General features: G+C 33.0%; 1 pseudogene; it reads left to right on the top strand.

Annotated features, from left to right (window-relative positions):
- The first annotated feature begins 33,355 nt into the window (after window positions 1–33,355).
- On the top strand, window positions 33,356–66,163 carry LOC149564862 (putative GPI-anchored protein At3g06035 pseudogene; annotated as a pseudogene).
- Window positions 66,164–72,089: the final 5,926 nt, after the last annotated feature.

Genomic DNA, 72,089 nt, shown 5'->3' with positions numbered 1-72,089 from the left:
ATAGTAGAAACAATTATTCTACAAGGAATAGTTGAAATATTAATTGGATTGTGAAGTTTAGTGGTCTTGCTCTAGAAGTTGTTTGGATAGTGTGTCTTTCTGCCTTCTACAACTTGTAAAAGGATTGGCACAACTCCTAATAGGGACTCTTAACAGGGTCCATCTTCTAACAAGGAATATATATATCGGTATATTTGTGTGCATCATTCCCACTAGGTTTTTCCCCTCTAATCAAGGGTTTCCCTAGTTAACAAATCTAGTGTAATTATGTATGTGCATCTTTTTATGGTTGTTCTTTACTTTGATTGAATTATTAAGATTAATTAATGTTGATAATTTTTTAATTAGGTATTTGATTCACACACCCCCCCCCCCCCCCCCCCCCTCCAGTTATCTCGGTGCAGTATTATTTCTAACAATTGGTATCAAAGTAGCAAGTCCTTGAAGATAAACTTTAACAACATTGGGAGATCCATGGATAACATATTTAGAAAGGATAGTCCAAATATTTATGGAACAAATTATTTTTGGTCAAATAAATAGTATTGGAAAATGATTTTTAACACACTTAACCATTTTCACTATGTATGTTGAGTACATGATAGATATTGAGCCAAAATCTTAATAGGTCTCGAGTCATAGTTAGTGCTGAATAGATTATAGTATAGTATGTGCCAAGTGATCCAAGAATTATTCATGTATCGAGTAACATAATCATTCAGATGCCAAGAAACTTAGAACAACATGTGTCGAGTGATACAAGTTACATCAGGTGCTAAGAAAACTAGGAAATGTATTAGATGCTGAGCAATCTAGATATAGTATGTGTCAAGCACCAATAATACTTCATGTGCCAAGCAATGTAGGGTTAGCATAAAATTTTGTATTAATAGGTGTCGAGTCATAGTTAGTGTTGAATAGATTATAGTATAGTATGTGCCAAGTGATCCAAGAATTATTCATGTATCGAGTAACATAATCATTTAGATGCCAAGAAACTTAGAACAACATGTGTCGAGTGATACAAGTTACATCAGGTGCTAAGAAAACTAGGAAATGTATTAGATGCTGAGCAATCCAGATATAGTATGTGTCGAGCACCAATAATACTTCATGTGCCAAGCAATGTAGGATTAGCATAAAAGTTTGTATTTGCACAAACTAAGATGTAAACCATTTTTGGAACTGACTTAGACAAATTTTGAAGGAGGAAAAAGGATAAGGATGAATCATTTACATTCCCTATGCAATTTGCATGCACCCAATTAGAAAAATGGTGAAGGCATGCAACCAATAAGAAAAATGCAAAGTATAAGTAAGAATTTGAGATTCAATTTGGATTGTAGATCCATACGTAACCCTAAGTCTTTCCATTCTTTATAAGGAGAATGAATGTAGCATTGTATGTATGGAAGATAAGCTACAAAAGGGAAGATTATAGTGAAATTCTAGTGTGAAGAGAAAAGACTTAGTGAAAGGGTGGCTTAACAACTAGATAGAAGAGTCTTTTGAGAAGGACACAAAAATCCTATGTATTAGGTAGGTTTAATAGCCTTTATGTAAATCCTTTAATAGGATGACACTTGTTGTAAAGTGTTTGAAAATTCTTTCAATCAAGTCACTATTGACACAGTGTAAAGCCTTTAACAAGGAAAACCATCATAAGTGGTTGAACTCATTGCTGCAGTAATTTTGTGGGTGCCATCCCCACCCCAATTTTACCTTATTATTCTTGAGGGTTTCTAGGTCATGAAAATCTCTTGTGTTATGTGTTGATGCATTTTCTCATTTTATGTTTGTTTACTTGCATGCATATTAATTTCAATTATATGTTATTAAGGGTTTGAAAGGATAACAATTGGTACTTTTGATTCACCCCCCTCTCAAAAGTACTCTTCCCATTTGAAAATTCCAACAATTGGTATCAGAGCTTTGGTTCTCATAATAAGAAGCCTAACAGCTTGGAGAAAAAGGTCAAAAGATGGAATTTTTCAAACTTGGGAAGATCATTGACAATTAGGTGATTGATGTGCAACTAGCTCTACACAAAGTAGAGGAAGCTAGGGAGGAACTGAGAAAATATTTGAAAAGAAGAAAGGAGATAGCCGTAGCTGAAAATGACATACGTTACAAGGAGATTGATACCACACACCTATTTTCAAATGGAGATTCCAAGGAATTTGATGCAGCAATAGCAAAATTAATGGAGAAAAATAGGGCACAAGCTAAAGAAATCAGATTACTCAAGCTTGAACAAGAATCACAAGCCACAATGCTTTGTGAAGTAATTAAACAAAAGAAAAGAGCTATTGAAGACAAGGCCATGATAGAAGATGACAAGAGAAATATCACCAATAGACTAGAAGACAAGACAATTGGATTTGAAAAGATTTCAAACATGTAGTTAAACACCATGAGCCAAATGATGAATGCTCATCATGAGCTAAATATGAAGGACATTGAGATCTCCACCTTGAAGATGTAGAATGAACAATTGTAGAAAGAATTGAACAAAGAAAAAGAAATAGAAAAAAGCTACAACAAACCTAACAAGGCCATCAAGTATTTTGAGCAATTTCTAAAATCACCAAGGGCAAATAATTATACTATAGGACTTGGCTACATTAGCACTGAACAAGGAGAATCATCCAAGGTTGTAGAGGAAAGAATAAACAAAGGTAAGAACACCAAACCTACTTGTCATTTTCTATGGTAAAAAGGGATATACCTCTAATGTATGCAAGAGAAAGAATAGTCATTAGCATGATAAGCCCACAAATGAAATTTTTTGTCACAAGTACAAAAAATAAGGACATTTAGCACAAGACTGCAAAACCAAGACCATGAGGACACCAAGATTTGAGGGCCGTTACTAAAACTATAAAAATTATGGACATAGAGCTTTTGAATGCAAATCAAAGCCTATATGGACACCTAATCAGCTTGCAAGAAGAACCAATCATGTACATCATGCCAATTGGGATTACAACACTAGGTATAGTTGTCACTATTGTCAAGAGTACGGAAACACTCTTGAAAATTGTATAAGGACACATTTTAACAAAAATTATAGTAGATGGTTAAATCAAACCACTTGTTTTAGTTGCTTGAAGACTGGTCATATTAGCAAGAACTATCTAACAAAGGCTAAGGCACCCAAGACTGGAGTTAATAAGGGCAAAGAAAAAGTTAATGTGGAATACATTAGGGAAGATATGAAGAAGACATGGCAAAAGAAAGGTGAATTCAACACATCAAATGGAAAGATCACTTCACCCAAGAGGTCCAGTGATCACACCTCATCAAATTAAGCACTAGAAAGGCACATGGGGTTGATACATATAAAGATGTATCATACATCAGCCCAAAAGAACATAGGAACACTACAAAAAATAAAATTGCATAAGTTAAGATGCCAAGATAAAAGTTTGAAGATGATACCGAGCTATCTTTGGTTGTCGAGTAAAACTCTATTACAGGCTGAGTTAAGCAATCTAGTGGATGCTGAGTAAAGAGATAATAGTAGCTGCTGAGTTAGTAAAATATAGTTGATGCCAAGTTGGAAAATTATTTGTAAGCCAAGTGTACAGCTGTAAAGCATAAATGCAATAAATGCCAAGTTTCAAGCCTAATAATAGTGAAAATTGTTCATTTTCACGACACTCAAATGAAGAGAAAAAACTAGAGGAGCTAAGAGGCAATCAAGTAGCTACCTTATAGTCATTTGCATCAAATACAACAAAGATTCAACATGAGCTCATTGATCTGAAGTATTTATCAAGTGCCAAGCTACACAGAGTTTCAATTTTTAATACATTTTAAAGCCCTAGTTTGGTAATATGGCTTCTAGCTCAAGAAACCCTAAGGCTAAGGGAGATCATGAGATTCAACTAGTCAGAAATGAAGTTAAACAACCTCAATTTAGACCAATCTGCAAAGTAGCCTATAAAAATGACCCAACTAGCATATTATTTGTCATACCACCCAAAGTCATCATGGTTCAAGATGTAAAGAAATGCTACAACTGTAAAATTGGTGCCATAGGTGATCTCGAAATTTTCAATGCCTATGATAAGTTATGTGAGAATAAGATATTGAAGGATGAGTTTTCAATCATTGAGAAGAAGGGTTTAACTAAAACCCTATTTTTTCCCATAGTGTTTAAAACATAATGGATTCACATTGTTCTGAACCGAATTCATGATGGATGTCTATGGCTAGATTCAAGACCTATCAAGATTACTAATAGGATTATGCATATGGTTACTGGTCTTCCAACCCTAGATCTGTAATGCCCTGCAAAGGGATCCAAAATTCTCTAAATTAGTGATCACAAACCTTGCCTTAACATTGCTATCGAATTCCTACATGTCAAAAATCCTACCAAGGGAAATAAGCCATTGCTCAGCCACATAACCAGAACCTTGCCCATTGAAAGGCCTAGCCTTGGATCTTGAAAGATCTTTCATCTAAGTGGACACAATGGACCTTTGATGATCCTTTCGAGGACTCTTAGACCTAGGTCTATGCTCTTGTTCTATCTGATGCACTTTGGGTTGTTCTTGAATAGGAGGTAGACATTCTAGAATAGTCTACATCATCTATCTCAAACCAACCTCTTTAGACTCAGCTTGGTCCTCTCTACGGCTCTCTTCCTGCTACCTACTAGTGTGCTCTACCCTGCTCTCTACATAAGATGATCCCTCATGGGTAGACTCATGGACACTGATAGCTCTACCATGACCACAACCTCTTCCACGGCCTCTACCATGACCTCTAATAGAAGACCTAGTCCCAGATACCATCCTACAATAGTAAAAAGTACTATTACAATCACGTGTTTGCGATAGACTATGTTCAGTTCTATGTTTAGGTTTAAGTTAAATTTCCAATTTTTAAAACTAAGTGTTGAAGTATGAAAAATATGCAAGTAATAGTTCAGGTTTTGTTCCAGTTCACCTAGTTTCAAGTTTGAAAAGATACACTTAATAATTCAAAGTTCTAGTTGTTCCAAAATACCCAAAGCTCCCAATGTAGAAACTTGGTCTCTGATACCAAATGTAATGCCCCACAAAGGGATCCAAAGAATTAACCTAGAATTTCACTAAGTTTGGTGACATTTTTTTTTTTGAAATATGAAAATAAGTACCACATATAACTTATGCACCATAACAGAAGCAATAGCAATGTCCATCTAAAAGTAATCATAACATACACCACTGGTTACATTCTTTAAAGATCCCTTAACATTAAATTACATCTAAGTCAACTAACATTATTCAATCCATCTAATATAACAACCACATGAAATAATAATGATAAGTCCATTGTTTATACATTACATTTCTAAATGATCTATCATCCACTGTACATGTCACAAGGTATGAAAAGCTTAAAAGAATATACATATGTGAAATAAGGTACATCATCCTATTCTAATCCATGATACATCAAAGTAAAGATAATCACATGATACACATGATACATGATCATAGAAAATATAAATCCATCATAAAATTTAAACATAATAAACTAAGTGCACGATTCCCCCCAACCATTAATAACATCATTAGACCATCGTGGGCCCTAGCCATCCCTCCATGTGTAACATTCCAAAACACTAAAGAGATCATCAGTATTGACATAGTAGGAATGTCACTCCTAACATATACTATATCATATGCAGAAAGTAATCTAACATGCAAGCATAACATAACATCATCTAACATATGCTAATCTTCAATGAAAGGATACATATCCACCATCATGAAGGATGCATCAGCCATGACATCTTAATGAATATCAAATGATAAGAGTGGAAAAACACTATCACCCGACCATGTAGTACCTAAGTGGTCCACTCCCACTGTGCCGAGGAGATAATCTCAAGTCCTAAACAGACTATCCAATAACACAACATAAATCTCTACAAGTCTAGAATCCTAAAAGTATACTAACTCAAAGGTTCCAAACACAAAACTGACATCTAATCCCAGAGGCACACAATGACATGTAGGAACCTACTATGCAAGCGGGAAAGTGTCATCGCATTTATCACGTGCTAGTTACCTTGGCAGTTAGCTAAAATCCATAGGTCCATACTGATCTCATGCGGCCACTAGTATCCTCTCATACTGACGAGGCATACTATGGAATGCAAGGTTGCAACCATGCATTCTCTCTACTCCCATCCTAGTCTATACAAGCACTCAAGGCATGGGCAAAGACCAAAACACTTATCTTTTTAGGTTCATTTAGTTAGTATTAGGTGTGAATGTTTTCACTTATTAATCCAACTTACAATGAGTTACCCTGACAGCCTCTTAGGTCCCTGGCCCCCATTGCAAGCCACTTCCCAACACTACATGCAAATATCCTACCCTAAGCTCATGGAATCATAAATCTCAAAATCACAAAAGATAATCCATAATAAAATCATCAAATATGCATAAAAGCATCAAATCTCCATGAGCAAGCATCCATAGAAAATCATGATCACAACAGCTCTCTATTGGCAACTAAAGTATCATTGATAATTAAAATTATCCATTGGTTCTCAATAACCAAAATATTTCTCAATCATATTGATTGAAGACTCCAAAATGGTTGATTCAAGCATGTCACGACATGACATCATAAAGAATAAATCCACATTACAGTCCCATCATGGCGACTAGAAAATAACCAAGGATAACTGATCGATGTCCAAAAATGGTTAAGTCAAGTGTCTCATACATAAGAATCTCAACTATAACAATTAGTAATTGCAACCAATACATAGAGCATTCTATCACATAACCATGGTTGGGTTTATAAAGATCGAGATTAAAACATCATCATGACATCACAATCACATAACCCCCAAGCCTCTAGTAGACATCCTATAACTGGTCAACACTAGTCAACCCAAAACCCAAAAGAATACCATAAAGAATACAATGAAAACACATGCTTTGGTTTTGCTAAATTTACAAACTTGAATTAAATGTAGAGGTCTCAGTTATTGTTTCCAAGTTTGGAGAATGAATGGAGGAACATTTTGTACAGTTTTCCTAACACATGTATTGTTTTGGATGAATAAAAGTTTTCCTTAAAATCCATCTTCCAATTATAATCTTTGTTTGAAAATTTCCCCCACCAAACTATCAATTAAATTTCATACACTTTATAAAACAATTAATTAAATCTTAAAAATTATACAAGAGTTCACCATTATGAAAATGAACTTTTGATATAAATCATTTATCAATTATATAATAATAATTCAAATTATTAATAACATATTTACATATATATATATATATATATATATATATATATATATATATATATATATATATATATATATATATATATATATATATATATATATATATATATATATATATATATATATATATACATACATACATACATACATATATAAATATATATATAATTATTATTATTGCATTTTATAAAATCGAATCAATAATTTTGATTTATACCATATAACATATGAAAATTTAATAAAAATGAAAGTCAAATTCATATGAATCAACACACACACACACACACACACACATATATATATATATATCAGTGTGTACCATCGGCAGTACGCAAGACCCTGCGATCATAGGGCCTGTGACATCAGTGGGTACTGTGTACCCCTGCCGTCCCAATACCTCTGACAGTTGGTACACTACGACCACAGTGGGCACAGGGGAACGGGTCTCGTCCCCCCCCCATTTAATGCATATCACTTTTTTTTTAAATCACATAAGCGATTTTCTATTCATCGGTATGCAATTTTGATTATAATAAAGTTTAACATTTTTTTTAAAAATGTTTTCAATTAATGGTATGATATTCGATTTTTAATTAAATAAATATATATATATATATGTATGTATATATATATATATATGTGTGTATATATATATATATATATGTGTATATATATATATATACACATGCAAAGTTTAAAACATCATAGCATATAAACATGTATACATATATATATAATTGTATATATATATATATATATATATATATATATATATATATATATATATGTATATGTATATATATGTATATGTATATATATGTATATATATATACATATATATATACATCTATATATATACATATATGTACATATACATATATATATACATATACATATACATATACATATACATATACATATACATATATGTGTGTGTGTGTGTGTGTGTGTGTGTGTGTGTGTGCAGATTCAAAAATATCAATAGTTTATTTTAAAAATTTCAATTTTCAGAATTTTTCTATAAACTTTTAATCTCAAATTTATCCATATATTAATCTAATGGATTTTGCTACAATTTAGACCCTAGCCCCGTGTTCTTTTCAGATCTATGCATATAAGATTCTCAAATAAATGTAACTACCCATATTGAGAATATATACAATTAAAATAGGAAAAATTCTCAGAAGACATATGGAAGACATGAAGAAGACAGGGTATGCAAGATGTGGAAATAGCATAAGTAAAATCACAAGAATCTACCCAGATTCTAATGCTAATTCACTCTTCCTCAGAAAACCCACAGAGCAAGCTCCTCCCTTCTTCAGAGTTCTGAAGTCCTCCAATGCTCCAATTGCTCTCCAAACACTATGTCTAAGCTTCTAGGAATGTCTGAATATAAAGAGCTCTCAAGAAACATCTAGAATGCTTCTAAAAATAGCTAGAAAGTGTCACCAACTAAGCATGTGTCTTTTCCAACCTTCTAGATGAGTCATAGGGTTGTAGACACCATGTGCTTAATTGATGCACTAACCCCCGTGTTGTTGACATATGAGAAATGAAAAGGTGCGTTAACTCCCATGCAAGCTTATAACTCCAATTTACTTTTTATATAATTTCTATTTAAATTTTTATAACTTTCATTTTAATTTGTATAACTTTTATTATTATTATTTATTTATTACTTTGTTATTATTTTATTATTATTATTAATTTTAATTTCTATTTCTTTTTATTTAATTCCTTTCTCCTCAATTAATTGTCATTTAATTAATTATAAACAAAATATCAAATATCATGATATTTTATATTGATTTTATCAAGTAATTAATTTATTAATTAAATCTATTTATCAAGACTTAATTAATAGAAAATTCACCATAGACCTCCAAGATAAAATATAAAAACCCATCATAGAGCAATTCACACAAAATCAGACTAAAGGGTTAAAAATCACAAAATATGTCATCCGACACATTCGGTGGGTAAAATATCCAGATACTTGTCCTACCTCACTAGGACAATTGGTTTAAGGGTTTGAGATTTGGACTTGAGAATTTATCTCCCTTCTCTTATCATTGAGATAATGTAATAGGGTATGCTCATCCTGGCAAATTTAGGGAAGTCGATACCCAGTACCTACAACCTGTAGAAAAACCATGCATGTACATACAATATATATAATGCTAAGCTAAATAGACAATGGCAGGAAGTGGTGCATCGTGTAGATCTTGACTAAGCAGGTGACTATGACTCCCTTCCTTAACCATATCAGAAATGCCATACAATATGAAAACACACACACCATACACATGCAAGTATGGGGTAAGTATCCATAATAAAACACATGCGATAATAAAAAATCTAACTAATCATCAAAAATAACTAAAATCAATATAATGATCATCATGCATACATGAAATGTAAAGTCTAAATGATCTCATCATGTAATCACTGAATCCATAACATAATGTCTGATAGTCTCAAAACAATACCACTAATCCATCAACATAAAACTAGTCCAACATAGTTTGATAATAACAACAACAACATCCAAAAAAGATGTGAACGAGGGTAGGTACTACAACACCGATGAAAAACATTGAGAAGTGATAGAAAGGAGGTAATTGAGAAGAACATAGGTGCAAAATGGAACAATAGGGGAACGACTATTGATACTGTGAATGACCCCCTACTTGACTTTGTTGTGAGGATAATTTCACATAAATTTTATCAATCTAGCAAACTAAACAACATTCCCTACATAGTTGTTGATGTGGCATACAAGTTGGTAAAGAAAGATCACACTTATGATCTGGTTGAACTCATGTTGCAACAAATCAATCAGAACTTAGGAGCCATAAGGAGATCAAAAGGTGCATAGTGTAAATTTGGCTTAGTTCTAATGTGCATATTCTTTTATCTAATGGAATAATTCCCTTCAATTGGGATTCTAACAAGACGATAGTCACTGAAATTAATGAGTTCGTTGATCAAATAGGAGACAATTTTGAAGTCCAAATGACTATCTATTTTGAAGACTTTAAGAAGTCTATAAATAAAAGAATGAGGATACTAGTCTCACTAGTTGAGAAAAATGTCAGTGACATATGTTTCTTGGTTGATATTGACTTCACATACATTCAAGCTGCAATACCAAGGATAAGATGGCTAATTCCATTAGAATATGAACTGGATATTGATGAAGCCTCAATAGCAATCACAATTTTGTTTGTGAAATAAATTGATAAAGTAGCTTCTCACTTTGGAACTTATGATGTTATTAAATCCAAAGTTGAGATAGAACTCAAAATTTCTTTAGTTATTAAGAAGACGTTTGGAGAAAATATTGAAGGTGAATCAAAAGAAGTGGAAGAAGTGGAAGGAGACAGTGAAGAAGAAGAGCAAGGGCAAGAAACTAAAGAGCTAACACAAGGGCAAGAAGAAGAAAAAGAGGAAGGTGTCGAGAAATAAGAAATCAAGGAAGCACCCTACACCTACTAAGCAGAAGAAGAGAAAGGCAAAAACATAGCTTGTAGCTTAGTCAAAGCCTAAGAAAGTAACAAAATCAGCTCCAACCAAGCCAACTCTAGCTAAGCTAGTAGCAACAAGGGCCACAACAAGAGCATTAGCTCAAAAGGCCAAAGAGGTAGTAAAAGAAAAGAAGAAAGCTACTATACAGCCAACAAATGAGCCCAAGAAAAGAAGGAGATATGTGGCTCAACTAGAAACATATGATGAAAGGGAAAAATTAGAAGATATAAGCCAATTTAAAGTGGTAATTCATCCACCAAAGTATTTTATTGATAAATTATGTGTTAAGATTAGGAATGGAGACTTAAATAATTTGAAGAATGTAAATTTTAATAAGCTCACAAAGGGTGAGCAAAATAGAATAGAGATATCTTTATATAATATGATGGCAAAATATAAATATACACCCCTTGAACTAGATAGTTCATTGCCAAAGGAATTGTACAAGATTGTAGAAGAAAAATGGCATTTTTGTCTGCACACTAAGAAAGAAATAAGAGAGTCTACTTTACCAAGGATGTTACCTAATTTGACTAAAAGTCAAATAAAAAATGTAGTCAAAAGTCATAATAGTAGATTTACTCCCAAATATAGAGAATTTAGTATTCTAAAAAATAAAATTGAAGAGGTTGTAAGAAAAACCACAAAAGTGTGGAAAACTATCTACAAGAAAATTGATGTTGTATTTGATGACAAATATAAGGTAGAAGCAAGTGCCAAACAAAGGAAATAAAAGGAGCAAGAAGAAAGAAGGTAGAGGAGAAGAAAGTGGAAGAAGAAAAGAAGGATGAAGAAGAAAAAGGAGGAGGAAATAAGTAAAGAAAATTAAAAGGGGATAAGTGAGAAACAAGGATAGAGTGTGCAAGACACACAATTGCCACCTCCCAGCCCTCCTCACTCAACTACTACACCTATAGAGATAGTCATCATAAAGGATGTTACTAACAAAACAACTCAAAATGTCAACCCACTCACTGTAGAAGATCTCTCAAAGATCCTTCACCAATCTACTCTATAGGGACAATTATGCATAAATCCTATATTGGTGAGTGTAAATGAAACACAATGACTAGCAACAACACCACAAAGTCGAAAGGTGAAGCCAAAGGTACAACCTTTTACATTCAGAAAAGCTAAAGTTTTGATGCTACCACCACCACCTCCACCAAGTGTAATTATGGATAATGTTTAGAAACTGAGTATAGAGGAGAGGAAACCAAATAAGAAGGATGATGTAGCAAAAGAAAAGGAGTAGGTTTCCATTTAGACATTGGTAGAATTACCAAAGACTGGCACTCCTAATAAAACTATTTAGGAGCCAAGCACTAAAGCTATTCCATTGCAATTTTCCATGCTAGGCTCAAGTTCAACAAGAGTGGCTTGGGTACTTCACTATGGAGACCCTAAACTAGATGAATAAATTGAGATACCCTCCTATGATTCCAAACTATCACAATGGCACAAATGAATGAAATGCAAAATGCATTGGATAGAAGGATGAGGCAGGAAATTATGAGAAAAGAATTTTTTTTTAAAAAGAAAGCACTTCATGATATCAAGGACATCTTCATGGATGCCTTCAGCTTGTAGTCACCAAATGAAAGAAAACCAATAATTGAGAAACTATCAGACATAGTTGATCAGGTGACAAGAGAGGACTAGGACACCAATGCTAAAATAATGAAATGGTTAGAAATAAAGTTTCAAAGTAAGGTTAATGAGAAGATATCAAGTGGAATTGCACTTGAATAGGTAGAGTTGGCCAAGACAATTATAAGGCCAAAATTGTTCTTGAAATTTTTTTTCATTATATAGGAAGTTGTGTGATTTTTCAAATTTTACACAAGAAACTAATCAATGAATAATGAGCCTAGAAAGGAACTTGAAAAATTCTAGTATGAAATTACCTAGAGATCTAGCTCAAAGTGAGAAGCATTTTGCATAGATGCTTCACACACAAAAAGAGTTAGTTGTGCTAATAAAAGAGGAGGCAAATATAAAGGCTAAATGAATGTAGATCCATTCCTCTATAACCCATCATTTAGAAGTCCTCCACAAGGAACAATTTTATGTTGAGATAGTATTAAAGAAAGATCCCAATCTTTATACTCTTGATGGACTTGTACACCTTTCTACAGAGACTGTGATCTAGCACAAGTCATTGGACATTACGTTGGAGAATTGGGATGCAGCTTTGAAAAACAATACTGGAGGTAAATAGAATTTTTTTTGCTAAATATGGTATTAATCCATAGAAACCTTTGACATTAGTGTCAAAAAGGGAGAGAACGAACAAAGAGATATGTAATTAATAGGATAACTACCAAATTTTTACAAATTTTGATCATTGTTTCATTTTGAGAATAACGTGGAATGATTTTCAATAGTCAAAAAGGGGAGACAAGGAATAAACGAATGAAGAAGAGATGTAAAATTTTGGTAATAACAAGGAGTATAAGCACATCACAAAGATTAGATACGAGATATAGGGTCAAAATGCAAAAATAGATCAAAGGATTGAAAGGATTAGGGATATTGGCACATAATTTCAAATTCAAAGGTACAATCAATTCAAGTCGAGTCATAAGATCATCAATGCTTAGTTAAGTGTTTTTGAGACTCATGTCAAAGGGGGAGATTGTTGGCCAAATAAATAGTATTGACAAATGAGTGTCAAGACTCTTAAACATTTTCACTATGTATGTCGAGTACACAATAGATTCTGAGCCAAAATCTTAATAGGTGCCAAGTCATAGTTAGTGCCAAGCAGATTATAGTATAGTATGTGCCAAGTGATCTAGGAATTATTCATGTGCCAAATGACAGAATCATTTAGATGTTGAGAAACTTAGAATAACATATGCCGAGTGATACAGGTTACATTGGGTGCCCAGTAAACCAAGAAATGTAGTAGATGCCAAGCAATCTAGAAATAGTATGTGCTAAGCATCAGTAATACTTCATGTGCTAAGCAATGTAGGATTAGCATAAAAGTTTTTATTTGCAAAAAATAAGATATAAACTATTTTTTGAGCCAACTTAGAAATATTTTGAAGGAGGAAAAAGGATAAGGATGAATCATTTACATTCCCTATGCAATCTGCATGCAACCAATAAGAAAAATGCAAAGTATAAGCGAGAATTTGAGATTCAATTTGGATTGTAGATCCATACCTAAACCTAAGTATTCACATTATTTCTAAGGAGAATGAATGCACCATTGTATGTATGGAAGATAAACTACAAAAGGGAAGATTATAGTGAAATTCTAGTGTGAAGAGAAAATACTTAGTGAAAGGGATATCATTTATATCTAGTTGATTAGAGTAGAACAAGGGAAATATTTAGAGATTAGATCAAGAAAGGATCAAAAGAGATAGAGAAGATCAAGTGCCTAAACCCAACAATTTGAGATTGCATCCAATCAGGTCTAATATTCTAATACTCTCTTACAATTGTATTAGAGGTTGAAATGCTATGGTGATAGGTTGTGTTAAGAGCTAGGTAGAAGAGTCTTTGGAGAAAGAAAAGAAAATATTATGTATTAGGTAGGTTTAACAACCTTTTATGTAAATCCTTTAATAGGGTGACACTTCTTGTAAAGTGTTTGAAAATTCTTTCAATCAAGTCACTATTGACATAGTGTAAATCCTTTAACAAGGCAGGCCTTTAATAGGGTAAACTATCAGAAGTGGTTGAAGTCATTGCTGTAGTAATTTTTTGGGTGTCATCCCCACCTCAATTTTACCTTCTTATTCATAGAGAGTTTCTAAGTCACCAAAATCTCTTGTGTTATGTGTTGATGCATGCTCTCATTTTATGTTTGTTTACTTGCATGCATATTAATTTTAGTTATATGTTATTAAGGGTTTGAAAGGATAACAATTGGTACTTCTAATTCACCACACCCCTCGCGCCCCACTCCACCCCCCCCCCCCCCTCTTAGAAGTACTCTTCCCATTTAAACATTCCAACAATTATGATAGCTATAAGGAAAATATGAAGATGCATTTCTTATGTATGAGTCCTAGATGTTGGATCTTGATAAAATCAGAAAAGACAATTATTGCTAAAAGTGTGATGGAAACTTGTATCAAGGAAGAGAGAGAACTTTTCATGTGCAACATGAGAGCTAGAGAAGCACTATTATTTGCACCTCCTAAAATAGAGTGCAATCAGGTAGAAACACTTGATATTTCTCATAAGATTTGGAAACCTTTCATATATCTTTTTGAAGGTGATGTACATTCTAAGAAAATGAGACTAAAAAGATGGATTTGTGAATTTCAAGATGATAAAATGATGGAAGATGAATCTATAAGAACATATGTAGGTAGAATATCAAAAATAATTGCATGTATCAAATATCAAGGAGGAACCAAGGAATATGATGAGGTGATATAGAAGATATTCAAGAGTTTAACACCACCATTTATGTAGGTAGTTCAAATGATACAATTTTTGATCTCTTGTACCAAATATTTCACCAAGGAAACATTACTTGGGAGACTTGAAGTAATTGAGAATGAGGTTAGATAGTTTGGAGAATTGTCTAGAATAGAGATGGATTTTGGTGCCCTAATCATTTGATCTAATCTATCAAGAAGCACAAGTGCTAGAGAAGATTTTGGTAGTAGTAGAAAATCTAATGAGGACAAAGAGATAGAAGGAGTAGCCCTTCTTGTAAGAAGAGAAAAAGATAGTACAAAAATATTTTGATGATATTAGAAGGAGGTTTTTAGTATCTAAAGCATCAAAAGATGAGTAGAGAGAAAATAAACTATAGTTGGAAGGTCAAATGATTGATGCAAAAACCATTTAAGCTCATGAATTTATGAGTGATGACAACTTCATCAAATCTGATGAAAATAAAAATTTATTGTTAAAATAAAACATAATGAATTAACTATGCAAATGAAGCCAAGTGATTTTGATGTAGTGGTTTTTGTATTAGTGCAAAAACTACAAGATTATGATCCTATCAATGAATCCATCATTGTTGAATAAGCAAGAGACTTAGTGACAATGAGTGGTATGATTTTTTCCCAAGATGCAATATCAATTCATCTTTTCTTCTTGACCAAATGAGAAGACAAGAGAGGTCAATTTCATTTGAAGGTTAGAATTAGTATGGAGAGTTAAAAGGGTAAAGATATACTATAGATACTCAAATAATGGAAATATGGAGTTTAGCTATAGAGAATGACAAGCCTATCGTAATAGAGATCAAAGAATCCCTTAGAGGGAATATTATCTTTTGGAATGTATACACTACTTCTAGTGATAAGATATATGGGATGCACACTTTAGTAGAACTTATGGGAAAGAAAAAAATGGATTCTCTAAATGCTTTGCTGGAATGAGCTTATGAAAGATTCATCACAACTAGAAGGAGTTATGAGGAGGAGATGAAGAGAATATATGTATTGGAACAAAAGACCATCAAGCTAGAAATGGATGTTGCAACATTGAAGAAAATGGTTATAACTACTATAGAAATCCATGCCAAAGGTGTGCAAATAGAAGACCAGGTACCTAAAATAGGGGAGACATCAAGCCATGCAATGGAGATTGATGAGGGATATTTGCAAGCAAGAAAGATTACAAAAATTAGAACAATCAAAAGCTTGCTAATGCAAAAAATAAATGCACTAAAAACAATCTCTCATAATGTGCATAGTAGCTATCTTGCATTAAAAGGAGCAAAATATAGGTGTTCAAAGTTTATTACCCTATTATCTCCACTTTTCACTAAATGGGGGCCATATAATCCATTTTATGATAGCTTGGTACACATTATGGCACAAAAGAAAGGCTTGCCAAAGATAACCATTGTAAACACTAGAAAAAATATCAATAAAGTAAAGGATCTAAATGATTTCTTTGGTGGAAAAATGTAGCTGATCCAAAATAAGATGAAGAAAATTATTGTAGCTACACCCAGTTTGGTGCCTGTAATGGTGGATAATGATGTCAATATGAAAGACTAGGTAGAGTGGTCAACTTCTCTTGATGATATTCTTGATCATCCTAGGTTTTTAGCCTACTGCAACAATGAGGCAAGTATTACAATAGTTTATGATATGATTCATATACTTTGTAGGATAGAGGTATAAATGTCCAAAGTAGCTACTAAAGTCAAGACAATAATAGAGGCCAAGTGGACCAAATAACTAGATGAGTTGGATGCAGTTAGAAATGTCGCCTAGCTAGATGTAGATGCATATATTGCTATATGGGAAGTCATTGCAAACATCAAAGCCCTACCATCTGGTGATAATGAATAGTATAATATAAAGGTGCAGTTAGGATGCAGTTAAAGGCACAAGGAAAAGAGGCAAGGCATTGATGGTGATAGGAGCCAAAGACAAAACAATTGCTAAAGAGATACTTGCTAATAATGTCACCTGCTAGTTTTGCAACTGAATCCAAATTTTTGATCCAAGTACAAAGAATGTTTTATATTGTAACCAAATGAAAATATCTTTATATTTTCTTTCCTATTGAATTTCAAAAGGTGTCCTCCCATATGAAGCTTTTTGCAATCCTTCCTATAAAAGTGTTTAGAAGATGTGGAGTCGAGGTCTAAAAACCATGAAATTTTTAGTATCACACTATTTGCATTCGGTCGAGGTTCTACCATATTTTTTTTCTCTAAATTTTGTCCCAATCATTATATGCTGGTAATGTTGGGATTGTATGAGCAAGGTTTATGCAATTTAATGTAGCTAGCATATGCTGTATATCAATTTTCTATTTCTTTTAATTCAAGGAATTAAGTAAATGCTTCAATAAATTGGTAGGATTTCCAATCATATAAGAAGGATATTCATAAAAACTTGATATAATTTATTGTAAGGCAATTAATTAGGTCAAAATTTTCTAGTTAGAATTTGAATACCAATGGATAGGGCATTGATCATTTATTTAGTTTTATATTGAAGAAATCATTGGGTTGCATGAGACATAAATTTTAAAATCAAATAAATCTTTACTTTGTTGTATGAAGAGTTTAATTTCTAGCCAACACTTGTTTGCAATAAATCTATGTCTGTTATAGTTAGCTATTGTAACCAAAAATTATTTGTAAAACCAAGAATAATTATGATCATTATTTTCTATAGTATATAAATAATAGGGAATAATAATAGTGTATGAATGAAGAGTGAAGAAAATATCAAGTATCATAGCCATTTCATCACTAAGGTGCACCCACCTTGGTCCTATAGAGCCAAAAAAGTAGAGAATATATGAGATTCTATTTAAGTTGGTCAAGATCTAAAGAAATCTATACTAAATATAGGAAGTATCTAACCCTTAGGCTTCTTTTTGTCTTTTGAACCCTAGTGTTAGGTTTTTTGTTGCTTGCTAGTTTTAAAACCCTAACAATAAGTTTATGCAATTAAGCATATATAGAACAAAGAGTTGTAATGGAATGAATAAGTTGTCCATTATAGTGAATAGTTTTATTGACTGAGTTATTTGGTGAACTTTGTTGAAGTTTTAAGTGTTTGATTTGTATATCTAGACTTGGGGATAACTGATTCAACCCCCTTTAGTTATTCCAAATATTTGAACACTCATAATATTCATTCTCACAAGTACTCTTAAATGCAACAATATTGAATTTTATTTTATAGAGAAGAATTTTGAAACCATGACTGATATCATTTTGTTTTTTACAATTTCTATCTTCAAATCACAAGTAATAAATTTATTTGTGTACACACACCCATATATATATAAAACATAGGTAATGGGTTCAAGTTTTGATTAAATTTATTAAAATAAAGTATTATTATATATTAAGTTTGAGTAGACTTCAACTCAACACTTCTTATATGAGAGGCTAACAACTTACCATTGTGTTGTACACTCTTTCTTGAATATGTCATATATTTAGTTACATGTTAATTAATTATATAATTATATTATCTCAATAAATATAAAAATAATAATTATATTAACAATATAATTACATATTCTTTGTTAGAGTAATAAAATATTCTTGTATAACCTTTAGTTTACTTAAGATAATCTTTATGCATATAACAATTAGTCTTTTAATTAAATATTATGATACAACCTAGGATATTTTACTTTAAAAAATATATTTTTTATATTTTACCTTTCTCCTTTATTCAAGATAGTAATTGTAAATCTATGAACCATTATCTTTTAATGCATTGTACTCTTTGAGAGTAATTCGTCTAGTTTCCATTCTTCTCTTGTGACAGGATTTTGCATACTGGTGTTTATGCATGAAGAAGTTTTGTATTGCTCAAATTGAACATGTAATCTAAGCCAATTTTGTTGTAGACTTTTTTTGACTTTGAAGAATTTTTGATTTCTTGAAGGTTTTAGTTTTTAAAGGTGTTTTGTATTAGATCTACATGACCTTTCTTTTCAATCACATTGGGCTGAAACGAGAATGCATGTTGAGTTTATAGCACTGAAAGCCCCCATTCTCATATGAAATATGTCAAGTTTGAATATATTTGGACACTGAAGAAACATTATTTTACTCTGAGGTCATATGGTTTTTGCACAAATCCTAAGATGAATATTTTATTTTTATTTTATTTATCAAATAAATAATCACAATTTTTTTTGTATGTCTCAAAATTTATGCATGTAAGCTTTTTTTTGGAAAAGTGGAGGCATATTTTTATTAAGGAGGCATAGTAAGATCACTGTACCCGCAAGTCCTCCTTCCCATTATGTATGCTTCCTCATTTGTATTGGGAAAATGTCACTTTGGAGGTTTGAAGCATATGCATCAATGCCATGGAATTTTTCCTAACATATCTATCTCAACAATGCCCTACAATCTAACGTTTCCTTATGGCTGGTGTTAACTATTTCCATGAGCCCCATGCTACATATTTTGTGGCATGTCTATAGGAACATTTTTTTGACTATGCATGTCAGTGCAAGGTTTAATCAATCAAACCCTTTTGATATCCTCTATAACCATGCATGAATATTTTTGAGGCACATAGGCCCATGTGGTTCCCCAATGTTTTCTCCCCACACAAGACTTACAATGCATGAGCCTTGGGATGGCCCTTGTAGCCCCATATTTAATATCACACACATGTTGAGTCAATGCCAAGGACCCCTTATACACACACAGCCTACCCCTCCTTGGGAGAGGATTATTATGTAGTGACATGTTTCAAATACTTGGTCTTTTTTTGACAAGATAATGTTTCAATCTGATTTGAACATATAATTTGGGCTTGTCATTGGCTAACATCAACAGTTACATTAACAAAATTTTGAGCCCTAGTGGCTCAATTTAAACCTCCTGATTATTTTTAACTGGTATCTCAAGAATACAAACTCCATTTTGTACAAATAAAATATTATCAAAAACCTAGTTTCAAGTTGATTGTGATGGTATAGGTCTTTTTTATTTGATGATGTTTCAATGGCTTGTTTATCTATCAATGTTAGGGATTATTTTTTGTAGTATGGGAAACATATCATGAGAATGCAATCTCCATTTTGGGAATTCTTTATATCATTTGAAAGGTCTTTATGTGCTCTTTCCAATAATGTTATGTGTTTTTCCAAATTGTGCTCTAGGTATATATCCTATTTAGTTTTTTATATTTTCATATTATAGTGGATATTTTAATTATTTTAGGTTTGGGGATCATTTTTGTTACATCAAATGACTCGTCTTGGGCTATATTATTCGTTGTATTAGCCTTTTGTCCCTTCTAGTCTTTGTAAACTTCTATTATATGTATTTTTGCAAAATCACAGAGATAAAGTTTTGTATTCCTTCTGTATTTGTGCTTAAGTTACTTTTCCTTTTTTTCCTTCTCATTCAAGAAGTGTCATATAAGGAAACTCATATAAATTATTATATACTTGATGTCTATCATATCTTTTTCCTTATTGTACATACACTACTCTAATGAAGTGCCATGGGTAGTTGATGTTTTTCCTTTATTAATCATCTACTTTTGTTGGGTAAGTTTTTCTTCCATGATGTTAGCCTCATGATGTCTTTAAGAATGACCACCTTAGTACATGCATATGTATTCTTCTATGCATCTTGATTGTGGTTCCTTGATATGTAGTTCTTATTAGCTCACTTTTTCAATTTCTTGTCACCTCACCGTTATCTACATTTTAGAGTTTCCTCTATTGATTCTTATGCTTCCTGGTATGATGGAGTGAGCTATGTATTAATTATTTGTTTATACGTACTAAGTGGATGCAAGGGCTAGGTAACTATGAATTTTGATAAGATGCACTATTTACCATATTGACACTTTTCTTTGTATCACTACTTTTCTTTCATCCTTCCATGTTTGATTGATCAGCTCTTTAAGTCTTTGTTGTTTTATGCCATCTATATGTATGATTTTAGTTGTTTTCCTTTGTGTGTCTCTTTATTAATGTAGTATCATTTGAGGACAGCCATGTAGATTATAGTCTTCTCTATCTAGTCATGTTCTATTTTAATGGAGGTTGTTTAGATCAACAATTCCTTTTCAAAAAAATATTTACAACTTCTTCATGCTTTAGTGGTGTTTTAAGTCATGGGTTTGCTTTCATTTCCTATCTTATGTGACATTATCTAGTTTGGAGGCTTCTTTCATCCTTCCCTAGTTCTTTCAGCATTTTTTCTATCTCTTCTTATAGTAGGTATTTCCCCATGTGATTTTCTCTATTTCTCCTATCTAAAAAGATGGTGTTCTGACTAGGTACTACATCAAGCCTTGTCGCCAGGACCCAAATTTACTTTTATTAGTAGTTTCTAGAATTTTAGCTACTCCCTATTGTTATCTTAAGTGGGTTGTTTCAGTATTAAGGTATTCTCTTATTACCTCTAGGTTACTTAATAAAATATTTAGGCATATAATAACTAATTCTTTTAATTAATTATTATTAGTCATTTTCCCCCCCCTCCTCCCACCCTACCAAAATTTGAACTTTTAGGGTGAGAGACATGACCAATGATCAAATTTAACTATTCAAATTTTTTTTTGCATGCAAATCTAATGGGAAACATAAAAATTTGTGAATGGTCTTAATATTTTCTTATTATATGGCTTTACCTTGTGAATGGTTCAAGTCGTGACCATGGGACTACCTTTCATCACTTGTTCACAAGCAATTAGCACTTAATCATCAGGGAAGCCACAAATGTGTGACATGGTCATTTCCATAGTAAGTCATGTGTTTTAAGGTAGCTTCAAGCGTCAATGGACTTAGACCTCGACCATGTAAAAACATGAAGAAGTGTTAAATCAAGTAGTCACAATGTTAGCTAATTAGTAAGAGGAGTAAATTGTGATCCAATGATCATTACTATAAAATGTATAAGATGTATGTATGCCCAGTCACATGGTTAATAATTATAAGATGGATTCAGATCGTGACCCAGTAAAATAGTTAGCATAAAGGAAAAATATTGTAATCACTCAGTCATGACATTAAGGAAAATCACTTAAGAGAAACCATGACCCTGGGAAGTTTTGAATAGATTATAAGCAAAGAAATGGTCACATGGTCATAAAGGTAAAGGCTTAAAAGGAACCAAGGTGTTTGAATCCATGACTTCATGAATTAAGGGCATTTGTGTAGTCACAAATGATAAATTAAAATGTTAGTAAGATGTGGTGACCATGTGATTGAATTCGTATAGGAGGTCAAATCTTGTGGGTGCTCAATCACATGGTTAGTAGCAAAAAAAAAGAGATAGATTGCAAATTAGAAAGCAACAAAAAATAAGGTAGTTGGGTCATTGCAGTTAAAGGGATAAGTGAACATAAGATGTGATGCCATGAATGAAAGAAGACCTAGGTCAACAAATCGAAAGAAATAAAATATGGCAAGATATTAGACAGGCATTGGGCCATGTGGAAGGATTCAATGATTGACTTTAGTTGATTGATGATATGGTTGATTTGGCATAAAACACACTTTTTGATGCATTTCTTTAATAGTGAACTAATTTCTAAAGCATCGACAACTACCCTTTGATGTTCTCCATGCCTATTTGATGTAAAGCGCATTCAATTTTTTCTCTAGGTTATCCATTTATGTAACCATGTAGTTATGAGCATCATTTCTATCAGAAGTTGTATGAAAGATATGGATTTCTATATATGGGCATGCATTTAGTCAAATCTTCTTTGGATCAATAGTGATTTTTGTCTAGTAATTTAATGGTAGTATTTGGCTTTGGCTTCTAGTGGAATTTTTTTTAGTTATGCTTGACCTATAAAAGAAATTTTTGAAAACCCTCCAAGGGTCATTCTTTTCTCTCATTCTATAGTAGTAGTATTCTATGCTATGAAACTATAATTCCCCTTTTTCTTCTAAATGAATATAATTCTCTGTTAGAAACAATAGTCCACCAAGATAATTGAGCGGGGGGGAGGTGTGTGAATCAATTATCCAACAATTAAAAAATTTATTATCCTTAAAGAATATTTTTTATTCAACCAAAGTAAACAACAACCATAACAATATGCATATAGAAAAATTACAACAGAGATGTTGACTAGGGAAACTCTTGATTAGAGGCAAAACCACAATAGAAATGATGTACACAAGATGATGTATTAATATAAATATTCCTTATTAGAGGATGGACCCTGTTAGGAGTCTATTACAACATTTAGTACATAGAGTCCCCATTAGGAGACTTTGGATCCAGTTAGGAGATCCCAACCCTATTAGAAGTTGTAGTATAATATATCCAAGAAGAGCCCACTACCCAAACATGGAATTTCAATTACAAGAAGAGCTCACTGTCCAAACAAGTAATCTATTATTAATTTCCTCTTTCCTCTATTATATCAACCAAACCAACCATTCTTAGATCTTGTAGACCAAGTCAAGAATCTCAGATCCAAATATCAAACCTCAGATCACTAAATAAAATCTTGGCAATGAAGTTTCCTTTACATTCACTTTGTTCTACTCAACTTCAAATTCTTCTCTTTTTGTTGCTTACAAATTAATTCTTTGTATCACACATATATATTATGATAAAGTAAAATGTCCTTCCTTTATACTCAGTCCATAAAATAATTTCCTAAGTTAGCTATTACATCTTCTTGATTAATTATTATAGGAACAGATTAAGAACACATTACACTTAGTGATAACATTAATCTTCCACATTGAAACTTGAATAACTTTTTGTACATGCAATATTATGATGAGAAAGCTTGACCATGTCATCATCAACATGTCTTTTACACATACTCAACCTCAATTCTTAGAATAATTTTTTTTTAAGAGATATAACAAGTTTACCAGAACGTGCCTCTATAAAATCTATCTAAGAATAGACATCACCAAAATTTACATAACTTCTTTTAGACTTAACATTTCTTCACCTGACATTAACTACACATACTAGATAATTAGAAGTATCTACCATAACCTTGGATAGTGAGAATACTCAACTAGCCATCCATACTAACTTGATCCTTTCATTGTTCTTTTGTTAGATACCATAGAAAACTGCTATGTTGACATTAATAAAAAACTCAATCATGAATGTAGCATATCATCATAGTAACATATCTACAATGCTCCACCATAGGAATATCATCAATATTCATGCTTCCAAAAATCTCCTCCTTTGGCATTGATGGAAACATAGATAAAAAACATCTAGTTCCAAAAATACCAATAGTTAAAGATTGTTAACCTCTCTTTTCAAATCATCTTCATCACTCATTCTCCCAAACTATTTTCCATGCTAATCTTCTCCCCCATTGACATCAATGTCAAATATTTCAGCATCCATCAAACTCTACAACAACTAGTTCTTACTAGCTCAAGTCTCCAAGGACACCATTCAAAAAAAACATCCAACAAGAGTCCTTTATGACTTTATCCTCCATATATAATCCCCCATATAGAAAGAATCAACATTTAGTTGAGACAAACAATGGTGCTCTATTACACTCTACTGATCCACTCTTACATCTTCTAGTCCAAAGTAAGAAGGGGAATAACCCCTAGCATACCTCACAAATACTCAAAAGTATCTTTGGTAGGAGGCTTAGTGAATATATCTACAATCTACTCTTTAGTGCTCACATACTCCAATCTAATTTTCTTTTCTATAAATTTCTCTCTCAACATGTGATAATTGATAGAAATGTGCTTAGTCTTCAAATGCAACACTAGATTCTTAGACATATTTACTATGCTTTTATTCTCACAATTTATGACAATAGGTTCATTGAATTCTATCCTTATATCCTTCAACATATGCTTGATCCAAACTACTTGATTATAATTGTTTGTTGATGCAATATATTTTTCTTCTATTGTACTTTGTGAGGTACAATCCTATTTCTTTCTTAGCCAAGAAACTATTGGATAGAATTATTCAATTGTGTGTTGTCTTTGGTGTTACACAAATGTCATATTAGTTATCAGATAGAGTCTACCAAGCTCTATTTTTCAACAAGGAAATAATTGAGTCTACCCAGCTCAAAAGGTTAGCAAAGAAGGTTTACAATGTCTACTGAGCATTCTTAGACTTTACCTTCTATAGACAGAGTCTCTCAAACTCACTCAATCAGCAAAGTAAAATAGCATAGAAAATAGTTCCTACCAAGCTCTCATGGTCAACGAAGGAAATTCAATTCTTTCCAAGTTCACTCAGTAGCCAAAGGATTTTGCAGATTTTGCTTTGTTAACTGAGTTGAGTTGGTTAACTTAGGAAATTGTTTATGGAAGCAGTGCTTACTGAGAAGGGTCAACCAATGAAGGATTTCATTATTTTGTGAAATAAATTCTAATGCAATATTTGTAGCCGAATAATGTATGGTTTATTGGTAAATGTAACATGTGAATGAGTTGACTTGATAATCTGAATGGTATATACAAGAGGTCAAGTTGCAAATTCTAAGTGTGTGATCGATTTGATGTGATATGAGTGTGAAGGAGGACTAATTATTGTGAGAGAAAATTTTGAAGGATGATTAGAGATCATTGAGGAGCAGCAAAGCTATATTTAATCAAGGAGGATCTAATGGTGCAGAATAGAGATCTGTAATCAACAAATTTAGTTGCATCATATTCAGGTCGATTCATTGTTACTTTCTAACCATTGTAGCAGTGATTTCAAAATTTCTTAACAGAGTTGGTTTAACAACCATTTTGTAAATCCTCTAACAAGGTGACAGTTCAATTCAATTTTTCTAAAGGCCTCTAGCAAGGCCACTCCTAATAGGGTGATTAAATCCTCTAACAAGGTCACACCTAACAGTGTGTATTATAACCTTTAATAGGGTTGGCTCCTAATAGGGCTCACTTTAGAAGAGTGAAAATTGGTAACTAGTTACTTGGTGGTTTCTCCCATAATGGGTTTCCACATTAAATCTAGTGTCTCTTATGTTCTTGTTATTTACTTTTGCATGCATGCTAACAATTATGAATGCTTAAAGTTCTGATGGGGACACAACCCAGCACCGAATGGACATAATAGGAAAGGGGAAATTTTATTTATTATGAAAATATGCTATTACATGCAGTAAAGAGAAAATGGACTTCAAAACATGCCCTATGGGCTTACAATAGTATAAATCAGGAGATAATTTCTTCTCCCAGTTCCTTTGGTCAAACTCCACTCCGAACTACCTTTTACAATGCCAAAAATGTCCTTAAATAGACCCCAAAGGGTTAAGGATTAGGAATACATTCTAGAAAGTGCTAGTTGGAATCCATCAACCAAGTAGAAGACTCCAGAATCTACATTAGAAGTTGACACAAAACTAGAAGAATCTAGAAATGGTAATCAAACTCTTGGGAGGTATAACTTTTGTACCGTAGCTCTGATTGATGAACCGTTTACATTTCTAGAAAGCTCTCAAAGTGCTTTATAGCTCTATGGACCAGCTTTTCTCATCCCCCATTTTTCAACCCTATTCAAGGTCATTTAATGCCTTTAACTTGACTTTTAAGCATTCTTAAGAGGTCCCCAAAAATTGAAAAATTGCAATAACTTTCAAACCGTGGAGACTTTTGACCTGATTCTTTTTCTAGAATACTCTAAATTACAATTACAATCATCTGACCAATTTACACCTTCTAGTTCACCAAAATGATCGCTCAATTACATATTCCTATTTTTTAGGCATTTTCAGGTATCCCCAAGGGGCTCAAATACTCTAACCTAGAACACTGATAGTGGAACTATGAAAGTTGGAACCTTTATTTGACCCAAATGGGTATCCAGAAATGAAAACACATGAAATAGAAACTAAGTCTAAGTAATTTTTTTTGCTGACATAGGATTGCCCTTATACCTCTGGATGCTCCTACATCAGACACCCAAGGTAGATTGAAAAGTGACCCTATCACTTTATGGATGGTAGATGAAATCCCAAATGGGAAACCTTCGCTGCTGATATCCATGTTGAGTCCTTGATCGGTTGGCCTTTCCACTTAACCAAATACTCTTCATACTTCCTATTTCTGGTACTCCTGCTCACACGATGATCTAGAATGTCTTCTATCTCCTCCTTCCTAGAAGCAGGAATTGGGCATCGCTCTAACATCAAACCTTCATCTGCACCATCATCATGATACTCTGTTAAGTTTGCAATGTTGAAAATAGGAGAAATGAGAATTCCATCTGGAAACTCCACTTCATATGCATTTCCTAAGTCATGTTTCTTTAGAAATTTCTAGGGGCCAAATTTCTTCATCTTTAGCTTATTGTAAGTACCTACTAGAAATATATCCTTTCTTAAGTGTACCATGACTAGATCCCCTACTTGGAACTCCTTATGTCTTCTCCTTTGATCAGCCCTAGCTTTATACTCTTGATTCATCTTGGTAATGTGTGCATGGACCTCCTCATGTAGGTGCTTGATATGTTCGATAAACTCTTCTGCTTCAACACTTGTCCTCTCCCCTTTCTCCATCTTCTTCAATTCTGGTGCAGTCTTTGGGTTACTTCCATATACAATTTGGAATGGTGATTTTTCAGTACTCCTATTTATAGAGTTATTGTAAGAAAATTCTACTTGTGGTAGAATCAAATTCCATCCCTTGGGCTTATCCCCAACTAAACATCTTAGCAAATTGCCCAAACTTCTATTTACCACTTTAGTTTGACCATCGGTCTGCGAGTGATGTGTGGAACTGAATTTCAAGTCTATTCTCAACTTCTTCCACAATGTCCTCCAGAAATACCCTAAAAATTTAGTATCTCTATCAGAAACTATACTCCTTGGGAGACCATGTAGCCTCACTACCTCTCTAAAAAACAAGTCTACAATATGGATAGCATCATGAATTTTGTGGCAAGGAATGAAATGTGCCATTTTGGAGAACCTATCAACCACCACAAATACTAAGTCAATACCCCTTTGTGTCCTCAGCAATCCGAGAAAAAAATCCATACTTATGTCCCTCCATGGCTTTGATGGAATGGGCAATGACTGATATAGTCCAGTATTGTGACTAAATCCCTTGGCCACTTGACAAACCTGACAACTTTGTACAAACTTCTTCAGATCCTATGATATCTAAGGCCAAAAATAATGTTCTCTAAGAATGGCAATGGTCTTGTCTCAACCAAAATATCTTGCCATTCCTCCACTATGCTTCTCCTTAATCAGATTATCCCTCATGGAACTCCTTGGAATGCATAATTGACTGCCCTTGAACAACATACCATCCTAAATCAAATATTCTAGCCATTTAGTTCTATCTATAGCAACAAGCTCTTTAGAAGCTTTCCATGCTTCAAAAAAATCAGGATCCATAGGGTACAGATTCTTGAGTTCATCAAACCCGACTACTTCAACCTGCATTACTGTAAGCAACAACTACCTCATGCTTAATGCATCTATAACCCTATTAGATTTTCCACTTCTATGCTTCAACACAAATGTATAGCTCTACAAGAACTCTACCCACTTCATATGCCTCTGGTTCAATTTACCTTGTCTATTTAGGTACTGTAATGCCTGGTGATCAGTATATAAAACAAATTCCTTTGGTAATAAATAATGTCTCCATTTCTTTAAGGCCTAAACTATTTCATAGAACTCTTGATCATAAACATAATACTTTTTCTTTGCATCATTCAATTTTTCACTAAAATATGCAATAGGCTTACCTTCTTGGCTCAATACAGATCCAATAGCACTGCCACTAGCATCACAATCCACCTAGAATAACTTTCAAAAATTTGGAAGTGCCAACAAAGGTTGTTCTGTCACCTTCTTCTTCAACATTTAAAAATTTCTCGCAATTGCTGTAGTCCATTTAAACTCTTCTCTATCCCCTCTTATTGTGTCAGTCAAGGCTGCACATATTCCACTAAAATTCTTAATAAAATTTCTATAAAAACTAACCAAAAGTATGAAATGATCTTACCTCAGTATAAGATATTGGAAAAGGCCATTCCAAGATGGCCTTTAACTTCTCTGAATCCATTTTGAGACCTTCAGGTGATATAACAAACCCCAAGTAGACTAACTCCCTTTTTGCAAAGATACACTTCTTCAAATTAATTAATAGTTTCTCTTCCCTCAACCTTTCAAGGACACTATGAATATGCAATAAATGTTCTTCCAAAGTTTTGCTGGAAATTAAAGTATCATCCAAATAGATTATAACAAATTTTCTCAAGAACTTCTTAAGTACCTTATTCATAAGCCACATGAAGGTGCTTGGGGCATTTGTCAATCCAAAGGGCATGGCTAATCACTCATAAAGACCCTCCTTAGTCTTGAAGGCAGATTTCCACTCATCTCTTTCTTGTATCTGTATCTGGTGATAGCCACTCTTGAGATCTATCATTATGAAGTACTGAGCTCCACTCAAACAATTCATAAGATCATCCATCCTTGGCAAAGGAAACTGATACTTGATGGTTATCCTATTTATAGCTCAAGAGTCTGTACACATTCTCCACTCTCCATCCTTCTTTGGTGCTAGTACTGCAGGTACTGCACATGGACTTAGACTCTCCCAAATCAAACCCTTCCTTAATAGCTCTTGAACTTATTTTTTTAGCTCCTTAGTTTTAGTAGGAGTCATCCTGTGAGTAGCCTTGTTAGGCAAACTAGCTCCTGAGATTATATCTATCTGATGAATGATTTGCGTTACCTATGGCAATCCCTTTGGAACACTATCAGAGATGACATCTCCAAACTCACCTAATAAATCTAAAACTTCAAATGGTATTTCACTACTACCTTCCTTATCTTTCCTAGGAATCAAAGGATAACACATATGTTGATGTTTAATTCCATCTAAAAACTTCCTTCAATCAACAAGACAAATCCTAGCACTACTACATACCTTTTCACCTTCCTTCTTCATAGGCTTCAGTTTGTGGCGAACTCTGTCCTTTGTTAAAGAGTATGTGTTTGCATGACCATCATGTACTGCATGCCTGTCAAACTACCATGGTCTACCCAACAATAGATGCCAAACATCCATTGGAATAATATCACAGAAAACTTCATCATGGTAAGTCCCAATTTTGAACTTCACTAAACATTGTTCACTTAACAGGACCTTACAAAGATCCTTTACCCAAGAAATCCGATAGGGTTGGGGGTGTTTCTCCCTCTTGAGCTTTAGCTTAGAGACCATCTCCTCTGATACCAAGTTATCATTTCTACCACCATCAATGATCACATCACAATATTTATCCTCACACTTGTGCCTAGTACGGAATAGACTCCTCCTTTACCTTGGTTCAATCTCACCACTTAGTAGGACCATTTCATTAACTAAAGTCTCTCCTCTTTTTTCATCCTCTTAATGTGATGATTATGCATCCTCATCCACATGAGCAACCCTAGCTTGACCCTCAGCTCTCTTATTTGTCCTTCCTTGACGTTGAGGGCATTCAAAGGCACGATGACCTTCTTCATTGCAATGGAAACAGGTACCATGGAAGCCTCCTCTTCCTTTCCCATGTCCTCTACTATTCCTCTTTGATTTCCAAAGTCTTGATCATGGGAGCAGTTGAAACCCTTGTTCCTGTGGTTCCTACTAGAACCCACATCTTCATTTTTCTTTTGGGTCTCATTTCGACCTCCAGATGACCTACCACTACCCCTGCCTCCTTGACTATGCCCTCTTTGTCTCCCTTCAAACCTTTTATTTAGCTTCTCTTCAACTTGTAGGGAAAACTAGTATGCCTCTTCAACATTGGTCATTCTTACCAGACTTAATTCCTATAACACCCCACCAAGGGATCCAAAGAATTAAATTAAAATTTTACTGAGTTTGGTAGCAATTTTTTTTTTTTAAAATACATGAAAGTAAAACCATTTACAACTAATACATGAATAATAGAAGCAATAGCAATAAACATCTAAAAGTAAACATAACATAACAAGTTATATTCTTTAAAGATCCCTTAGTGTTGAATCACATCTAAATCATCTAACATTAATGAATCCATATAATACAACAACCACATGAAATAATAATGATAAGTCCAAAATTTACACATTACATTTCAAAATTCTCGATCATCCACTATACATGTCATAGGGTATGAAAGGCTTAAAAGAATATACATGTGTGGAGTAAAGTACATCAAACTAAAGATAACCACATGATACATCATCATATAAGATATATACATCCATCACAAAAGATCAAAAACTAAGTGCATAGTTCCTCCCAACCATAAATAGCATCATTAGACCATTGTGGATCCTAACCATCCCTCCGTGCATAACATTCCAAATCACCAAAGAGATCATCAGTATTAGCATAGTAGGAATGTCACACCTATACATACTACGTCATATATAGAAAATAATCTAACATGCAAATATGATCATAAGGTAACATCATCTATCCTATACTAAACATCAAAGAAAGGATACATATCCACCATCATGAAGGATGCATCAGCCACGATGTCTCAATCAAATCTCAAAAGATAAGAGTGAAAAACACTACCACTCGACCACGTGGAGCCTAAGTGGTCCACTCACACTGTGCTCAGGAGATAATCTCAAGTCCCAAACAGGCTAATCAAAATCTCATAGCATAGAAATACTCTGTAAGTCCAGGAATCCTAAAAGTATACTAACTCAAAGGTTCCAATCACAAAATTGACATCTAATCCTAGAGGCACACAATGAATTGTAGGAAACCTACTATGCAAGCGAAAAAGTTTCATCGCATATATCATGTAGAAGTTACCCTGGTAGTTAGCTATACTCCATGAGTCCCTACTGATCCTCATGCGGCCACTAGTATCCTCTCATACTAACAAGGCATACTATGGAATGCAAGGTCCCAACCAAGCATTCTCTCTACTCCTATCCTAGTATGTACAAGAACTCGCATCATGGGCGAGAACAAAACAATTATCTTTTCAGGTTCATTTAGTCAATATTAGGTGAGAATGTTTTCACTTATTAAAACAACTTACAATGAGTTACCCTGGTAGCCTCTTAGGGCCCTGGCCCCCATTGCAAGCCACTTCCGACACTACAAGCAGATAACCTACCCTAAGCTCATGGAATCATAAATCACCCCAGTCCTATACAAGCAACTAGAAAGAAATACCAAAAGATAATCCACAATAAAAACATCAAATATCCACAATAAAAGCATCAAATCTCCATGAGCAACCAAAAAGTATCCATAAAAAATCATCACCACAACAGTAATGATTAGGTTAAGTGTCTCATACATAAGAATCTCGACTATAACAATCAGTAACTACAAACATTACATAGAGCATTCCATAAATAACCATGGTTGGGTTTATAAAGATCAAAAATAAAACATCATCATGTCATCACAATCATAACTCTCGAGCCTTTGGTAGACGTCTTATAATTGGCCAACACTAGTCAACCCAAAACCCAAAATAGAAACATAAAGAATGCAAGCACATGTTTTGGTTTTCCTAAAATTACATCATTGAATTAAAAGTGAAGGTTTTTAGTTTTCCATTTCCCAATTTTAGATAATGAATGGAGGAATATTTCCACATTCTTCCTAACCCATATATTTGTTTAAAAGTTTCTCTCCCAAAACCATTAGACTCAATTTTCTAATTATATTGTTTATATAAATGTTGTTCAAAAATGACTCTTATCAAGTTCCAATAAACAATTATCAATTCAATAAATTGCATAATTCAAAACTTTGATTTATAACACATTCTAATGATTAACCTTAATTAAACTAAGTTTAATTAAGTTAATTTATTAATATCTTTCCATTTTCAATAATAATTGACAAACTATTATTAATATTTTAAAACATTTATCTTTTAAAAGAATGACCCATTAATGTAATCTTGTAAATATAATAATTGTTCATAACTAATAATATATATATACATATATACTTATATAAATATATATATATATATATATATAGATATAAACAATACAACATTTTTATAAAAATTGAAATAAAAATCAAATCACAAATCGTGTCACATCTCTTAACCACGATACCATAGTCGACACCATATATGATAAAATGCCACCAAAAAAAAGGTGTCGTGCGGGGTTGCTGTTGTAGGCCTACAACAGTGTCCCAGAGCCTATGGCAGCAGTGCCGCCGGCCACTGCCACAAGTACAGAGGTGGGGCTATGGTCTCATCCCTCCCCAGCCACGTATTATGAATCATTTTTTTTTTTTTAATAAAATTTTTTATAAATGTTTTTACAAAAATGTAAATCGCAATGCGATAAAACTTTTGATCCTCCATTAAAATATATATGTATAAATAAATAAATAAATAAATAAATATATATATATATATATAAATGTATTTATGTATATATGTATATGTATATATGTGTGTGTGTGTGTGTGTGTGTATGCAAAGATTAATTAAGCATAACATATATATATATATATATATATATATATATATATATAGGACATGTATATGTACATATATATATGTTTGCAGATCTGAATTAGCATATTTATATCAACACAATTTTTTTTAAAGCTTTCAATTTTAAGGAAACCATGAAATGTTTTGTTCTCCACATTTACTCAATAAGTTTTCTTATGGATTTTACTATAATTTAAGCCCTAGCCCCATGTTCTCTTCAGATCTATGCATATGCAATTTTTTCAATTAATTTTTAACTACACATATTGAGAATACATAAAACTAAAATAGGAGAAACCCTTAGAAAACATATGAAAGACACGAAGAAGACAGGAAGTGCAAGATGTGGAAATAGCATAAGCAAGATCACAAGAGTCTACTTGGATTTTGATGCTAATTCACTTTTCCTCAGAAAACCCGCAGAGCAAGCTCCTCCCTTCTCCAAAGTTCTTGAGTCCTCCAATGCTCCAAAACACTCTCCAAATATGCTCCCTTAAGCCTCTAGGAGTGCCCAAATATAAAGGACTCTCAAGAATGCCTCTAGAAACAACTAGAAGGTGTAGACAACTAAGCACGAGCTTTTTCCAACTTTCTAGATGAGTCATAAGGTTGTAGATACCATGTGCTTAATTTGTGCGCTAACCCTCATGTTGTTAACATAAGAGAAATAAAAAAGGTGCATTAACTCCTAGGCAAGCTTATAAATTTTATTTAATTTTATTATAACTTTTATTATTATTTATTTATTATTTTATTATTATTTATTATTATTAATTTTTAATTAATTACTTTTATTTAATTCTATTCTCAATTAATCCTTATTTAATTATTTTTAATACAAAATATTAAAGATCATGATATAATATTAATTTTCTCCAAATAATTAATTTATTAATTAAATCTATTTATTTAAGACTTTATTAATAGAAAATTCACCATAGACCTCCAAGATCAAATTATGTCATCCAACACCTTCGGTGGGTAGGATACACAGATACTTGTCCTATCTTTCTAGGACAATGGTTTAAGGGTTTGGAATTTGGACTTGAAAAATCATCTCCCTTCTCTTATCATTGAAATAGTGTAACAGGGTACACTTATCTTAGCAATTCAAGGAAGTCGATACTCGGTACCTACAACCTGCATAAAAACCATGCATGTACATACTATATATATATAATGCTAAACTAAATAGGCAATGGCAGGAAGTGGTGCATCGTGTAGATCCTGACTAGCATGTGACTACGATTCCCTTCCTTAACCAGATTAGAAATGCCATACAATAAGAACAATCACGAACACCATATACATGCGAGTATGGGGTAAGTATCCATAATAAAACACATGAGATAATAAACCATCTAACTAATCATCATCAATAACTAAAATCAATATAATGATCATCATGCATACATGAAATGTAAAGTCTAAATAATCTCATTATATATCAATTGAATCCATAACATAATATCTAATAGTCTCAAAACAATACCACTGATCCATCAACATAAAACTAGTCTAACATAGCCTGATAATAGTAGTAACAATGTGTCCAGAAAAATGTGAACGAGGGAAGGCACTACAATTCCTCTTGGATACTAGGTCACAACCCACTGATATAACAAGCAACCTTCTCCTTATTTGCTTCTGCATGCCCTACTCTAATCAGAGGTCGGTAAAACTCCTCTATATATTCCTGGACTGATCTTCCTGCTTGCTTTAACCCATGCATTTTCTTAAAAAAATCAAACTCATAGTCAACAGGAATGAACTATTTCTTTAGTTTGTCCACCATGCGATCCCACCTTGTGATCTTATCCTTTCTTCTTCTATTTCTTTCCAATTGAACCTCTTGCCACTAGATCTTGGCATAGCCTTTCATTTTGGCCTTTGCAAGCTTAACCCTATCTGGATCCCTGATATCCTCATATTCAAAGTACTCTTCCAGTTTATTGATCCAATCAATCAACTCATCTGGTTTCAGATTTCCTAAAAATACACCAACATCAATTGTAGGTCTTTTCCCAATCTTAGTAATGGCCCTAAAAATCCTTTCATCTTCCTCATTTAGAACTTCCCCGTCAACTTCCCCTTCTAGTCCAAATTCTTCTTCATTTTAATCCTCACTTTCATCACCTACAACAACATTTTCTCTCCTACGGAGCTCCTCCTACAATGCTTGGACTTGTCTTTGGATGGCTCTAACCTCCTTAGGATTAATAGCTCTGGCCCTTCCACCATGCTCTCTTTGTGGAGGTATCTTCTTAATTCAAACTCACAACCACACAGTCTTGGTGTATTTGCCTCATAGTCAACACACTGTCTACATACTCAAGGAAACCCGCTTTGATACCACTTGATGGGGACACAACCCAGCATCGAATGGACACAAAAGGAAAGGGAAAATTTTATTTAATATGGAAATATGCTATTACATGCAGTATAGAGAGAATGAACTTCAAAACATGCCCTATGGGCTTACAATAGTATAAATCAAAAGATAATTTCTTCTCCCAGTTCTTTCACTCAAACACCACTTTGAACTGCCTTTTACAATGCCAGAAATATCCTTAAATAGACCCCAAATGGTTAAGGATTAGGAACACATTCTAGAAATTTCTAGTTGGCATCCACCAACCAAATAGAAGGCTCCTAAATCCATGTTAGAAGTTGGCATAAAACTAGAAGAATCCAGAAACGGTAACCGAACTTCTAAGAGGCATAATTTTTGAACCATAGCTCTGATTGATGAACCATTTACATTTCCAAAAAGCTCTCAAAGTTCTCTATAGCCATATGGGCCACATTTTCTCATCCCCCATTTTTAGCCCTGTTTGAGGTCATTTAATGCTCTTAACCTAACTTTTAAGCATTCTTAGGAGGTCTCCAAGAATTCAAAAACTACAATAACTTTCAAACCGTGGAGACTTTTGACCTAATTCTTTTTCTAAAATGCTCTAAATTAAAATTACAATCATTTGACCAATTTACACCTTTTAGTTCACCAAAATGATGGCTCAATTACATATTTCTATTTTTTAGGCATTTTCACATATCCCCAAGGGGCTCAAATACTCTAACCTAGAACACTGATAGTGGAACTGTGAGGGTTGGAACCTTTATTTGACCCAAATGGGTATCTAGAAATGAAAACACATGAAATAGAAACTAAGTCTAAGTATTTTTTTTTTGGTGACATAGGATTGCCCTTATACCTCTAGATGCTCCTACATCAAGTTCAGTAACAAGTTAATCTACCGAGTTATAGCATTTTTGTGAAGCGTTTACCAAATGACAGTAGTAACTAGTTATTTAAGACATCTAAGGGATCAAGATTTTTTTTTTTTGGTAACTGATTCAACCCGCTTCTCAATTACTTCATCTATAATTGACACAATTTGTATTAGAGCTTTTGGTGCTTGCAGGAAAAGATTTCAAGGATCTAAGCTAAAGATTAGGATGTCTTACAAGAGGGAGATTCCAAGACTTAAATAGTAACAACTTCTCAACATGGTAGGGATTGATGAGACTTCATCTGGCTTCTATTGGTGATTCAGGGCTGAAGTACCTTGATGAAAAATATACAAAACCTATTGGTACATTATCTGTCAATGATATTTTTGAAAAAAAGACTCACAAAAACATGATGATAGACATTTCATCTGCCCTAAGTTATGAAAAATTTGATGACATCAAGGATTGCAAAACTACCTTTGAAATGTGGAACAAACTAAAAGAGATCTATGGAGGAGATGATAATGTGAGAAGAGCTAAAGTAGAAAGTTTGAGAGGACAATTTGATCAAGTGAGGATGAAAACATAGTAAAATATTTTGAAAGAGTTAAAGCAAGTGTTAGTGCAATCAAAGCATCTGGAGGAGATATCAAGGAGGAAATTTATAAGTAAAGTTCTTGGAACACTACTTCCCATTTATGCAATCAAAGTTTCTACAATTCAAGAAAGAAGACGTGAAGCAAATCATAAGATAAATATAGAGGCTATAGTTTGAAGATTGACTACATATGAGCTAGACAACTCTAATAATTATGTTCTAGCTACCAAGAATGTTGAATCAACATTCAAAGCCAAGCTTTCACTCAAGGAGAAGGGTAAGAAGATAAAGGATCCTCAGTCAAATAGTGATGAAGAATTAGAACAAAGTTTAGATAGTGATCTTGAGGTGGTTGAAGCTCTGCTAGCAAAAGAATATTGAAGAGGCAAAGGGAAATACAAAGGCAAGGTTCCTCTAATCTATTTTTCTTGTGAAGAAATCAGACATATTTCTGCTAGGTGCCTAAATAAGTAGAACAAGGATGAGAAGAAAGAACACAAGTGCAATGGCAAAAAAGACTTCAAATCATTCAAGGAAAAAGGTAAGAAAACATGCTTCATGGCTAAGGATTCTAATGATTCTAATGAAGAAGAAGAAGATGAAATTGTTTACATTACTATAAAGGATGAATCTGATAATGATGAAAAAATGGCACCAATTTCTCATGTGAGAAAAAATGATACATGGATTATAGATAGTGATTGTTTTCATCACATGACTGATGATAAAACTAATTTTGAACATTTGAAGACTATGATGGTGGCAGTGTGAGGTTTGGTAATAATGAACCTTGTTGCATAAAAGGAAAAGCAAGAATCTCTCTAACCAATGAACTTGTATGTGATAATGCATATTGGGTAGAAGGACTAAAACATAATTTATTAAGTGTGGCACAACTACCCAATAATGGATTCAAAGTGGAATTCATGGATGGAAAAGAAAGATTGTTGGATGGCAAAGGAAAATGGATTGGATCAGGCACTCAAACAAAAGGTAACTTGTTTTATCTTGAACTTGGTTAATGTTCATATTTTATTGCTCAAGTTGAAGAAAGTTGGTTATGGCATAGGAGGTTGTGTCATGTGAACTTTGATAACTTAGTAAAAAAAGTAAATTCAGGAAAGTAAGAGGCATTCCTAACATAAAGAAACTTGAGGTTGGTCTATGCAAGAATTGTCACATTGGAAAGATGGAAAAGACTAGCTTTAAAAGCAAGAACTATCAATCTGAAGAAATTTTAGAAATTGTGCATACTGATTTGTGTGGACCTATTGAAATTGAAAGTTATACTGTTGAAAAATTCTTCATTATTTTTGTTGATGATTACTCAAGGATGATGACTATTATGTACCTAAGAGAGAAATTAGAAGCATTTTAGAAGTTCAAATGTTATTTGGCCAAAGTAGAAAAGGAAACAGGCAAAAGACTAAAATATTTGAGGTCAGATAGAGGTGGTGAATTCATTTCACATGAGTTCAGTAACTTTTGCATTGAAAGGGGAATCAAAAGACAGGTTTCAGCACTTGGAACTCCTAAACAAAATGAAATAGTTGAAAGAAGGAATAGATCTATCGTGGACTATGCAAGAACCTTAATGATTGAAAAGAGCATTTCTATCAAATACTAGAAGGAAGCTATCAACACTGTAGTTCATACCTTGAACCAAGTACAACTGAAGAAGAACTCATTCAAAATCCCCTATGAGTTATGGTATGGCTACAAACCCAATGTAAGTTACCTAAAAGTATTTGGAATCAAATGTTACATTATTAAAGAATCTAGAAAAGGGAAATTTGATGTGAAGGGTGATGAAGGAATATTTTTGGAATATTCTTGTAAGAGTAAAGCATATAGATGTTTGAATTTGTCTACTCACAAAGTCATAGAAAGTGCATGTGTAAAAGTTGACGAGTTTGTAGAAAGAACTGAAGAAGAAATCCAAAGGTGATCTAAAGACTATAGGAGATTTGTTTTTGTTGAACCTGATATAGTGCCAGGTACACCTATCAATCAAAAATCTTCTACTCTAGAGTCTTTTATAACTGAGTTGTAGGAAGTTCAAACAAAGTCAATACCTACTGAGTTGCAAGGACTCGAGTTGCAAATAGAAGCTACCGAATCAATAGCTATCAAGCCTGAGCAACTAGAACTAGAAGTTTCAACATAGAAGGATAACAATGCAAGTCATTCAAAAGGCAAGGAGCCTGTGCTAGCCAAGTATTTTAGGAAGCATCATGCACCTGATTAGATCATTGGAGATAAATTTGAAGGAACAATGACAAGAATTAAGTTGAAAGACACTTGTTTACTTACTAATTTTGAACCTAGAAATGTCAAAGATGCATTAGAAAATGAAAGTTGGATTGAAGCTATGAATCAAGAGATAGAGAAGATAGAGAAAAAAAAAAACATGGACTCTTGTACCTAGGCCTAAAGACAAAATTGTGATTGGAACTAAGTAGGTATTTAGAAACAAGTTAAATGAAGATCATAAGGTGTTAAAGAACAAAGATAGACTAGTATGCAATGGATACTCTCAAGAAGAAGGTGTAGACTATGGAGAGACTTTTGCTCCTATTACAAGATTGGAAGGTGTAAGAACCTTACTTGCATATGCTACATGCAAAGGATTCAAAGTTTATCAGATGGATGTCAAGTTAGCATTTCTCAATGGTATACTAGATGAAGAGGTTTACATTGAATAGCCTGAAGGTTTTGTTGATCTAGACAAGAAGAAAATTTTTTGCAAATTACATAAGGCATTGTATGGTCTAAAACAAGCCCTTAGAGCATGGTATGAAATACTACATAACTATTTTATTTAGATTGGTTTTCAAAGAACTAATGATAAGAGTAGATTGTACATCAAGGAAGGACCAGATAAAAAATTATTTTGGCAAAGATATTTTTATATGATACTTTGTTCAAAGGAAATGATAATCTTTGCAAAGAATTTTTAGAAAAAATGAACAAGGAATTTGAAATATCAATGTTTGGTGAGATCAAATTCTTTGTTGGTCTTCAAATTCAACATAATAAGAATGGCATCTACATCACTCAATCTAAATATATCAAGGAGATACTAAAAATTTTTGGTATGGAAGATTGCAAACTAGTTGGGACTCCAATGTGCATTGGATTGAAACTTACCAAGGATGATGAATCAAAAGAAGTAGATTAGACATTGTATAGATCTATGATTGGAAAGTTGCTATATGTAGTGCACACAAGACCAAACATTTCCCTTGCAGTAGGAATTATAGAAAGATTCTTAGCAAAACCAAAATAAAATCACATGATGGAAATCAAAAGGATCATGAGATATTTGAAAGGAACTAAAGATTATGGATTATGGTATAAACTAGGAGGAAATCTAGATTTAAAAGTTTTTACTGATGCAGATTGGGCAGGAAATGTTGATGATAGAAAAAGTACAAGTGAAGGAGCTTTCTTTCTATGAAAGAGGTTAGTTTCTTGGATAAGAAAAAAGCTAAATTGTACATCACAATCCATAGCAGAGATAGAATATGTTGCAGAAGAAGTAAATTGTTCAAACATTGTTTGGTTCAAATAGTTATTAGAAGGTATGATAGAAGAAATCAAAGAAGTTGTTATGTTTTGTGACAATACAAGTGCAATTAACATATCCAAGAATCTAGTGATGCATTCAAAAACCAAGAATATTTCTATAAAGTATCACTTTGTCAGAGAATTGGTGCAGGATAAGGAGATCAAATTGGAATATGTCCATACAAAGGAAAAAAATTGCTGAAATATTCACAAAGCCTTTACCTAAAGATGCATTCTTGTATCTAAGAGGTAAGTTAGGGGTCATTCCCCTATCTAAAGCTCACTAAAATATAGTTTTACTAATGCATCAACATGAACAAAGGAAAAAGATCTATTAGTTGATGCAGCAAACTAATGAAGACATTGCATACGAATAAGTACCCAAGCTATAGTGAAATTCATTTTGAGTTATGTTGTCTTTGGCATGTGTTTTCAAAGAGGGAGAGTTTACTATCATATCCTTTTGAAATTTGTAAGAAAAAGAGAGTTTATGCAAGAGGGAGAGATTACTATGAAAGAGGGAGATTACTATAATGAAATATAAAAAGCATTCTATTAGAAAAGATTAGTTCTCAAATTTTATTCTGCTATGACATGTTGTGTTGCCATCAATGCTAAAGAGGGAGATTGTTGGATACAATTGTTCAATTGTGTGTTGTCTTTGATGTTAGACAAATGTCATATCAGTTATCAAATAGAGTCTACCAAGCTTTGTTGGTCAACAAGGCAAAAGCCAAAGTCTATCGAGCTTAGAAGCTTAGAGAAGAAGGTTTACAATTTCTACTAAGCATTCTCATGCTACTTGTGTAGACAGAGTCTACCGAGCTTTCAAGGTTAAGCAAGAAAATTTAGTTGTTACAAGCTCACTCAGTCATCAAAGGAAAATAGTGCAAAAAATAGTTCTTACTGAGCTCTCATGGTCAGCAAAGGAAATTCAATTCTTACCGAGTTCAATTGGTAGCCAAAGGATTTTGCAGATTTTATAGTGTTAACCGAATTGAGTTGGTTAACTCAAGAAATTTTTTCTAGAAGTAGTGCTTACCAAGCAGGGTTTGCCAATGAAGGATTTCATTATTTTGTAGAATAAAGTCTAATGTAATATTTGTAGCTAACTCATGTATGGTTTATTAGTAAATGTAACTTTTGAATGAGTTAACTTGATAATCTAAATGGTATATATAAGAGGTTAAGTTGTGAATTCTAAGTGTGTGATGGATTTGATGTGATATATGTGTGAAGGAGGAATGATTATTGTGAAAGTGAATTTTGAAGGATGATTAGAGATCATTGAGGAACAACAAAGCTATATTTGATCAAGGAGGATCTAATGATGCAAAATAGAGATCTCTAATCAAAAAATTTAGTTGCATCATATTTAGGTCAATTCATTGTTACTTTCTAACCATTGTAGCAGTGATTTCAAAATCTCTTAATAGAGTTTATTTAATAGCCATTTTGTAAATCCTCTAATAAGGTGATAGTTTAGTTGAATTGTTCTAAAGACCACTAGCAAGGCCACTCCTAATAGGGTGATTAAACCCTCTAATAAGGTCACACCTAAAAGTGTGTATTGTAATCTTTAACAGGGTTGGCTACTAATAGGGCTCACTTCAGAAGAGTGAAAATTGGTAGCTAGTTACTTGGTAGTTTTTCCCATATTGGGTTTCCATGTCAAATATGGTGTCTCTTGTGTTCTTTTTATTTACTTTTGCATGTATGCTAACAATTATGAATTCTTAAAGTTCAATAACAAGTTAATCTATTGAGTTGAAACATTTTTGTGAAGTGTTTATCGAGTGATAGCAATAACTAGTTATTTAAGACAGCTAAGGGATCATGATTTTTTTTTATGGTAATTGCTTCACCCCACCAACCAACCCCCCCCCCCCCCCCCCCCCCCCCAACCCCTCTTAGTTACTTCATCTATAATTCCAACAAAAACCAATCTTTCTCTAAGAAAGAAGGCTTCACCACTAGTCCTCTTTTTGTCATCCATATTGCCTACCCAATTAGCATCAGTAAAAGAACATAACATGAAGTCATTAGATCTATCATACCATAATCCAAACTCTTGTGTTCCTTTCAAATATCTAAATATCCTTATGATTGTTGCTTAATGTGCTTCTCTAGGATCAACCTGAAATCTTGTAACAATTGAAAATGCATTTTCTATATCTAGCCTTTTGTAAGTTAGATTTTGCAAACCTTTGATCATAGATTTGTACTTCTTATGCTCAACAATAGCTATCTTATCCTTTGTACATAACTTGTGTCCAATTACTATAGGTGTTCCAAAAGGTTTACATGTTTCCAAATCAAACTTTTAAAGAAAATCCTTCAAATACTTAGTTTGAGAAATAAAGATTCCTTCTTTATTCTGTACAATTTGCAATCCTAGAAAATATTTCATTTCTCCTATTATACTTACTTGAAATTCTTTCTTCATTTCTTCTACAAACTTTTCACTTTCCTCATCATTTCCTCCAAAAATGATATCATCAACAAATATTACCAAAACCATTAGTCGATCATCAATTTCTTTCCTATAGAGATTACTATCTTCCATACCTTTTCTATATCCAAGGTTTGTGAAATTCTTATCCAACCTTGCATACCAAGTTTTGGGAACTTTCTTCAAGTTATACAATGCTTTTTTCAATTTGCGTACTATGTCCTTATCATGTGTTAAAGGACAATCTTTAGGTTGTTCAACGTATACCTCTTCTTTAAGTTCTCCATTCAAAAATGTTAACTTGACATTCATATGATACATTTTGAATTTCTTATATGCTCCATATGCTAAGAATAATCTTGCTACTTCTATTCTAGCCACAAGAACATAGGTCTCATGATAGTCTATTCCTTCTTGTTGTGAGTAACCTTTGCATAGCAATCTTGCTTTGTTTCTTACAACTTCTCCTTGCCCATTCATTTTGTTCATGAATACCTATTTAGTTCCTATCACATTCTTGTCTGCTAGTTTGGGGACCAATTCCCATGTCTCATTCTTTACTATCTAATCCAATTCTTCTCTCATAGCTTGTTTGCAATGATCATCTTTACATGCTTCATATGCATTGTTAGGTTCAACTTTAGATATCAAACATAGTTCTTCATTGACTCTATTTCTTGTCATCACACTTTATCTTTTCTTCTGATGATTTACTTTGATGGGTTATTCTTTAACAAATTCTTTCCCAAAGTAGGAGTTTTTATCTCAACTTTTGGCTCTGTTGAAGGTTCCTGAGCTTTTTTCCTGCCTTAACTCTCCTTCATTCTTCAAATCATTGTCATTCTCAAAGAATACTTCATCATTCCTTGGTTTAGTAACAATGTCATCATCTGAATTTTAGTCAACTATTCTTTCTTACATTCTAAATTTATCATCAACTCTCTCATTTGTACTTTTCATAATAGTCACCAAAGTTGTCTTCTCTATTAAGTTTTCTTTTGATTAATCAAATTAGGCTCATTATCACAGTCATTCAAGAATCTTTCTATACTTGCTTTAAATTCTTCAACTTGCTTTAATCTCTTAGGACATTTGGACAAAAAATGACCAAACACTTTACATGTCCAACAAAAAAATAAAATCCATACCTTCTAGTTCTCTCTTTGTAAGTAGATCAATATCTTCCTTTATCTTTATGTCTTCTTCTAATTCGGATCTATGTTTTCTTGAAATTTTGTTCTTCAATATACAATAGAAGGATTTTTTATTTGAAAACTCAATATTTTGTTCCTTACTCAATTCTAATAATTCACCAAGAATTTCAACCAACTAGGTGTCAAAATTTTCTTTACCAAACTTAGGATTATTTTTCCTGAACATGCTCACCATGGATCTCCCAAAATTATTAAACTTTATCTTCAAGGACTTGATGCTCTGATACCAATTGTTAGACATTATAGTCTACCAAGATAATTAAGAGAAAGGGGTGGGGGTGAATTAGTTATCCAAAAATTAAAACATTTATTATCCTTAAACAATCTTATCCATTCAACCAAAGTAAACAACAACCATAACAAGATGCACATAAAAAAATTACACTAGATATCTTGACTAGGGAAACCCTTGATTAGAGGGAAAACTCCAGTGGGAATGATGCCCACAAGATGATGTACTAATATAAATATTCCTTGTTAGAGGATGGACCCTGTTAGTAGTCTATTACAACATTTAGTAGATAGAGTCCATATTAAGAGACTTTGAATCTTTCATAGGAGATTCCAACCATGTTAGGAGTTTTAGTATAATATATGCAAGAAGAGCCCTCTTCCCAAACATGCAATTTCAATTACAAGGAGAGCTCACTACCCAAACAAGTAATCTAATATTAAGTTCCTTTTTCCTCCATTCTATCAACCAAATCAAACATTATCAAACCTTTTATACCATGTCACAAATCTTGGATCCAAATATCAAACCTTGGATCACCCAAAAAAATCTTGGCAATGTAGTTTCCTTAACTTTCACTTTTCTCTACTCAACTTCACATTTTTCTCTTTGTACTACCCACAAATTACTTCTTTATATCATCTACATATATTATGATCAAGGAAATTTCCTTCCTTTATATTGAGTCCATAAATCAATTTTTTGAGTTGGCTATTACACCTTCTCAATTAATTATTATAGGACCACATGAACACATTACACTTAGCGATAACATTAATCTTCCACATGGAAAATTGAATAACTTTCCATAGACACAATATTATGATGAGAAATCTTTACCATGTCATCATCAACATGTCTTATACATATCCTCAACCTTGACTCTTAGAATAATAATTCTTCTAAGAGATATAAAAAATTTACTAGAACATGCCTTTGTAAACTCTATCTCAAAACAAATATCACCAAAACATATATAACTTCTTCCAAATTGAGCATTTATTCACCTAAAATTAACTACATATACTAGATACTCAGAAGTATCTCCCATAACCTTTGATCATGAGAATACTCAACTATTCATCCATACTAACTTGATCTTTCTATTGTTCTTCTATTAGATACCACAGAAAACTACTATGTTGACATTGATGACAAACTTAGTCATGAATGTAATATATCATCATAGTAACATATCTATAATACTTCCTCATAGGAATATTAATAGAAATCGTGCTTCCAAAATTCTCAACTATATCTTCTTCTTCCATTAATATATCATTCAATATCTTTTTCTTTTATATTGATGTATTATGTTCATTCTTCAATTATATGTCATTTCTATTTGTCTTTGAATGATATAGAGTGAAGTCCCTTCCTTGTACCATTTCATTTATTTTTGATATATGAATGACTTTTGAGTCAAAGCTAAGATAAAATCTATGTATCTAAGGATCATATTGATGAATTGTGCTTCCTTGGGTAGAGATAGGATTAAATAATACTATTTGGTGTATCATCCCTCTTAGATTAGAATAGGTAGTTTTCTTTCATGCATTTTGTCTCCCTTTTCCTCTCAAGAAATAGTTAGGTGCACCCTGATAGTAGGAAAGTTAACCTTCTCCAGGGACTCAATATCTAATTGAAAAGTACCATATTTTCAAGATTATTTCCATGTTACATGACCTTTCCTTTATGTAAAAACTTTAGGCAAGGGTATAAACTTTCTTGTCAACTATTTTTGACATGCTTGGAGGGAATCATATTGAAGCATTCTAAAGTATAATATTTACATGTGTCAAAAGAATAACTTAAAAATTATATTGATGAGATAGTGTTTTTCTTAACATTATAGACTTTCAAGAGTCTTATTTTGAAGAACTTGATGACTCTACTCTACTTCTACATTTTGGTTTTACACCAAAATTATTGTGATTCATACCTAAAGCTAATACAAGGGCATCTTCTAGAGGAAACTTTTAATATACTAAGCTTTCATTTTCAAATCCTAGAAGAAATAGAAAAAGATTGTCTCCATCAAGAGCTAGGAGTGTAGAAGTAATATATACACCTACAAGATCTCTATATACTCCTCTTGTTGATAGGTTACAACCTAGGATACCATCTAGCCAATTTAATAAATCATTATTCTACATGGCACAACCTAGAAATCAAGTTTTTTCCACCTTCAATGGTGAAAGTCCTCTCACTCTTTCCCAAAGACATGATATCCTAGAATTTTCTCTTAAAAGTATACCTAATTTTACTCATGAAACTTCCATCTCTCCTATAGAATACATTCAAAAGATTTCAAATATCTATAATATCCATAGTATTGTAGAGGATGATGTTATTGTTAGAATGTTAGCTTCATCTCTAAAAGGAAAGGCCGTATAGTGGTACGAGGATTACCACATAATTCAATCACTAACTAGGATGAGTTATGTGAAAGGCTTTGCAAGCATTTTGAGGACAAGAGTGATTTTTGATCGCTCTTGGAGTAACTAAATACCATTAAAGGGAAGCCCATGAATATCAAATGAACTTCAATTATAGATTTCAAAAGACATTGGATAAAATAACTACTATAGTAAAGCCTACTCCTAGAAATGCTTTCTTACATTACCTTAGAGCTTTTAATATTGGTATTTCTACAATAGCACAAACTATGGGAGGGTACATTTTTCTAGTTGCATATGAAATTTCTATAAGGGTAGAGACTATCCTAATTCAAGGAGGGAAATTATCCCCAACACCTCCAATACCTTTCCTCCCATTATTCCCTAATCATTAGCCTATGGTAGCCCCTATCCCTACCACCTTTGCAAGTCAATCTCTTGTTGTATCTCCAATAGCTTCCACATATTCTAATGTAGTAGATAAGATTGAAGCCATGATGCAAATGATGATGTAGAATATAGATAAGAAGTTGTAATATCAGGAAAAGAACATGGAGGACAACTTCTTAGTGGCATGAAAGATGAGCAATGATTTGTAACCATTAAGAGAAAACAAGATCAAAATAATAGGTTTCCCCAACCTCATTTACAAAATCCCACATTTAATACATCACCAAATCAAGGACAAGGTTATGCTCCATACAATTAGAACATGCCTATTGGTAATACCCCTTGTAAAAATGCAAATGCAAATCCAAATAGGGAATTATTTACTCAAAGAAACCTTGCTCTAGAAAATGACTTTTTTTGTTCTTGTAACTACTCCTATGGATATTGTATGTGCGAAAGAGCATAGTCATCATAGGCATTGGTCACACAAGATCAAGTAGCAAAATAACAATTTTGTGCTCATCAATCTATTGATGTTTCTCATGTATAGTAGTAAGGTGATTATTCTTTCATGAACCATCAACCAAAAGAACATTGTCATACCAATCATGATGCCATAGCTCACAATAGTAGAAGTAAGAGAAAAGTGATTGAGGATACTATACTTCCTTCTCCAAATCAAGCTTAAACTCGAGGTATTGCTTCTCATATACCAGTGATGAATTCACAACCAAATGTTGCCCCTCAATAGAGGCAAGATATAGGAAACAAGAAGTCTATTGAACCTCAGACTGCTCACTTTTAGTTGTTAGTCCATCTAGCTCTGAAGGCTCCAACCAAAGTAGTAAATACTCCTCTCAACATTATAGATCAAATGAAGAGGACTATAGTTAATATCTCCATATGGGATTTTTTTGTCACTATGCTATCATTAAGGAAACTACTACAGTAAGAGTTAGAAGGCATATGAGTGGAAGATCAATCAAACAAAGAGGAAAATGCAACAAGCCTAGCGCAGCCAACAAAAGTAGCAGAAAAAAGTAAGAAAAATAGACCTCCTCCTTTTTATGTCTCTTTTATCATAGGAGACAAGCTAGTTTGTAATTACATGATTGATTCAGGGGCTATTAGCTTTGTAATTCCTAGGTGTATAGCTAACCTCCATGGTATTAAATATAATCCAATGGTTTGGGATGTACTCCAGTTGGATGGTAGTTCTATCAAAATAGTAGGAATCTTTAAAAATGTAGAAATGGCATTGCATGCTTAACCTAGTCATACTATCGCACAAGACATATCAATAGCTGAGGTCAAGCCACACTTTGTCATCTACCTTTCTAGGGATTTCTCCACACAAATAGGTGGCTATATTGGATTAGACTAATCCTACATGTTTTTAGAACAAGATATGAAACAAAAGCTTCCATAAGGGCTGATCCTCTAGCCCTCAATCATATAGAGACCTATGCTCCTAGCCCCATCAATATGAATTTCATAATTTGGGAGGGAGATGAAGGATGCATAGCCCATGATTATGTCACTTCCTTAGAAAAAGTGCCTAATTATATTTTGGATGAGTGGGCCACTATTTATCGATTTGAGGCCATACAAGAAGCTAGACAGATAGGTCTTGGAGCATATAGCATATTTGAGGAGAATGTCCCTATTCCCAATCTTATGAAAATAAAATAAAATACAAGTGGACTGTGGAATACATTTTTTGATGGATCAAGGAACAAAAATGGCTCAAGTGGTGGTGTCATTCTCATTTCCCCTAAATTGGAGGAATTTTATTTATCGTATAGACTCCAATTCAATTGCACCAATAATGTGACAAAGTATGAAGCTCTAATCCAAGGTCCCCAACTTGCAAAAAGAAGAGACATCAAGATATTGAATGTATTTGAGGACTGTGATTTGGTTTTTAATCAAATCAAAATCCATATGTCACAAACTACAATCTTCTCAAATCATACAAGCATAGAGTGTATGATCTACTTGAAGAATTTTAGGCTTTCAGTATTTAGATAGTCCCAAGAAATAAAAATAAATATGCTAGCAAGCTTGCAATCATTTGTTCATTATTATATACCAAAGCATGTTGCTGATGAAAAGAAGCAACAAATCAGAATTTTTGTAAGGCTTGTTGTCCCAAAAAATTGCACAAATTTGGAAGTGTTTGATTCTAATGTGCAAATTGCAACTTTCTACAAAATAAAGTAGATTTCTCTACTAGAAACCATTCCAAGTTGCAAAGCTAGTATGGGGACCAGATCATCAACCTTAGCTCCAATAAATTTTCTAAAGGTCTAGACACTTTGGAATCTTTGATGATAAAGCAAGAGGCAAAGGCTCAAACTTGACTAGTGGAAAGAATGATTACACACAAGACACTATAAAGACTCTCAACTTGGGAAAGGTATGCACTAATATTGAACAAGAAGTCATCATTAAATTATGTCAAGAGTTCAATGATGTTATTTCTTGGAAATATGATTAATTAAAGGGTTTTGAGCCAAGTTTATTTCAGCATACCATAGATTTAAACCATGATGCTAATCCTATTAGGTATAAACAAAGGCAAATTAACCCCAATATTGAACCATTAATGAGAAATGTATTATAAAATCTCATAGAGGCTAACATTATTTTCCCTATCAAGCACTCCTCATAAGTGGCTAATCTTGTTCCTATTAGGAAGAAAAGTGAAAAAATTAAACTATGTATAGATTTTAGGGATCTTAATAAGGCTTCTCTTAAAGCTCACCATTTCCTTCCTTCAATGGAATAGATTTTATTCAAGGTTAGTGGCTCCGAAAGGTTTTCTTTCTTAGATGGTTTTTTAGGATATAATCAAGTGTTAGTCCAAGAGTTAGATAGGTACAAGACAACATTCACTACCAAGTGGAGTACCTATTCTTATTGTAAGATGCCATTTGGACTAACCACTACAGGTGCAACATTTTAGAAAGCAATGGAGATGGCCTTCAAATGTGTGTTGGAAACTTTTGTGCTAGTTTACCTTGATGATATAATTGTCTTCTCAAAACATATAGTAGATCATTTTGATTGTTTGAGATAGGTATTCACTAGATTTAGAGAGTATGGTGTTTCCCCAAATCCCAAGAAGTGTGTATTTTCCAATGATCAAGGAAAGCTCTTAGGACACATTGTGTCAAGAAATGGGCTAACAATAGATCTAGAGAGGGTAGAATAAATTCTCACTCTATCACTTCCCAAACATAAGAAGAGATTGTAGATATTTCTTGGTAGGGTCAACTTTATAAAAAGGTTCATCTCTAATCTTGCTTCCATGGAGAAACCTCTCAAAGAAATGTTGAAGAGGAATCTGATGTTTACTTGGACTAAAGAAGGGAAGGCCAACTTCAAAGAGATCAAGAAATAAATTACATGAACTCCCACTTTTATCAATCCCAACTTTGATAGGGATTTCATCCTCTACTCTCATGGAGGAGAGTCAAGCATATCAGTTGTTCTAACATAGTTGAATGATGAGAATTTGAAATAGCCCATTACTTTCTTTAGTGAACGGCTTTAAGTTCATGAGGGATGATACAACTATGTAGAGAAATAGGTAATTACTATTGTAAGGGCTCTAAAAAAGTTTAGAGATCTCCCATCTCATAAAAAGATCTAACTTTTTGTGCCACATACTACTGTGAAAGTGTTCTCATTGAATAAGGATATCAATAAAAAGAGTGTTGGATCGATTACTATAGTCATGGAATATAGCATTGATATCAAGTTAACCAACCTTGTTAGAGGCAAGGGATTGTGTGAGTAGATGACTTAATCTTTTGAAACATGAGAAGAGGTTTCCCACTTGATTCAAGGTGAGAAACTAGTGGAGAATAAGGATCAGATTGATTGGTTGTGTAACATGACTACCTTTTTTTTATAGAAGGAAGATATTCCCAAGGTCTAGACAAAGTAGAGAGAAGACAATTTAGATTATAGGCTATTCCCTATGTCTTGGTTGATGAAATATTGTTTATAAAAGATTCTGATGGAGTCCTATTGAGATGTATATAGATTGATAAGATTAGTAGACTATTGAAAGAGTTTCATGATGGCGTTGTTGGTTGTCATTTATAGCCCAAGATCACTACGATAAAAATAATGAGGGCTGATTATTATTGGCAAACCCTTATTCAATTTCTATCACAAGTTTGTTAGGAAATGTGAGAAATGTGCTTTCTTCTTAGAAAAGCAAAGATTAGCTACCCTTCCTCTCCACCCTATTCAAGTTGACCAACCCTTTTCTCAATGGGGTTTATATTTCATTGGTCTAATAAACCCACCATCTAGTTATGGTCACAAGTGGATATTGGTAGCTACATATTACTTCACAAGATTGATAGAGGTAGTGGCTTTGAAAGATGAAATGAAAAATTAAATGGTTGAATTCCTTGATGGAATTATAGCTAGATTTAGTGTTCGATCAACTATCATATTTGATAATGCCAAATATTTTGTTGGGGCTCATATATGCTCTTAGGCTCTAGAACATGGGATATATTTGAGCACTTCCTCAAACTACTATCCCCAAGGGAATTTCTTGGTGAAATTCTCCAACAGGAACCTCATAAGAATCATGAAGAGAACAATTGAAGATAACTAAAGGTGTTGGCATGCCAAGCTAAGAACTGCACTTTGGGATGAAAAAATTACACCCAAGAGAGAAATTAGGAACTCACCTTTCATGTTGGTATATTGAAGGGAAGTTAGGCTTCCAATTTCACTTGAGTTCCCATCTCTTGGGATGACTCATCAGTTGGAGCTAGAAGATAATGATCCCATGATAATCAAGTTATAAGAATTGATTGAATTAGAAGAAAAGAGACAATAGGATATGCATACACTTGAGGTTCATTAGTAGTAGGTCAAAAGAAGTTTTGACAAGAAGGTTACATCCAAAAATTTTAGAGAGGGACACTTTGTCCTCAAGTGGGATGTAGATAGAGCTAAACTTTGTAGGCAATCCAAGTTTGATGCTATGTGGAGTGGTCCTTATGTTATCACTAGTTGTAAATAGACTAACACTTTTAATCTATCCATACTTGATTGTAATATTTTGCCAATTATAGTCAATGGAATTCACCATAAAATTTGCTTCTAAAGTGGGTTAAGATTTTCTATATATAAGTCAAGTAGTTTCCTATTTTTAATAAGTGCACAAGCATAGGCTTCTCTATAGGAGATAGTGAAGTTTTGAATTTTTGCAATTGTAGAGAAAACATATTTTTTGGGGGTTTTAGACAGCATACAAGGTTCATTTTTTGTGACTCCAACCTAATGGATTGCTTAATACCATTGATCTCATGCTTATCAAGAAAGCATCCCCTCCTAGTTACCAAAATTATTAGCTATTTTCCTCCCCCCCCCCGCCTTGTCAAAATTTGAACTTTTAAGGTGACAGACATGACCAATGGTGAAATTTTACTCTTCAAATTTATTTTTCCATGAAATTATAATGGGATATGTAAGACTTTTTCCTTTTCCTTATATCTGTAGGTCTTAATATTTATTGATTAAGGCAACTTCAAGCTTTAATAGATTTAGACCATGACTAGGCAAAAAGGTTAAGAAGTTTTAAATTGCGTAGTCATTATGTTAGCTAAGAAGTAAGAGTAGTAAGTTGCAATGCAATGATCATTTCTGTAAAATGTATAAGATGTTTGTTCACCCAGTTAGATGGTTAATAATTATAAGATGGAACTAGACTATGCCTTGATGAAATGGTTAGCATAAAGAAAGAATCTAGTGATCGCTTAGTCATAATGTTAAAGGAAAATCAATTAAGATAAGCCATGAACCTTTGAAGTCTTGAATAAGCTATAATGAAAGAAGTGGCTGCATGGCTGGAGAGGCAAAGGCCTAAAAGAAATCTAGGTATGCAAAGCCACAACTTCATGAATTACAAGCATTTGCGCAATCACAAATTTTAAGTTCAAATGTTAGTAAGATGTGGCAACTATGTGATTGAAGTTGTATAAGAGGTCAAATCATGTAGGTGCTTAGTCCTATGGTTAGTGATAAACAAAAAAAGATAGACCGTGTAGGTCACTATAGTTAAAGGGATAAGTGAAGGTAGGTTACAATGCCATGAAGGAAAGCATGCCTAGGTCAACAAATAGAAAGAAAGAAAAGATGGTGAGATATTTGATAGGCATTAGGCCACATGGCAAGATTTGGTGATTGACATTAGTTGACTGATGATATGGCTAACTTGGCATAAAACACACTATTTAATGCATATCTTTAATGGCAAACTAATTTTTGAAGCCTCTGTAACAACCCTTTGATGTTCTTCATGCCTATTTATTTTAGAGGACATTCAATCATTGCTCTAGGTTATCCATTTTTCTAACCATGTGGTTATGAGTTTCATTTCTATCAGAAATTATATGAAATATATGACTTTTCTACTTATGGACATGCACTCGATCAAATCTTCTTTGGATCAGCAATGATTGTTCATTGGGAATTTAGTGATAGTATTTGGCTTTGCTTCCAGTGGGTGTTTTCTCAATTATGCTTGAGCTATAAAAGATTTTTTTGTAAACCCTCCAAGGGTCAGTCTTTTCTTTGATTCTATAGAAGTTGTATTCTATGCTTTATTACTATCATTCCCGTTTTGCCTATGAATAAATATAATTCTCAATGATATATTCTTCTACTTCCATTAATATATCATGCAACATTTTTTTCCTTATATTGATGTATTTCCTTCATTCTTTAATTATATTTTTTGTCTATTTGTCTTTGAATGATATAGATTGAAGTCCCTTCCTTATACCATTTCATTGATTTTTTATTTGGCATGATTGTTGAGTCAAAGCTAAGATAGAATCTATGTATCTGAGGATTATATTGATGAACTATGCTTCCTTGGGTAGAGATAGGATTGAATAATACTATTTGGTGTATCACCTTTCTTAGATTATATTATGTAGTTTTCTTTCATGCATTATTTCTCCCTTTTCATCTCAAGAAATAGTTAGGTGCACCCTAATAGTAAGGAAGCTTCCCTTCTCTAGAGACTCAATCTCTAATTGCATAGTTCCACACTTTCAAGATTGCTTCCAAGTTACATACGGTTGACTTTAGGTAAAAACTTTAGGCAAAGGTGAAAACTTTTTTGTCATCAATTATTAACCTAGGATATTTTTCTTTGGGTTTTAAACCTTTTCACTTTTACCTTTCTCTTTTTATAAGGATGGTAATTATAAATATCTCCATTCTCTCTTAGTGCATTTTACTTTTTGAGAGAAGTTTCTCTAGTTTCTATTCTTCTCTTATGAAAATCTTTTGTATGCATGTGTTCATCAATTGAAAAGATTTTTATTGCTCAAATATAATAATCTCAATAGTTAATATTATCAATATAAAGATTATTTGATAATAATAAATATAATTTTTATCTCATCAATATAAATATTATCTTATTAATAATTATATTCATACAACCTTTATGGTCACTATTTTGTCTAAAGAAATTAGAGGACAAGTACAATAATATTAATATCTAGGAAATATTTTCCATGGCAAGTCAAATACTGATATTTGTAACTGGATTCAAATGTGTAGCTTATTATTTAGACTCATTGACTCATGCTTCATGAGTAGTGTATCACATGAACCCATATCTTATTAGAATTAATGAAACACTTTATACTCAGAGAGGTGAATGTTAGAAAGGCTAGGGTTGTCGTTGCACCAAAAGATTGACCTATCAATTCCTGACATAACCAATAGTCTTAAATAACCTGTTATAGTTTTAAAACTATAGGTTTCAAAAACCCAATGATGAGAGAAAAATACATCTAGGGGTAGCTAATTCCCATATTCAACATATATATTTAGACACTGGGGCCAACTATTAGGCTATACTCCTACTTTAGACTGCAAAACCAAGGTGGGTGAACCTTAGATTCTTTCATATGGCACTAGTTCTTAAAACATATAACTGAATTTGGATAAACTAGATTGAAACTCCAATTCTTCTATGATTATGAAAACAACATAGACATGAAATAGATAATGACATGACCTATGAACTTGATAAGTTAAGTGATCGTAAATCCCTTCAGCTCTTCAACATAAAAGGGAAAAGACTTTGATTAATATGTTGATTATCAGCAAAACCAAGATATGAACAACAAACATATAGATCATCTAGCTGATCATGCCTTATTTATTGGGAAATTCCATAAATCACTAACACACATCCTTGGATATCATTGATACATCCCATATATCAAGACTCCAGATCTATCCTATCACTTTTTTAATCAGACATCTGGTCAAGAATGAACCTCATACTCAACCTATCCTTCTGTGAAATCTAAAACCTTATTAAATATATCAAGCATTTACTTGACTCTTTGTTCCAACAACAAAATATATTAAGACATAAAACTTTAAGGAGTTACAACTAGGTTTAAGTTCTTTGTTTAGAAACCACAAAACATTATGGACAACAAATATAGGAGATAAGAATTAGACTAAAATAAACTTGAATTAGTGCATTTTATTTATTTCCTTGAAAGAAATACACGAGGATGCATGAAATTAACTCATGAAATATTTGAATAGATTAGAACTATCTATAAAAATCCATTAATTTTGTTCAAATACAAAGAGAAATGTTGGGCATGAATGGTGGGATAATAGCTATAGCTCTACTGAATAGTTTGGAAAACAACCAACCATCAACCACCGTAGAAAAAGAGAAGAGAAGAGACTATAAAGAATGGAAGCAATCCCAGATTCTCTATGATGCTTCCGTTTGTCCACTTGTTGATGAAGAAAATCTCTCTACTAGCTTCCTCTAACTAAATTTTGGATCTTGTCCTCTTGTTGTTGAAGAATGTTTGAAATATAAACCAACTATAAAAGATGCCAAATTTCTTGTTAAAACACATGTCAAAATAGCCACCCAATGAATTTAGAGGCAAAATAATACTCTTCAAAATATTTCCCCCCAAATATAGAGCCAACAAACTCCTATGTCTACAATCTAACTAAATTTGAAACTTAATGATGAAAAATACTCATTCTGCTGAGAATGGCCCCATTTTCACAAAATTTCTTATAGCTTTTGCCATTGAAGACCTGCATATATTTTGACTACAAATTTGAAAAGTTCATCTTCTCCCATTTCCAACAGTTATATTTCACTCCACATTTTGGTAAAAAATGCCCCTTTGGTGTGTATCTGAAAAATATGGCCCCTGGCCATGAATTTGCTTTAAAAAGTTGAAATTTTTTAAAAATTATTTGGTCTAACTATACAATATTTCAAATTTGAAACAATTGTTCAAATTTGAATGAGAACTTAGTTTGAAGACATTCTCATTTTCCATCTCACTTGGGTGGGCCCCAGATAACCCTATTTTTAATTTTAGAAGATTGAAATTCTTTACCTACAATCTCATAGTTGACTCCATCTTTCTAGACTTGTAATCTTACGCTTGTATCTTCACAACTTCAATCTTTTCCTTTCCCAACCATGCACGTTTTCATAGGTTCACAAATCTCACCTTTCACCTCTCTCAACCATATGACCATGGTGTAGCTTCGTATGTCTTCACTTTTACATCTCCCAGTCATACGATGGGCATAACATCTTAAATTCATCTTATAAGGTGCTCAATCATATGGTGAGCATGAGATCATAATAATTCATCTTTGGTCTCTCAATCTCATGATATTCATAGCATCTTAAGTCTTAATATTTGCCTTCCTGATCTCACACCAATTGTAACATCATATGTTTGCACTTGAAGGCCTTCAAACTCCCAATTCCTTGCAATATTTCAACTCTCCATATTCTACATCCTAAACTAAAAAATTTTCCTTTGAAGGATGCCATGTGTCAACTTGTTCATTGGTTGCTCCTTGGGTCAAAATTTAGTTGACTTTATTGCCAACTAGTTGGATGGGCTCCTTTATGCAAATTTTCTACCTCAAAAGAGGTGTGTCTCTTAAGAAACTAATGGATGGTGTGTTGTGGTATTTATAAACATAAATGCATGATCACTTAAAGAATGTGGGATAAAACATCAAATTTCTTCCTCCATTTTGACCTCTCAATTGAGTTATTCCTATGGAAGCTACCTAAACTTGGTTTTAAATCACACTTTCACAGGGAAACGTGACACTTTTGGGAAAGAAAATATCTGGCTTTAAAATAAATTGATCAATTTAACCATTGCATCCAACATGAATGCTCCATTACCAAATTTATCAATATGAAAAATTTGACAATAGAAGTTAATACCATCATCATGCATGTTCATCAATTTATAACATTGTTCTTTGACTAATCTCCATGCTCCCTCTATTCAGTCAAAGATTAGATATTTAGTTTGAATTTTTAATAGGGCACCCTTTTCTTATCTATTCCATAAAATTTTCAAGGCATCCCTAAGATGTCATCTTTATAGGAGTCACTTGACTTCCTCTCTTAACACACTAACAGGCTGTATGGGGGCTATGAATTGCATCTTTATTGGCTTGGTGTCTCTCTACACCCTCCCTTGCTTTGCAAAATAGATATAGGAGAGTTGGGAGAGGAAATGGAGGAGGATAGAGGGCATCTAAAAAATTTATACAAGGAGGCAGAGGGTCACATAGAACTCCACCATGTGGGATGTTGCATCTCTTCTATGCTTGGAATGAGAGATAACTAAGAAATTAACTTGTCATTTAGTTTTTGACATCTATTGCATTAAGCCATGATGTATTCTTTGTGTCTCTTTTTCATTTAATCTGTTATTATTATCATCATCATTTCCTACATTTGAACATTGTAACAATGTATTTGAAGGCTAAGATGATGCGACATTATGAGTAGATATACTTTCCCCTCCAAAATAGTAAATGTGACTATCAATTTGATAGTGAAATATCCTTGCTAGATTACTATGCCTTTTCCCACTTTAAATTAAAAAATATATTTTCTTCCCAAGTAGTATCAAATATGTCATTAACATCTTCAAAAATCTCTTCTTATTACACATCCACATAAGGGAGTTCTTCAGACAATTGCAAAGAATTTGACTTTTCTAACCTCAAATACCTAACAATATTCATGTTTCACCCACTTCTGAAATTACATCATTCTTTATCATCCTTGGTACATGATGTAGTGCAAGGTAGGACAATCCCCAAAAGAGATGTCTGAGCCCCTAGAAATAACTACATAGAAAAAAAAAACACAAGATAACAACAATGCAAGATTTGATACCAAATCACAACTTTATTTATGAAATAATTGTTTACATGCAATATGCTCAACTATAAGGCCTTTAGGGTTAGGGCCAAATACAACAGCAAACACAATAATAGTTCTACAAGATCCCACAATATCCAACTTACAACACTAATCCTAGCTAGTCCAAATCTGCATTCTGGTAGAAACCTCCAAGGAAGATCTCAACTTGTGCTTGCAAGCCCACCAAGCAATCTACTTGTTTTCCAAGCCACAGCTAGTAGCTTTTCAAAGTTCACTCCTCCACTTCATCTCCTTCTCTATATCGGATGATCATATCTAAAGACTCCACAAGACTCCTTACTTATACCCAACTAAGCCACAAGTTGGCCTAGCAATTACAAATTGAATAAAACCCCTTGTATTAAATATATATTTAAGCCACAAGTTGGCTCACAATAAACATTAAATACAAAATTTTAACCCTTGCATTAACGCATAGTTAAATTGTGACACCTGTAAGAAAATACTTAGGTCAAGCCCTAAGATTACAACATAGATTAAATGTACATAAGAGAGATAACTAAGGCCACTCATAGGTCCACACAAAATCTCAAATTGATCCACATCATGAGCACATGCCAAATGCACCAAGAACTCTAGTTGGCACCAACACACTACCGAGTATCAGCAAGCTCTCAAGCATTGTCAAGTAACCAACACATACTGAGAAGCTAACACATGTTGAGAAAATACATGTCAAGAACAATAATGAGTGCCAAGCAATAGTACCTGTTGAGCTCTTCAGTGATTAAGCCCCTTCAATGACCCAATACCTTGGCTAATACTACTTTTGATAATGATCGAGCACCACTCCTTTGGTGACCGAGTCCACAACTCCAAAGCCAAATACCCCCAACATGCAAGATCAAAAGAAAGTTGAGGAGGCTCCTACATTAGTACATCCCTTTTTGCAATATTCAAAATGCCTTCACATACATTTCATCTTATCAATATAATAAAATCTGTCTAGACACAAAGCCACTAGTAAATTTTGACCCATTTTTTGATGAAAATTGGTCAAATTTTTTACCCATGTTGGTCAAAGTTGCAACCAAGTGGTACATCACAAATTTTATTATAAAAAATTAGATGAAACCTAGAATTGGTTGAAATTTTGACTAATCTTTGTCAAAATGCTAGCCAAGATTGGTCAAAATTTCAACCAATTGTTGGTTAACATGGATACCACAATGACAAGGATGCCATACTCATGACCAAAGAATTGGGCAAAATGCTAGCCAAGAGTGGTCAATTTTTGACCAATCTTTGGCTGAAATAGTCACCAAAATGACAAGGATGCCATACTCACAACCAAAGAATTGGTCAAAATTTAGACCTACCTTGGTCAAAATGCCAACCAAGATGGGTCAAAATTTTGATCAATCTTTGGTTGAAATGGATGTAGTAAGGACAAGGATGCCATAATCATAACCAAATAATTGGTTGAAATTTTGAACAGTATTGGTCAAAATGCCAACAAAGATTGGTCAAAATTTTGACTTATATATATATATATATATATATATATATATATATATATATATATATATATATATATATAGTAGATGATGCATGGTAATGCATGTAGATGGATGGAAATAAATTTGTCCACCTTTATTTAGAATAGTTGGGGCCTCTACCCTACCATTTTATAGGCAAACACAACACTTGCCTATAGAATGGTACCCCCCCTCCCACACATTATCATAGATCTATCCTCTGCATGCACGCACCACTACACCGAAATGACTATCCACCAGTATGAACTATAGGGGGAAATAGGAAGGGTTCACCCCTATAATTCTATGGAAACCAAGGCTAGACCCCCTATAGAGTTATGGCTAGAACCCTAGCAAATCATAGGTTTTAGCTAGGCCCCTATTATTCTAAAGGGGGTGGGATCTGGAAAACCCTTTGATTGATGGTTTAAAATGAGTGATGATTGGTTATGTGTTTAAAAAAATAAAACAAAGGTCCCAGGATAGAAACAAATTGAGGTATGAGAGAACAAAAACTTGGCAAATAAAGCACATGTGAAAGCCTCCAAAAATAACAAAGAATAATTTAAAACATACCATTTCTTTCATCTTCAAAGTGAATGTATTTACATCATATAGATTCACCTTCATATTAGTAATGAGATCAATGAATGATTTGGGGATTGTTAATCCTTCTGGAAGTTGTTCATTATTTTCTTGCCAGAGAAGTTGGTATATGTCTCTTCCTATTCTCTACAAACTACCACATGCTCTATGTTTAGATTCAAATAAGTGAAAAATTCCTAGGATAGAAACAAATTAATCATTCCTCATTACAATTATGTGAATAGAATTGGTATTTTAATTTTTATCATTAATTTTTATATGAATGGAGCTTCTTAGCACATCTTAAGCAGCAACAAGAGAACACAAATAGTCAAATGAGTTATTGACTAAAACATTTAATATCATGAGAATTTGTATCTTAATCTATTATTACTTAACCTAATCAAAAGAAGCCATAAAGTACCTAGATCATGTAAATATACATTTTATTAGTGATTTGTTTAAGTGATAAACTTAATTTCTATGTACCTCGTAGAAAAGGAACTTCACTTCTAATGAGACTCCTAGTATTAAAAATCTCTTAAGAGGATGGCCTTTGAATTGATTGGAGATATGTTCTCATACTTCTGGCATTTCTGCAAAGTTTAGATTGTTATGGAGTCTACATGCAACATTTGAAATTATACTTACTCAAAATTTAGGTCAATGATTTAAAAAAAATTAGGTTCATCAAAGACAACTCTACAATAGGGATTTGCTTCTCTAGAGCCTATTTTAACAAAGCAAAATAGAGACATTCTATAAATTTTGTTGTAGGATTTGGTATGATGGTTGTGTCAGTTCATTTTACTTTAGGTTTTACCAAATCTATATAGGTAATTTAATGAAGTTTAGTAGTTGTACATAGAATTTGGGAAGATTTGTCTTGTGATAAAGGGGGGGTTTCATTTTACATTTCATTACAAAATTTAGTATTTTATCATATCCTTTCACACTCCTTCCCAAGGTCTCCAGTTGGGCTTTGGGTAATATATGCTTTTTTCTTTGAGATATTATAACATATATAGGCTTACAAGATCCCAATAATTTCCCTTGATTTCATGTTTCTACATTTCACATGCATGCAAGATAGGTGGAGAAACCAATGTTTAGTATAGAGTACATTTTGATTGTATTCTTTGATGGGACTAAAGCTCAGATAGGTAGTGGAGCTAGACCATTTTTCGGTAGTCCCACTCTTCGTGTAGAGGAATAACTACTTTCTCATCTAGAAACAACTCACTCAAATCTCATGTTGATCTCCTTTTAACTTGGCAGTCCACAACTATGACTCATTTATCTTAGCAACAACAAGTTATCACAAGAGACACCTATAAGTTTAGAAGGATACCAGAAGTTGGAGATCCTTGACTTAGCTCACAATAATTTAGAGGGGATGATACCTCCTCAAGTCAATATCAGCCTTGGAAACCTACAACTCTACCTCAATATTTCATGGAATTCCCTACAAGGGTCATTGACACACGAGATGAGTAAAATTTTGATGTCTCAAGCCATTGATAAATCAAATGTGTTTCTTTCCATCATAATGCATACCTATGTAACAAAAGTATAGAGAGGGAGAGTTACAAAGCTACAAAGTATTTGAACTACAACCCTAATGAAAAACAAATGCATTTAGAGTTAGCAATGTTGTGGATATGGTTATAAATGTAACATTGAAAGGAAAATCTTTATAAAGAGTGACTAGAATTTTTTAATGTTGTGTGTGTGTTTCACGATCATGTTTGGTCATTTCTTCTAATGCCAAACATTTAAAATTTTTCCATATTATGGCACTACCAAACCATCATATTAACTATCTGGGGAAATTTAACACATCAAGTAAACTTACCCACAAGTTATTCTGATTACAATGTCCACTGTCAAATCATGGAAGTAGGATTTTAGACCATATTCATATTGCATCAATCATATAAAAAAAATGTAAGTTTGTTGATGAAATAGAAAAAATTATACAAATCCAAGCTTTAAAATCAACTTAGAGTAGATATATGAGGATATTTAGATAATGATTTTTATTTCTTCCCCATGCCCAAAAGAAGAAAGCTAACTGAGATGCATTGTGTAAAATGACTATTCAATGACTACAATTTGTCAAGAAGTCAAAGATAAAACAAATGAATCTTAAGAAGGAAAAAGAAGCTTGTCTAACTTGAAATAAGGTAAAATGAATGAGATAAAGAGTCAACTTTGGTTGACTAGACCAAAATAACCTATCATTGGGCTTCACCACTAGAGCTGCTTGCACAACAAGATTTCTATCTTGAATATGTAATGCCATTCTAATTGTTATAACTTGTAGCATTGTTCCACTATCAAAATAATATGTAAGAAAAAGTATTTTTAGTCCTTCTAAAATACTATTTAGAAATTAAACAACTGATACATTCACATTTCATGGTTTTAAAAAGGGATGTGATATTTTTAGAATGATGTGTGCTTAAATAGTTTAAATGTTCTTATGAGATAAAAATATAATGCTATGGATGTCTTGACTTATTACTATCAAGTTGGTTATTTTGTATCATTAAATATCTCAAAACTCTTCTGCACCATTAGTTATATGGTCCATAAATGGAGATTTCTAGTGGCATTCTTTTCACTAATGAAAAACATGACACTTTACTCCCCAATGCACATATTCATAAAGCACTATCTATCATGGCCCCTAGCATGACACCTAGGTTAGCTTCTAGATTTTTGATTTTTAAAATAACCCACACTTGATATTCACAAAGTCCCAAAATGCTCCAAGCATGGAGGCACAGAAGGGAAGGCCAACTTTGAATGAAACACTAAAAAAAAATAGTCATGGCATTCAATCTGCCTCCAAGGAGTGGAATTACAATATCCCTCATGTCACTAGCTTTCTATAAACTTTGCCTCAACATGCAATTCAAATCAAGTGTTCAACTTTCACTTTTTCCATTGGTAATCCTTGGGAAGATGCAGGGTAATTGTTACCAATAGCAAGCATCCACTATTTCTATGTCATATTGATTTCGTCTACTATGCCACTTAAAAGGTTTGATCATTAAAGAAAAACCTTCTTAAATTTAGTGATATACAAGGAGAAAACAAAAATGCATAACCAATTGTTCATGGAAAGGGCCTCCAATATGTTATATGTGGCATAGGTCAATTGGGATGTCTAGAATATTAGCCTGGGCCATACCATCTATATTTAGTTCAACAAAAATGGTCGAATCAAAGAAATCCATCCTTCCTAGCTCAGTGATATATGTTGCATGTTTCAATATCGAGTACCTCATGCTTGGATTTATTGCTAAACATGTGTATTCAATGGTTTGAATCCTTAAACTTTAACATGATCTTCTATTTCTGAGGGTTTCTACTAACAAACCCTTTCATAACTTTTTGAAGGTAGGGTTATCTTTATATAGTCCTTGAGAATCTCCATTATATTTCTATTCCTTGTAGTTTATTTTAGAATGAACACAAATTGAATTCAAAGGTAATATGATTTTCTTAAAGAGATGAGCGCATTCTTAAATTTCTAAACTACAAGAAAATTCAAAATTGGGTGAAGAACCAAATTTTGTTTCATTGTTATTGTTACAATCTAGATCTAAAACAAGTTACAATAAATTGAGTTGCTTTAGATAAATAGATAGGACATATTGTACTCAATCATTTTTGGGACCAAAAAATTGAACTCTACTAGATGTATAAAATGAGACCTTCACAAATTACTTATTCTTGTTAGGTACAAAGAAATACAACATCATGCATTATGATGACTATCTGATGATCATGTTCAATAGCTTAATGGTGATTACTTCAAATCCTTATTGTTTAGTGCCATATCCAATAGATTAAATGCATGGCATAATAATAAATATGATAGTACACATCAAATATGTCTTTATTCTATCATGAAATTATGTTAGAGAAGAACAAGGATGGCTGCTTAAGGAGTACAGTTCATCCCACTACACCATGCTACCTTCCTTGATGATACATGATACATCAAAAGACTTGGTGGCTACCAAGAGAAACCCAAACTCCAACCAACTAACACTTATAACTACCTAGAAGTGACAAAAAACTTAACACAAATAATTAATATGCAGTTAGATGGCCAATATTTTTGAATATAACAATAAACAATATATGTTGACTAGACTTATCTTTTGAATCTTAGTAGTGTATTTATGGTTTTTTCTAATGCACCTAAGATGAAACCTATAACTGCAATAATTTAAGCCTATCTTATGGTTGATATAACTCCTCTAAATTAAGTCCATCTTAATGGCTCCTTACACTATCCTCTATGTTGACTAATATTGTTAGCCAATGAAATCCATCTTTTCTAACCAAGGAGGTCTAACAATTCTATAAAGCCATGTGGTTGTTGTTGATTTTATTTGGTTAATTCCTATTTTTTCTTGAGAAAAATATTTGACTAGAATTAAGAGAGAAAATCATATGCCAATGATGGTTCTATTTTACAAGATTTTTAACAATAATCTCATTTTTCATTGCAAATTTGTTAGAGAAATTATTGGTTAACATTAACAAGTTTAGGAAAGACATGAATCTTCTTGTTCTGACCAACAATGAAAATACCACTTGTTTGGTATAGAAGTTAGTAGATCAGTTCAAAGGCCAAGTATGCAGTAATTCTATAGGAGAAGATAATGTGCTTGGCACAGAACCTTAATTTTCAAACTATCCACAATTTTTGGAAAAATTCCACTTGAATATATCTAAAATAAATGATGGAATACTTATTCTGGATTGTGTTCCTATTTTAGATCCAAAGATAACATTTTATAATTATACACATTCACAATATCTTCAATATGTGAACGACAGAAAATTTGTGTCAACTTGGGTTGCTTCTGAAGATAGTTGGTTTGTGCTAGTTCTTGCTACCAATACAACTGGTGGTAATTTCCAAACTTATAGCAGAGGCATTTTACATGATGTTAATAAGTTGTTGTCCTTACTACCAATCATGGGGGCTTTACATCTAGTAGCCTAAAAACCAATTGGTTGATTTTAATTATTTAAAATCCATTTAGTGTGATATGGTCTAAATATCACATTCCATGTACTAAGAACAATATCAATGCCCAAATCTACTAAGCCCAAAGCCCACATTTTAGTTTCTTTGGGCATTGTGCTCTATTCCACTTGTCCCAATTTTTTTTGGGATGACATCATTCACATTAAACTTACTCATGTTTAGTTTCCAAAAAAAATTCTATCAAATCATTCTATCTAATTTTAACATTCTAGAAGTTGACTTTTATTTTCATTCTACTTAATAATTGAATTGTGTCCTTGAGCATAATAATTTTTAAATTCAATCTGAAATTTCTATTTTTTGTATACCTTAGTTTTCGCCTAAAAAAATAATGAAATCTACATTACAAGACATGAACAATATTTATTGGTTTTGAAGGTAAATTAGAAGACAAAGAAACCACCAAAATATAATTTAGAAAGTTGGGTATCTAATAATTGATTTTTAAATATTGAGTCTTACAAACTTATTTTTTGTTGTATAAAAAAAATTAAGCTTAAAAACCAAGTGAAATATATTTTATGGGCATTTATCTTAACAACAACAAGATATTAAGGGAGATACCTATTAGCTTGGAGAGATGTCAAAAGTTGGAGCTCCTTGACTTAGCTCACAATAATCTAGAGGGGACAATACCTCTTGAAGTCATTGTTAGCCTTGGAAACCTATAACTTTGCCTCAATATTCCTAGAATTCCAGGTGCAAGGGTCATTTCCAAGGGAGGTGAGTAAAATTGTAATGTCTCGAGCTATTGATAAATCAAATGTGTTTCTTTCTATCTTAATGCATACCTATGTAACAAGAGTGTAGAGAGGAAGAGTTATATAGCTACAAAGTATTTGAATTGCAACTCTAATGAAAATCAAGTGCATTTTGAGTTAGCAATGTTGTGGATATCGATATAAATGTAATATTGAAAGAAAAATATTTATAAAGAATGACTAGAATTTTGTACTTTTGCGTGTGTCTCATGATCATGTTTGTTGATTTCTTCTAATACCAAACATTTCAATTTTTTCCATATTAGGCCACTACAAAACCATCATATTGACTATTTAGGGAAATTTAACACATCAAGCAAGCTTACCCACAAGTTATTCTGATTACAATTGTCAAGCCAATATAACACCTTTTTAGTTGCAGGATTGGACATCCTTTACTACCAAAATACTATGCTGATCTTCATTAAATATCAATCTAGGAGCGTGAACTTGAGATGATGTTTGCAAATTATATGCTCTAGTCTTCGCTAAAAGTCACTACTACTTTGAATGCAATAACCATTAAGAAAATATAGTTTATCAAAAGGAAAGACAACTATCAAATGCTTGGAAGGAAATTCTAATTACTTAACCATATATCTATGCACCTACTACTACAGGAATAGTGACTGGTTCTATTTCCAGTGGCAACAGGAACAATAGTTCTAAACTTAACTTAGAAAACTAAGTCTAACTCCTAATTACTAAAGTAAACTCCATCTTCCACTTGGGCCCTCATGTAAGAATGAAGAAAAGATCAACTCAGATGAAAGTATAGAAACTCAACACAGTCATGTATTCACTTAAATATGCAGTATTACAATTAGTGAAAAAAGATGTCTATCAATCTCCTTACTACTTAAACTATTAGATACAAAAAAGGTCTTATTTAAAAGGAAGTAAATAACAAATTACTACAATTATGACTTCCACATAAAGGATATTTCATTATAGTTCAAGATTTATGCAAGCATGCAATCATAAAAACATTAGTTATCTCCTTAAATTCCCATAAATATAGAGCATAGTAGATGCTAGATCTGCTCTTCTAATAGCTTCTAAGAATCTAGGTATCATGTAACAGTTCCTTGCATGCTCAACCAATCACTTTGATGCTTTCTTTCCTACTCAACTTCTTTATCAGGTATTCATTAAAATAGGTTCCTACTCAACTTCTTTATCCGATCAACATTTATTGCACACAAAAGTTCCTAGAAACATTTATTTATATTTATTAATTTATAAATAAAAACACTAATGTTCAACTAATAGGTTTTGCAATTTCTTCAGCTGTAGGAAGATCTACCCATGCCAAACATTCATGAAGAAAGATTTTTACTAACAAAATAAACCCTTTTTAGACATAATTCCAATCATCATTCTTATGCCATATGTTCATACCTTATACATCAAAAGTTCAAAATACTTTACTTAAAGGATGATAAAGTCTGGTACGTTATAGACAAATGTTCACAAAAAGGGTCAAAAAGACATATATTTCTTCATACCATCATTTTACCCCCAACCATCCTAATGTTGATCCCTTCAACATTTATAAATTTTTGATCCTTATCCTTAGCCTAAGATCATTAGCAATCTTCTCTCCTGATTCATGAGCTTTGTAATCAAAATATCCATGATTATGCTTTAACCTTTCCTATTTCTACTTTTCAATGGCTATGTTATATCCAGCGAATGAATCATACTTTCGAAGCATAGTGTTGGTGTAAATATGTATTTACTTATTACACTTACTTAAGTTTACTTATGTTAATGTATTATTTAATTATTTTTCATTATTTTATTATTTATTTAGGTGAGATATGTAGGAGTTTGTGTACTCTCATGAGTTACACAACTTTAATTATGCACATGGTGTCTCTAACATAGGAGTTTGCATCATTCACTGAGTTGTGATGTTGACAACATAGTTATCCATAGTCCTCATTTAACACATGTTGCCTATACCACTAATTTGCATGCTACACCATTGTAGGCTTATCCTCACATCATCACACTTAATTCCATGCTTAATGGAGGATAACCCATATCTAGTGGAAATGTACCTAGTTGTATGAATTATGCATTCTAGAAGCTCTCTTGAGGCCTTTATATACAAGCACTCTTAGTGTACTCTCAAGTTGGTTAAGCTAGCATATTGAATGAATATCATCATTCTAATCATACTCTCTTTGTTTTGGTCTACTCTTTGCTTGTGTTTGAGTTCCTTGGTCTTGGGTGAATTCTAGCCTAAGAAAAATTCGTACATGGTATTAGAGTTGAGGGCGATTCTCTACACATAGCCATTCGGGACCATTCATGATTCAACACCTTAGCCTAAATTTAGAGCATCCAAAAATTTTTGGAGTGTCTAAAGCCAGATTTGACCTCACCATTGCATCTGGAGCATTGATTCAGTGAAGATCGACTATAAATTTGCTTATGCTAGATGAAAGTTGATCATGAGGCAAAAAAATTTTACAAATCAAAACCCAAAGGCCCCAATTTTCAAACTGGGTATGGTCATTTTACTTGATTTGATTATTAATTTTTAGATCTAAATTTATTTTATTCGCTACATTTTTTGGGCATTTTTCAAATTTTTATTTTCAGGATAGTTGCCCAGTCAGAGAAATGTTTTTGGCTAAATTGGGTAGTGACATTTTGGCTCAGCTCTATAATTTGGTGGATATTTTGTATTAGATTTGCAGGGTTTTAGTACTTACACTACAAGAATTTTATTCATTTTTGGCCCTGTAATTCTACTACACTATTGTACTGTAAAATTTCTCACCATTTGACACCAACCCAGCAAATATTCTGTGAATATCCTGGTGGCCATTATAATTTTCTAGTAGTCAACATCTACACCTGAAGTCGAGTCCCACCTTAACATAGAAACCAACACTTTGCATAACTTTTCAAGTGTGAAGGTTTATAAAAAGCTTGGCCTCTGCTAGTCCTACAAATATGGGATATTTCACAGAAACATGACAACTGAAGTATAATCCTAGCATCGCTAAATAATATTTTGATGGATTTTATAAATTTTGGCAGACTATTCATACAATCCAAAACACATGTGTCCTTTTTGGTGAAATACATTCAAGACAACTACCAATTAAGAGCCTATATGCAACATCCAATCTACCATATACTCTGTGACATGTGGTAGATAACCACACTGTAATCCCAATCATCTCACATGTCATTACCTGACAGATCTTGTATAGTCACTATTTCATACACCATGTCAACAAGACATGGACACCAACTCAGCCACACAATGATCTATCTATACAGTATGATTATTTGCCACATCACCCATTTGTAAAATTCTGTATGGCTGACATCATCATTTTTTGAGATTAAAATTAATGACCATTTGACTGTCAATATAGGAAAAATTTGAACTATTATGATGGCTGTATGACAATTAAATTTAACCCCATCATTCACTAATGCAACCGCTCTCTAGATTGATTTTACTTTTTTTAGTTCAACTTTAGGAGGCCATAACTCAGACATTTGGACTCCAAATTAGATACAGTTTTTTTTGAAATTGGGTAGAATTTTCTAAAAACAATAGTGTTATAGATTTTTTCTAGTTTTGGTGCATTGATTTGTTAGAATTTGCATTTTTTGGTGACTATACCTACATAATCTTGCATTTTACAACTTCAAACACTCCATAGGGGCACATCTGCAGTCGAAAATAGGTTTCATTTCTTTTGAAAGTACATTATTTTTTGTCTACTTTCTAGATATACTATTAGATTTTAGGGTTGTATGGAAAAAATTGTCACTTTCACCAATAGGGCCTTTCTTTGCTTTGTAATGCTTCATAATTGTAGCACATTGTAAAGTTCAAGATTTGTAATCCATTAAGAGGTTGTAAAAAAGAAAAATTAGAAGTCCATGAAGGCCAAAATTGGCAAGTGGCCCATTGTAATCGCACTACTGATAAAGTGCCCAAAGCATCTATTTTAGGGGGGTTTCTTGATTTAGTGAATAGGGGGGGTGTTCTTGGTGTTGTGATCTCTCTTTTCTACACTTTTCTTTCATTTTTTGCATTATGGGCAACTTTAAATTTCCTAAATTAACTCCTCATAACTATGCTACATGGTCAATAAAAATGTGGTATCACTTAATGCATAATGGAGTTTCACAATATGTAGATGGTACTCTTCCTAAACCAACAAGTGATAAAGTTTTAGATAGTGAGATTTCAACTTGGGTAGCAATGGATAGGAAAGCCCTAGGTGATATTTTTTTGGGGATAGATGATAAGATAATGTATCAAATTATGAAGTGTTCTACATCCAAGGAAGCTTGGGATACCCTTAAAAACCATTATGGTAAAGTGTTTGAAGAGGATGTGTTGAAAATTGAAGATGTGTTTGTCTCCTTAGATCCTAAGTCATATGATTCAATTCAGGATTTTATCATCAAGGTGAATGAACTAAGGACAAAGCTTACTAATTGTGGGAGTTCTATAAAAGATGATAGACTGATCTATCTTATACATAACAAGCTACCATCAGATTATTTCACATTTGTATCTTCTTTTAACACCTCTAAGACTACCTTAGGGTCTACATACAAGAAAGACACTTTTGATGAATATGATAAATTGTTGGATGATGAAGAAAAGAAATTGAAATCAATGGGGATTATCAAATCACCTTAGTCTAAAGCATTGGTGGCCAACAATGAGGATTCTCAAAATTTAGCTACATAGTCTTCAAATAAAGGAAAGGGTAATAAGAAGTGGAAGAAAAAATTAGAGGATGCAGAAAAGACAACACCATAATCCAATCAACAAGGCAAGTCCTTGAATTCAAACAAAAGGGGGGACAACAATAAGGAGAAGAATAAGTGTGCTTATTGCAAGAAATTGGGTCATGAAGAGCATGAGTGTTATCTTAAGAAGATTGATGAATTGACCAAGATCACGAGGAAACACAATGTTCCAATGCCTAATTCTTACAAGGAGAAAGGGTTGTCTTTAGATTCAAAGGGAAAAGGGAAAGCACTAATGGATAATTCAAACTCTTCAAATGAATGGATATTTGACTCAGGTGCCTCATATCACATGGGTTCTTCAAAGAATGATTTTT

The sequence above is a fragment of the Cupressus sempervirens genome, chromosome 3, assembly GCF_028749045.1.
Source record: "Cupressus sempervirens isolate cs-2001-9-10 chromosome 3, ASM2874904v1, whole genome shotgun sequence".
NCBI lineage: Eukaryota > Viridiplantae > Streptophyta > Pinopsida > Cupressales > Cupressaceae > Cupressus > Cupressus sempervirens.
Note: the sequence above shows the minus strand (reverse complement) of the source record. Positions and strands in the feature narration are given on the sequence as shown.